At 39.2% G+C, this 71546-nt stretch overlaps 4 protein-coding genes and 1 non-coding gene across 7 annotated transcripts in view; 3 read left to right on the top strand and 2 right to left on the bottom strand.

The window, feature by feature from the left end:
• Positions 1-10434: 10434 nt before the first annotated feature.
• On the bottom strand, positions 10435-12252 carry LOC103476338 (kallikrein 1-related peptidase b24-like). Its single transcript, XM_008428614.2, has 6 exons — positions 12158-12252; positions 11721-11913; positions 11453-11638; positions 11089-11150; positions 10863-10987; positions 10435-10777 (listed from the first exon to the last, which is right to left on the bottom strand). The coding sequence occupies exons 1-6, from the start codon at positions 12204-12206 to the stop codon at positions 10631-10633; spliced, it is 762 nt and encodes a 253-aa protein (XP_008426836.2). The 5' UTR covers positions 12207-12252; the 3' UTR covers positions 10435-10630.
• Positions 12253-16357: 4105 nt separating this feature from the next.
• On the bottom strand, positions 16358-28703 carry LOC103476339 (alpha-1A adrenergic receptor-like). Of its 2 annotated transcripts, XM_008428617.3 has the most exons (6): positions 27907-28698; positions 27552-27797; positions 24447-24698; positions 21445-21838; positions 17461-17582; positions 16358-17397 (listed from the first exon to the last, which is right to left on the bottom strand). In XM_008428617.3, exons 2-6 carry the CDS (start codon positions 27720-27722, stop codon positions 17089-17091), a joined length of 1248 nt encoding a protein of 415 aa, XP_008426839.2. In that variant the 5' UTR covers positions 27723-27797; positions 27907-28698; the 3' UTR covers positions 16358-17088. The 2 variants fall into 2 exon arrangements, with proteins under 2 accessions (XP_008426839.2, XP_008426837.2); XM_008428615.3 differs by having other exon boundaries at positions 27552-28703.
• A 26957-nt stretch (positions 28704-55660) lies between these two features.
• LOC103476340 (T-cell immunoglobulin and mucin domain-containing protein 4-like) lies at positions 55661-58718 on the top strand. Its single transcript, XM_081615771.1, has 7 exons — positions 55661-55910; positions 56637-56838; positions 56999-57138; positions 57232-57303; positions 57463-57536; positions 57769-57877; positions 57972-58718. Exons 1-7 carry the CDS (start codon positions 55871-55873, stop codon positions 58046-58048), a joined length of 714 nt encoding a protein of 237 aa, XP_081471897.1. The 5' UTR covers positions 55661-55870; the 3' UTR covers positions 58049-58718.
• Positions 58719-61721: 3003 nt separating this feature from the next.
• Positions 61722-61793, top strand: trnad-guc (transfer RNA aspartic acid (anticodon GUC)). The gene has a single exon. It is a non-coding gene; the product is annotated as a tRNA-Asp (tRNA).
• A 6865-nt stretch (positions 61794-68658) lies between these two features.
• LOC103476353 (mitochondrial Rho GTPase 1-A-like) overlaps positions 68659-71546 on the top strand; it is an 11104-nt gene continuing 8216 nt past the window's right edge. Inside the window, exons 1-4 of one of the 2 annotated variants that reach the window (XM_081615712.1) lie at positions 68659-68901; positions 70782-70840; positions 70985-71066; positions 71460-71503. In XM_081615712.1, the coding sequence (XP_081471838.1) occupies positions 68865-68901; positions 70782-70840; positions 70985-71066; positions 71460-71503 (222 nt within the window). In that variant the 5' untranslated portion in view covers positions 68659-68864. The remainder of the gene's footprint in view (positions 68902-70781; positions 70841-70984; positions 71067-71459; positions 71504-71546) is intronic. The other variant, XM_081615711.1, reaches the window with a different exon arrangement.

Here is a 71546-nt window from a genome sequence, read left to right as displayed (position 1 = left end):
AAGTTTAAAACAGACAAAACATCTAAAGATAACTTAAAACTTGACACAGAAAATAAATAAATCTTGTTGAGACGCTTTACCAAGGTCGAGAAAGAGTCACATGCTGTTAGACAAAGGGCCCAGGGGCGGAGATATGGGGGGGATTGGGGGGGGGGAGGCTGCCCTCCGAACCGGGCCGGATGGGGACCCGGGTCTGGAGGTGCCAGGGAGGGAGGAATGGTTTCAAGGCGCATAATGGTCTGATTATAGGTGGAGAAAGTGCGCCCTCGCCTGTTGAGAAAGGTGTATTTAATGTTAAAGTTACCTTCCCCAATGGAATATATACTAGTCAGCCCCAATGACTGTTTCACTCACAGTTTAGCCGAAATGCTTCCTGGGTAAAAATCAAAAGACAAACGCGACACAAGCCCCCCCTCACCCCACTCAACAGTTTCCAGCAGCTGATGCACGTAAGGGGCCCGGTGATTTGTTAGGTCCCTTAGCCCTCCGCTAGTCCTAAGGCTTCCAGCTAGTGCAGTCCCAGTGAGCCACAGCCTCCGTGTGTTAATACAAATTATGATTCATCGATCGGGATTTCCATTCCCAACACTTGGTAGCAGAGGATGGTTTTGTGTTGACACATGAGTGGATATTGGACTGGCCGTTCAGGCGCAGACGGAACAGTACTCTGGTGTAGGGCCCACATGAAAGGTAATATACACCATTGTACTGTTTCTCAGGTCTGTGTAAATTTCAGTTATCAGCCGTTGTCTGTACTGTTTCCCAGGTTTGTCTGCTTGTCACTAAGTTGTCGTTCGTACTGCTTTTGACTGGTCTGTCTAAATGTTTCAAGTTGTTCTTAGGAGTAAAGATAGTCAAAGTTTAAAGTTAAAAGTTAAAAAAGTTGAGAGTTAAGAGTTTAAAAGTTAAGAGTTAAAGTAAAAAGGACGATTGGCTTGCAATGGGAGTTAACCGTCCCCGACTTTTCCCGGATGCGGGGAAGGGAAAGGCTAGGTCTGATTTTGTCTGCTGGGGTTGATTTCCTCGCCACCGTGCGAGCAAAACTGCAAAAAAAAAACAGAAAAAGAGAAAAGAGGAGATTTTTGAGCCTAAACAGATGGAGGGTGAACTTGAAAAGGAAAAATATGATCCAAAGTGGGGCATCGGGTCATAGATTGCACTCAGTGAGCAAATAGAAGCATTAATAGCTTATTTGGCAGAGCATGACGAATATCAAAATAAGGGAGAAAGAGAAAAACCAACAAAGGGATAGAATATCTGGTGCAGAAGAAAGGAGGCGACCTGTTAAACAGCCTTCAGGGTGATACTGGCTGGAAGGAATAAATGACACTAAGGGGAAACTGATTGAAACTAAACTAATGCTGCACAATTCACTATTTTCACTTGTGGTAAAATTAACTGTATGAAGGATGAATGAAATTACATAACAGGTAAAATTGTAAAAAAAAAAAAAGTGACATTTAATGGGTTGAAGTTTTTGAAACTCGGCTTAGCTGTAGACAGGTTTAAATTTAAACTTAATAAAACTTGAAAATTGAGGTTTATAGCAGACTTGAACTTTATTATGGACTAATCAATAGTTTTCTCTTATTATCTTATCAAAACAGGATTTCTTTTCATTTGAAACTTGGTCACCTTAAATGTCTAAAGAGGGAACAGAATTGGTAAATAAATATGAGTTTGTGTTTGATTCAAAGGGAGATTATGAAACAGCTCCAGATTAAATTATGGTTCATTACATTGGTTACAAAATATTCTTGTCTCAAAGACAATTAATGATTCTAAATCTGACGAGGTAGATTTAGATGAGGTAGCACAGATCGTCAGAACACTTGATTTGTAGGCCTATTACATCACAGTGCTGCATGTATTCTTGTGATGATGCATCATAGGTTGTGATGTCACGTACTGCTTTGTTGTGTAATACAGGGGCGGGGTATTTATAACTCATGTTGGTAAAATTTTGCCACCTTCCAAGACATTTCTACAGGAGACACACTTTTACACAACAGTTATAGTTAGTTATGGATTTGCGATATTTAGTTAGTAACACTGCCGTCCCTGCAATCGAGGAGTACATTTTTAATATTCCGGAGGACGATTTTAATTCGTTGCACTTGAGTGAGAGTGTCACAAAGAGGACCAAAGACCTTTTACATCACCTGACAGAGGTTTTCTCTGCTTTCGTTCGGAACTTACTTGGGAACCTGAAATACGAATATGGCGATATTAAAACCGTATTTGGAAACCAGGTTTCTCAGGCCTTTGCCCAGGCCATGGGGGTCGAGGAGATCATTCAGGGAGAGTGCACTGATGTATTTAACATGCTTTTCTTAAAGCATGTTATATCTGTAGTGAAGCCTCCTATGAATGATAGGAATGGAGAACCCATAAATGAAGACCCCATCGTGGTCCTTAGGCGGAGTTTAGGGTTCAGTTTGTTGGTTCGACCTGTGATCAGTATCGTCCAACAACTGATACCAGTAAGACATCGAATTGAAGAACTGAGGAAGTCCTTTGAGAAGGAGAGAAAGGAGACGATCCAACTTTTTGTTGAGTCGTTGATGTGTCAAGGCATCAAGAAATCAAGAACATCTTGGTGCCTTGAGGACCTGAAAGAGGTACAGGAACGCATTGTTCACAACATCTGCGTTAAAATCGAGGGCCAGCCGATCGCCATCCAGCAGAACTGGATTCCAGGCCTGACAAAAAAGGTTTTCAAAGACCTAATGAAGACCTGGGACTGTTCTGCTGGATGGACTCTGGCGTTCATGGAGCATGAGGCAGCTGAAGACACAATTGCATTGTGTCTTTTAAGTGAACTGGAAAAGCGCCAGAAAAAGACGGGCAGGTTTTTTTACAACATTTTTTTCTGGTGCTGCTAAAATCTGGCCCTCATTTATTGCCCTCATTTATTGAAATGAGGGACAGTATTGGCCCTCATTTCAAATGAGGGCCAATACTGTCATACCTCTGTCGATCCTTGCTCCATGAAGCCTCTCTGTGCCTCCATTGGTCCTGGTCCCAAGAAGCCTCCATGTGCTGCATCCCAATCTGGGCGAAAAGGTCCCTTAGCCCTCTGCTAAGGGACCTTAGTGGGACCTTAGTGGCTTCCAGCCACTAGGGCTGGAAGCCTAGTGCGACTGTGCTAGTGCAGTCCCAGTGAGCCACAGCCTCCGTGTGTTAATACAAATTATGATTCATCGATCGGGATTTCCATTCCCAACACTTGGTAGCGGAGGATGGTTTTGTGTTGACACATGAGCGGATATTGGACTGGCCGTTCAGGCGCAGACTTTCCGAAACAGTACTCTGGTGTAGGGCCCACATGAAAGGTAAGGACACTTGTTCCTTAATATACACCATATAAAAATGTCATGTAAAAAGACTGCCCGTCTTTTTCTGGCGCTTTTCCAGTTCAGTACTGTTTCTCAGGTCTGTATAAATTTCAGTTATCAGCCGTTGTCTGTAGTGTCTCCCAGGTTTGTCTGCTTGTCACTGAGTTGTCTAAGTTGTTGTTTGTACTGCTTTTGACTGGTCTGTCTAAATGTTTCAAGTTGTTCATAGGAGTAAAGTTAGTCAAAGTTGAAAGTTAAGAGTTAAGAGTTTAAAAGTTAAAACTTTAGAGTTAAAGTAAAAAGGACGATTGGCTTGCAGTGGGAGTTAGCCGCTCCCCCCTACTGCCGGACGCGGGGAAGGGAAAGGCTAGGTTTTGTCGGTTTTATTCTCGGGGAGTACTGCCCTCGGAAAAGAACTGGATAGCCAATCTGAGACTTTGCATGAGAGACGCGAAATGCGGTGAAAGCGGTCCATTAATTTACGGTTCATTACACTGACTTCAAAGTATGTTAGAGGAGGAATAATCACATTTCAGCTGTGGTTTAAAACCAGACAGCATTTATTACGAAACTGTTTCATTTAATTTGACATGTTTTATTTTATTTTCATTTTTATTAACATTATTGTTGTTTTTATTTTTTCTAATAACAAACTAACTAACTTACTAACTGCTGCTTTCGAAACACATGCGTGTTTTGGTAGAAAGGCACAAATTGGACATGATGAAACTTTTAAAGTGGATATGATATTAATTGATTATGTAAAAACAAACTGATTGGACAACAACTGGCTCACCACATTTGTTTGCCTTAATTTTTGATTGAATTGATACATAAATTAAAGTCCAACAAAACATTTGATTTTAAACCCAATGACATCTTACAGTACTGCACAATCTTTGTCTACATGTTTTGCTCCTCTGCCTAAATTGATCAATTTTTCTCTTGACAGTTCAAAATAAACATTGACACGGCCTTTTAGGAGAGCAATCCAAATTCTGATCTGAACTCTTTAAAATAATCAAACTTTTGGCCTTTGCAGTACAGTTTCAGTTGGACATTTTAGAAATATGTACAGAAAAAGAGTCTCTGAAAAATATTTCTGATAACTACAGAAATGTTTGTTTTCTATTTGCATAAGAAAACAAAAGGGGGAAATGGTAAATGATAAACATAAAAAACATTTCTGATAAATCTTTACATTTAGAACATCTCATAATCTACTTTCAATTCTAGACAGAAGATTTGGGAAACTTGTGACACCCTGTAAAGTTTTAGTTTAGAGAAAAGTAACAACAAATGCAAAATCGCTTTCAAATTTTTAAATTATATCAACAGGGGGTGAAGAAGAAATAGACTCTAATTACTAGTCGGTTTAAAGATATGCTTAATTATGAATTTATTCATTTGACATTGGTATATTGAGTTTATTCACTGAGCTCTTATACTGTCCCTTCCTGCATGACTGAAATACAGAGTTATATAGAAGCTCTTACTAAATTAAATTGGTAATTTAAAATTCAATAGCTTCAATCAGCATCTATGCCATGTTTATTTGTATATTGATGAGTTTCCTGTATCACCTCTAATTTTAATTGTATAAAGTTACAGTTGGATGTAATTGTTATCATTGAGAACATTTTGGTTAAAAGTACTTTAAATTCTACGGAGACCCTAAAGGGACATGGAGAAAAATTCAGATAAAAGTGAACAATTTTTTAAATTTTAAAAAGAACAACACTCAGCAATTTTGAAAAATATCTGGATAATGGTAATATTTTCATTAATGTAATTAATAATTGATTACAGTTTTCTTTTGACCTAAATTATTAAGGAAATTTAACTGGTTGTCTTAAAGCGTGTCAATATCACAAGGATGCTTTTGTGTAAAATTGGACACTATTGAATTAATTATTTTATATATGCATTTGATAACCAATTTATGAAAAGTGCATGAAGCTGGAAATACTAAATTTTGTCTACATTTTAATAATTTCTTAGAGTTTAATTTTTGAGAAGAGTTGATTCTGCTTAAAGCGGGTCAACTGTTCTTGTTAGCAATGAAGGAACATTTGGGCTAAATGATTTGAGTGGGTTTCTTAGAAGTCTCTGTATCAAAACACTTAAACAGTGTTTCAATACAGAAACAGGGGGAGATGCATGGAATGAATCTAATCTACAAATTGTGAGTTAATGTCATCTATTGAGAAATTTTTCAGTTTTGGGCTTCAGCAAAATATAAACGAGGTTAAATCAAAATTCACAAATGTTTTAATTATTCGAATGAGTTTCTAAAATAATACCGAATGTTCTGAATTGAATACATTAAAATTAACAATGATGTCATGTGTCAAATATATTTCTACAAAACAGTTTTTTAAAACAGGGAATAAATTGTTTGATTGCTGCTTCTCTCTTGCTATAATTCAAAATCATTTGTTTAACCAAGTCATGCAGAAAGGTCTAACCTGAACATTATATAATTCAATAAATCTAGTTGTATCAAATTTCTCCCCAAAACTGCCAAAAACATTTATAAATATGATAAACACTACAAAAGAGGGTAATTCAGTTAAATAAATATTTTATAGAAGGGTTTCAAAAGAACCGATTTTTCAAAGAATTTAAAATTTTTTGAAAAATTGTTCAAAAAAGAAACAGTAAATGCCATGGAGGGTTGAATTTCCTTTTTCCAATCTTAACCCTAACATTCTTTAACATTTTATTTCTTTACATATTCTTTATTAGATTGTAAGGGGGACATTGTGATTTCGATCCACCGCCTAAGAGACGTAGGGGTGCCCTGTCCGTTTTTACCCCCAAAAATGAGATGAAATGAAATGAATGAATGAAAGACGACATCAATACTTGAAATGATGTATGTATGTATATCAACATCTGTAAAAGCCTCGGGGGATGTTTTCCGGAAGGGACAGTGTCTACTCTAGGGTTTGTCTTCTCCTTTTTGGCCCAACAGGGGGAATGTTGAGACGCTTTACCAGGTCGAGAAAGAGTCACACGCTGTTAGACAAAGGGCCCGTAGTAAAGAGTTACATGTTTGATTCTGTTAGACACTAAGGCTCATTCCTCAGAGAAACAGAAACTTATCAGGACACAGAGACATGGTGTGATTTCAGGGAGTGTCTTCAGTCCATATAATCAGCTGCACTCCTCCTTCTCAGACGCTGCACAGACTTTTTTAGAAACTCTTCTCGAATGTAATGGTAAAAGCGTCTCCTTTCAGCGCTCAAAGTGAATAAAATAAGTAAAGTCTGAATGCTTTTCTTGGTTGATTTTATGCTCCGTGTGTCAATACAAATTATGATTCATGGATCGGGATTTCCATTCCCAACAATCTTTAATGAAGAGAGAGTCACATATTAAATACTCGGATGACTGCAGTTGTCAGGTGTATCAGAAAAGTAAAATAACTTTACTCAGAGCTGCCACAGGATCACTTTGTTGAATGATACAAAAAAAAAAATCATCTTGCATGTGACCAAACCATTATTTATAACTTTTTAATACTTACCTGTCAAGTCTCCCGTATATGCTGGGAAACTACAGTTTTTTTTTACCCACCTTTCCCGCCGTGCTCCCATATTTCTATTTTCCCGTAAATAGGAGGAGACGAACGTAAGATTGCCCCCAATCTTACGTTCGTCTCCTGCTCGCGTCTCCCTCCCACATTTCGTACTTTCCTTCTTCTGTCCTCCCGGTCTTACATTTATGTCACCCTCTGACCTTGCGCTCGTCTGTCCCCTGGTCCAATGGCGGTCCCCCCTTCCTCCCTCCATTTTAAGTTCAAAGGTATGTTTTTATATCCAAAAACAATTACTGTAATTCTAACTAGTTAACTCTACACAACCACATACACAAGCTTCCAAACCCACCCATCCATCCATTTGTCCCTCAGTGGGGTCAGGACGGTTGCTGGTGCCTATCTCCAGCCAACCTTCCGGGCGAGAGGCGGGGGTTACCCTGGACTGGACAGGTCGCCAGTCTGTCGCAGAGCAACACAGAGACACACAGGACAAACAACCATGCACACACACACTCACACCTAGGGACGATTTAGACAGACCAATTAACCTGACAGTCATGTTTTTGGATAGTGGGAGGAAACCAGAGTACCCGGAGAAAACCCACGCATGCACAGTTAGGACATGAAAACTCCATGCAGAAAGACCGGGGCCTGGAATCGAACCCAGAACCTTCTTGCTGCAAGGCAACAGCTCTACCAACTGCGCCACTGTGCAGCCCCCTTCCAAATCCAATACTTTTTAAAATTAGTTATATACGTACACATGCCAGCTGAGCCGCGTTCTGGACGGCCTTCAATTCTGGGTCCGTTAACTTTGGCAGCTTTAGTGGAGAAAAATTTGCCATGTTCTTGAAAGCACAAAACATATAGGTAATAACAATTATAAAAACAAAACACAATAAAAACTTTAGCTTATTATTCAAATAATACCATAAGATACCAACTTAACTGAATCTGCCAAACTGTAAAAGAGAAGAAAATGTCTGCCAGCGAATCACAGAATATATAAGACCAAGGCTCAAACGGACAAAGTTTGTGATGGACGACAGGAGTTCCTTTCTTAGTACCACCCATTTGAGGTTTGACCCTTCTGATCTTGACCCTCGTATTATTTACGGAATTACAACATATATAAATTAACAATAACTGATTAAAAAAAAAAACATTGATAATTTGAAATCAATAATTATATATGATTGAGGCAGGTGATTTCACCAAGTTGATATGAAGTCATATTATATGTATATCATATTACATATTTTGTCATTGTTAAGAAACAACAAAGTTTCATTTCAGAATGAAAGACAAAACAAGCAAAGACGTGTGAAGGTGTGTGCCTGTGGCTGCATCCATCATTGGGAGGCTCCACCTTTCATTAAATCAGGAAATTAAAACGTGACATTTGAGGAGGTGAAAAAAATCATATCTCAGTCTTTGTCCCTACAGTAAAGGACACAGCATTAGGTTGCAAAAAACAAAACACTTTGGTGCATGTCTACTGTCTTCCCTCTCTCTCTCATTACACACTTTCCTGTCTAACCACTCTCAAATAAAGGCCACTTGACGTAATAAGACAAAATGAAAAAACATCTGTGCACTTTGCACCAGACAGCTCTCCCAGCCGTCAGTCAATGATCCATGACGGAGAGATTATCAGTGTCCTTGGTAGAGCCTGGTACAGATCCACAGATGTAACTGGGAGAAGGAATAGATGCAGGGAAGAGCGCCTTGTTTACATATCATCCAGGAGAATTTTATAAAGTCATCCAAGGCCGACTCAGGGGAGCCAGTTCAGGTAGAGGAAGTTGTTTTAGGTTGGGATGATGATGCTAATTTTTCATCCGCCCTAAAGTCTCTGGTACATCTCAGTGGCGACTCTAATCATCCAAATTACTGGGACGCCCAACAAGAACTGCATCCAGCTTACAGCTCTGCTAGCATAGCAAGAGTGAGTCTGAGCGCTGGCTGGTCGGCCTAATCTTTCACACTGGTGAGCAACAGCTGCCGACACCTTCCAAGCTTCCAGATATACCAGAGAACCACCAACTCCAAACAGCAGAAATCCTGTTATCAAAAGTCCAAATAAATACAAATCCTCAATGTCTTCCATGAGCAAAATTAACAGACACATTATGTTCCACTTCCAAAGTGTATCCAGCTGTATGTGTCCCATTGGGGCAAGAGGGCTCTCCTTTACCCAGTCTTCTCATCGAGATCATGTTATCACTTGGATTGAGACACCAGAAGACCAGATCCATTATTAGCAGTTTGGAGGATATGCAAAGACAGGCTCCAAAAAGACAGCACAGCACTAAGGCATTTTAAACCTTCAAAACAACAGAAATGTTAAGAACAGGTCAAGCATAAAATCACCAAATATATATTTTAATATGTTTTATATATTCAGAAATATATAAAAATGATTTGTAACTCATGAAATTATGGACCTGAGTTTTTCCATCTGCTGATTTTAGTCCAAGGAAGCTTAAACCTCCTCCTAGACCGAAGAAGCTGAAACTTCTGAAACACACACACACAGACACACACGCACGCACGCATGCACGCACACCACACACACACACACACACCACACACACACACACACACACACACACACACGCACACACACACACACACCACACACACACACACACCGCACACACACACACACACACACACACACACACACACCCCACACGCGCACACACACACACACACACACACACACGCACACACATTTGTGAGGTAAAAATAAAGATAATACTTATATGTAAGAGTTCTTACTTTGTAAAATATTATTATTCAGGGGTAACACTTAGTACTCAGTGTGTTTGGTTAACAAAAAATGTTTTCCTGACTGTCACAGTTAGTCAAAAACAAAGATTCCCATTAAATTCCATTGGAAATGAATGCGGGTCACTTTTGACCCACTCATGGAAGAAAAGGGTAGTACTACAAAACATGCTATTTCTTAAAATGTATAAAAGGTAATTTAAAAATGTGAATTGTGTTATATTAGTAACATGTTTTGAGGAATACCTGGAATATGAAGTGATGACAATTTTTCATTACAAAGATATTGCAGAAAAGTGACCTCACCGGGTCAAAAAAGACCCAGTTGCACATTAGAGTGTTAAAACTTCTCTTTCATTCCAGATTTTGACTTTTAAATATTTAACTTTTTATTTCCTATCTTTTTAAAGTTGATGTTTTTTGTTTTATTTTTAAGTTATTAGTATTTTATTGTTTGTTAATTGTATTTTGTGACTTCTGTTTCATTATTTCTGTGCACAGCTCTTTGGTCGTGTTGGAGTGTAAAGTTCTCTGGAACAAAATCAGGAAGAGTAACTCCAGAGCTGCAGAGTTTAGATGCTACATGTTCATTTCTGATGTAAAATAAAGACAAAAACCGAATCAATAAATAAATGACTTGTGGTGTTCCTCTTCATGTGATTTAAAACTCACGTCACATTTTTTGACTCCGTTCAGGGAAAATGTCAACTGAACAAACTGAGCCATGAATGTAAAGACGTCCAGCCAGGAAATGTTTCTTTTTCATTCATTTATTGATTTATTTTTCATTTCTGAGGCAGAGAAAGATCCATTAGGGAGGTCAAGGTCAAGTGAGAAAAAACTAAATTAATTTACCCTAATTCTGCAAAAATGTGGGACAAACTGATGAATATGCAGGTATAAAATTACATCTGAGAGGAAATTTGATGAGAATTTCATTTCATAATAGTTTGTTTTATCTAAGCCCAGTTGTTCTTTTTATCCAACTCACGTATTTACACACATCCATGATTACAGCTGATTTCTGACATGGAACTTTTCCGGTTAAAGAAATCACACCATAAATCATGTCGCGGTACACCACTGCTCCACCAGAGTCGCCCTGTAGAAACATTTTGATCAATATATTTATTTGTGTTGTGAAACAGAAACGTCTTCTAATCACTGGAGAGAGAGATTGAACTTACATGACATACGTCTTTGTCCGGTGCTGCAACACGGAATACATGCCCACGTGTCGGCATGTAGCGGGAAACAGCATCAACATTCATGTCGACACACTGAAGATGTGGTGGAATAAGAGTTTTGGTAACTGCAGAGAAACATGAGAATCATAAACATGTCATTCACTCGACCTTCTCTGTAGAGACAGAAACAAAGATTTTATTCTCATAGCTGCAATGTTTCTCTCACTTCGCTGATAATTGGGGCCGATTGTCGTTCCTCCCTCTCCTGCCAGCTGAACGACATCGTCTCTAGAACGCGATGAGAATAAAATGTAAAAATACAAGACAGCAATATAGAAAAAGAATTGTTTTAAAGAACAGTTAAAGAACAGAAATTAAATCCACGAAGGACTTGATCCGTGTCCACCTCCGGTCCTCGGTGTCCTGCGTCCTTTACATGTGTCTCTGATCCAACACACCTGAGCTGAACGGGTTCTGGTTCTGCTGGTGGCCTGATTGCCTGGCTCAGGTGTGCTGAAGCAGAGGCAGCAGGACTGGAGGAGTGGAGACAGAAAACCTGAAGTCCTGTTATTGATCAGTGAAAAACTTACATTTGAAGTTGATAGCTGCAGTCGGGTAGCTGAACAGGTTGGACGTCTGTCACTGGTCTCCGGAGCTTCAGCAACATGATGTCGTGCTTCTTGCGGCGGCGAGTATAAATCACAGGATTGTGAAGGATTTTCTGACTCTGCTGCCCAGCGCTCCGTGGATGAACTTTTATCTTTGCTACATGAGTCCTGCGGAAAAGTTTAGATTATAATGAACACACAGAAAACCTGATCATCTGCAGTTAAAACTGTCTTCGTGTCTTTTTCCTACCATCCTGGCGCCGACCTCCAGCAGTGAGCTGCAGTCAGGATCCACTGAGGGTGGATCAGAGATGCTCCACAGCGCCACTTTTCTCTACCCTTCGTCTTCCACAGGCGAACATGATAAAGACGCTCCGTGTCATCACAGTCATTGCCTGCAATGATTCTCTTCTGCCGAGAAACGTCTGAGTTCGCTGAAACGCCTGAGGAAGAAAAAGGAGGAGTTTACTCAGAAACCAGGTGCAAACATGGCTTGCTGGAACAGAAAAAGGATAAAACGTTAAAGATTAAAAAGCATCACAGTTTCTATGCAAAGAAGTTTCTGTCTGACACAGAGTCAGAGGGAAGTTTGAGAGGCACAGAGAGCAGCAGCCTCCCTGGAAGCAGTGGAAGTGTCTCCAGTGTCTCCAGTGTGTCCAGTGTGTCCGTCCAGTGTGTCTGACTCACCCAGCTCCAGCCCCAGCAGCAGCAGCAGCAGAACCTTCAGCAGAGTCATTGCTGGTCCAGCTTCCTGGGGATGTCTGCAGTCCTGCAGCAGTTTTTAAACTCTGTTCACAACTTCCTGCTGGACAGGAAGCCACCAATCACAGGACGGACACCGATCTGTCCAATCAACTTGATTGTAAACTTGATGAAATAAAATGATTTTCTGAAGAAAGAGTGACTTGTCCTTGTTTTCAGGTTGATATATATATTTAAGAAAAAAAACTGTTTGATTTCCAATCTACAAGAAAACAATTCTGACTTTTGTAAACCATTTAAAAGACACCTGTGGTAAAATTTTAATTGATGTGATTCTTTCTTATTAAACACACAAACCTCTTTCATCACTCATGATTCTTTGCTTTTGCTATTTTTCTTGGTTGCTTTGGTGCATTTGTGAACAGCTGAGCAGCAGCACTTTGGGTCAAAGTGACACATTTTGTTATCAAAAGGCTCAAACTGTGCCACCACATTTAAAATATTAAGCAAAAGCAAATACTGCTCTCAGGCAGCCTTGAAATAAACATGACAGCCTGTGATTTGACCAATAGAAGTGATTACATATTCATCTGCTAATCGAAAAAAAAATTGTTTTATGTGGTTAAAAGTTAGTTTGGTGTAAAGTGGAACTATTGTGATAACAAAGATCAAGTTAAGGACAAATATAAATGCAAAGTCAATGTCAAATTTATTTATATAACACTTTAAAAACAGGCGTAAAAGTGCACCAAAGTGCTGTACAAGAACGATAATAAAATTAGTTGATGAAAAAAAGATAAATATTACAAGAAAAGAGAAAAAAATCCATATATTGTTAAAATAATAAAAGTAATAATAAGTTAAAAAAAATCTAAACAAAAGAGCTACAGTATCAGGCCTCAATTGAATGCCAAAGAATAAAAATGAGTTTTGAGAAGCGATTTAAAGTGATCCAGGCTGTGGGCAGAACTCATCTAGAAAGGTAGATTATTATATGATTATTCCAGAGAATAGGAGCAGCAACAGAGAAAGCCCGATCTCTGATTATGTGAACTGGACATGTGGTGGTGGATAAACAACAGAGGAAAGCCGTTGTGGTGGATGTAGCAATACCAAGTGATTGCAACATCAGGAAAAAGGAGCACGAGAAACTGGATAAATACCAGGGCCTCAGGGAGGAACTGGAAAAGGCCTGGAAGGTGAAGACCACAGTGGTGCCTGTGGTCATCGGGGCCCTCGGGGCAGTCACCCCCAAACTGGAGCAGTGGCTCAAACAGATCCCAGGAACAACATCAGACATCTCAGTCCAGAAATGTGCAGTTCTAGGCACAGCCAAGATACTGGAGGAGAACCTCAAGCTCCCAGGTCTCTGGTAGAGGACCCGAGCTCAGAGGATGATAGAGAGAGAGAAGAGAGAGACCGACCACCTGCAGAAGGGTGAGAAGGGAATTTTCTTTATATATATATTTTTTTTTTTCAATAGCAACTTCATTTACATATATCCATCCATCCATCCATCCATTTTCTTGCACCCTTGTCCCTCAGTGGGGTCGGGAGGGTTGCTGGTGCCCATCTCCAGCTGGCGTGCCGGGCGAGAGGCGGGGTCACCCTGGACAGGTCGCCAGTCTGTCACAGGGCAACACAGAGACACACAGGACACACAACCATGCACACACACACTCACACCTAGGGGCAATTTGGAGAAGCCAATTAACCTGACAGTCATGTTTTTGGACTGTGGGAGGAAACCGGAGTACCCGGAGAAAACCCACGCATGCACAGTTAGAACATGCAAACTCCATGCAGAAAGACCGGGGCCGGGAATCGAATATATATATATATATATATATAAAATAATGTTTTTGCTAATCATAAAATACTAAAGACTAATGAAACTAAAATGTCCTTCGTAAATGAAACTATGAATCTTGTGATCTTAGACAAAAAATTGGTAAGGAACACTCTGTCATGGACAAAATGACTCTTTGTCTTTTCTCTCTGTTTTATCTGCTCACATGCACACGGCTGCTCGCTGACACAGCCATAACATTTTAGACTGGTGATAGTCAAACAAAAACAAAACCTGAGTAAAGCAGATCAACACCTTGGAGAGGGAGCAGAAAGAGGAGAAAATAAAGCTGAACTCTACAATCTTTGCTTCACTTGGTGTCTCCTCTAAGCTGAGCTGAGTGGAGGTCAGCGCTGGACGGAGAACGTCACTCTTTATCTGCTCCACTTGGATGACCTGTAACATTTGATCTGTTTCTGCATTAAAGTCTGTTTTATACTTAAACAAAGCTCATTATTTCTCAGGGTTACGACACTGGGGTTTTAGTCGGGTTCTGAAACTAGTAAAGGGACCTGGGTGGAGCACAGAGGGGAGAAGGGGTGAACTACAACAACTCTGACATCAGTTTTCTTCCCCTCTGCCTTGAGAAGAAAATATTTGTCATGATGATATCCCTAAAGAAAATGAGAACCAAACAGCTTTCTAATCCACTCCCACAAAAGAATTTAAAATATTAATTTCATAATTATGTATGAAGTTTTCCCTTTAATGACTCTTCAAAAGAAATTCAAAATAAATATCAATCCCTGTGCCTTTTGTGAGTGAGATTTTAAGACAATACACCTTTTTTCAATAGCAACTTCATTCATGTTTTTAGATAGATTTTCAAAAGTGGATATTGGATAAATTTATTGCATCTTTACATTTTAATACAATAAAATTTGGTCTTCTATCAGTGGATGAAGAGTTAAATTATATTGTTGGAGATTTTCCTCTGTCCATCCTGGTTCGTAATGTATGAGGTTCTAGAAGAGTCAGTGAGTTGAAATCATCAATAACATTTATTAAGGGCAAAATGCAGCACTGGTTCATCTGCATGTTTCTTTATCGGACAACACAGCAAAAATAGTTTCTGATTCCTTTTGTAGATTTTTATCTTAGCTACACCTTAAAGTTCCCTAATGTGTCCCTAATGCACCATTTCCTTTAGCCTTACATTTGTATACGTGTGTGTGTGTGTGTGTGTGTGTTTGTGTGTGTGTGTGTGTGTGTGTGTAAACATGTGCATGCAAGCAGCTAAAAGAGATGGAGGAAAACACAGAATTGTTTATTCCTAACAGCCCCCAAATGAGGTGGCACAGATACCATCCCACCAGAATCACTAAGTTTGGTGCATGTGGATGCTAAGCTAAAACATGGCGGACCGTTCTTTCAAGGCGTCACATTGTGCTGTGGCCCCCCACACAGAACGACATGTCTCCAGTAACGGCCCCTTGGACACGTCCCACAAAGCTAAGCTAATGTGACACTAAGATTGAAGTCATTAAACATAGCAATGAACATGGCTGAAACCAATGAAAACATACTAAATTCAATGATTCTCAAATAAGGTCTATCAAACATGATAAAAATATTGCTAATTTAAAGGAAAAGAAGAAATGGAGAAGTAAAGCAGCACCGGTGGAGGAAAAACCAATCAGTACAGCAAAAATGAGCATGTAAGGTAATATGTAAGATTAGTTCATATGTAGAACCTCTGTCACACTATAATGTGGAACACCACCTAGTCAAACTAATCCTTAAAGCCTTAGAAAAATGGTTTAATTACAATAAAATAAGAAAAACATAACATAAAAAACTGTACAGTAAAATAAAAGATTCCATAAGACCTTCAGTAAAACCCTCAGGATAAAAAGTTAAATCTTAAAAACGGACGAAGCTAGAGAAAGGTGTGAAAACTGCGAAGGTCCAATCCCGTGGCTTCTTTCGGGCCGGCTGATTGAACTCAGCGGGTGATTGGTTCATTTGCTGAGGGGGCGGGAGCGTTATTTTTTAAATGTCCATCATTTGACACAGTTAAAAGGAATCTAATTTGATGAAATGTTGATCCAATGTTATTCACACAAGCTTTTAGTCAAATGTTCTACTTTTGATTCTATTAGCTGTAACTTTGTTTTATATATTCTGTTTTTCTGTGAAACTCTGCAAGTTTATTTTTAAAAGGCGCTTTATAAATAAACTTGACTTACTTAACAGCAGACTGCAGCATTTAAAATCATGGAAAGTCCAGCAATGAAAAAAACAAAACTACTAAACAATGCAAAACCTGCAGTGATTCAGACTCAGGGTTCAGTCCAGATCGGTTCCGGATGAGATCAGAAAAATCCAGGCATGAGTTTACAACACAGCAAACAGGTTTTTATTGAACCGAACAGAGGAGGTGAATTCACACAGACCGGCTGATGATGGAAGTAGAAAAACAATACAGAAAAAAAATACAAGCGGCTGCAGTTCTTCCGCTGTCCGCCAGGTGGTGCTGCAGGAACACAGCAGCTGCCTTCCTGCAACCAGGTTAAAACTAACAGTTCCCAACTTCATCAAAACGTCTTCATCCTCTGACAGAACCAGTGATCGAGTCGCTGCAGGAACATCTGGGGAGCACAGCTGGATTCAATTCAACACTGAGATATAAAAAACCCTTCACAATAAAAGTCATAATACAACCACTGATACTTTCACAATAAAAGCTCGGCAAGATCTGAACGTATTCATCACAACGTAAAACAGAATAAATAAATATGAAGTTTAAGAGAATCTGTACTTATCAAAGTAAAATCAGTTTAAACTCGGTGTATTGTTGCTTTATTTATTTTACAGCTTTAAGCAGATAAACTTACTCATGATGGATTTATCTCACATTAATAAAAACTCTGATTAACTTAAATAAAATGCAGATCTGATCCGGTTCTGTTTTTACAGGATCTTAGTTGGCTCCTTCACAATAAAAGCCTGGAGTTCTAAAGTCTACACCTGGAAGAGGAGCCAGGTGCGTCCATGAGGCTGAGCACCGGATTGATCAGTGTTTATGACATCATTTTCTGTCTGTTCTCAGAGGGCGATTCCTCTGTCATTCATCTTCTCTGGTGATTCTCAGGCCGTTGGCCCCGCCCCCCGGCCTCCCAGCATCCTTTGCGAGCGGGGACGGACCGGGTCTTGGCGCCGACCCGGGCAGTGGGCGCTTGGAGGCGGAGGGCCACGGTGGCGGGCGGAGCTTGGCGGAGACGCAACAGGGACTATGGCCGGCGGAGGACAGCGTCTGCTGGCTGCCGTTCAGGAAGGACGAGGCGTTTGACCCTTGCTGGCAGCGGTAGTTGTAGTACGCCTGCCATCCCTGGCGCTTGCTCTTCCAGCGGCAGTGCAGGATGCGGATGAAGGCCTGCGGGCGGAGCAGAGCGGTGAGGAAGACTGCGGGGAGGGGAGGAGCTTCCCCGGGCCTTACCTGTTTGAACTCGCGGCTGTAGCAGGGGTAGATGATGGGGTTCAGGCAGCTGTTGAAGTATCCCAACCAGAAGATGACCTTGAAGAGCGTCTCTGGAGGTCGGAGGCTGCTGTTGAACGAGCCTGAGGACAAACAGAGAAGAAGATCAGAGTTTCTAACGAGGCGACCCTCGTTAAGGAACAAAGCAATTAAAACAGCAAGTAGTCTGAACTAGGAGAAAACATATTAATGTCCATTTATCAAAGTCATACTTTTACCATATTCATTTATAAAAGTCACTGTTTAAAGCTAAATATTTACCCAGCTCAGAAGTTAATTATTTAGTCTGAAGCTAAATAGTTAGCAGAAAGTGAGATGGGAGAAGATAGCGGAACAATGGAGGATATAAATGTTTTTACCTACATTTAATTAGGGATGCACAGACCCACTTTTTTCACTTCTGATATTGATATTTGAGGTTTAGTATCGGTGATGCGGGTATAATACAGAAAAACAGCTGAATTCACTTAAAATGTTTCTTTAAAAAAACAGACATAAATGTCCTGAATTACACATTAATTTGATAACTGCATCAGCACAGCTCATCATAACACCAACAGCTTTAATTTGTTCAGTCAGGGCAGGTAGTAGAATAACAGCCAATAGGTTGACTGTCTTTGTCAAACATGTCAAAAACAAACTTCAACAAACCTTTCAAATGGTTCAGAAAGTGCAGGTAGAAATGCTACATATAGACGCTTAACGTCTTTAATTTTAATTTAAAAAAACTGGCCAGTCAGGAACTATTCACATCGTTCTACAAACCCTTGTGATAATGCTGTGAATAATTTAGCTATCGTGTAATTTTAACATTTAAAATGAAAAACAAAAACCAAACTGCCGAAACTTATTGGAGTCTCAGCTCTGCCTCTGAAGGAAAACTTCCTCGTCTTCCTCGGCTCGTCCTAGAGCTCGCGCTGATGATCCTCTGATGAGCCACTGAGTGTCCCTGGATCATCCTGGATTTAAGCAGAATCAGGTTCTGGATCGGCCCGGCTCCTCAGCAGGTGGATTAGCGCCGCTGCTCATGGACTTGTAAGGCCATCCTGTGCCTGAGGCTCTGATCTCTGACTATATATGAAGAGTTTCCCGGCTGAACCAGACGATGGAGCCATGTGACACCTGCCCGCTGTGCAGCAGTCCCAGGAAAACTCATCTTTCCAAGTTTGGAAATCCTCCTCCAAACCGGCAGCAGGACTTATTTTGGTTGGCGGCGAAGGAAATTTTGGGTTCCTGCCACGTCGTCCAGCGTCGTCCAGGAGCTTCTGGAGGAATTCAGCTGGTTTCAGACCAGTTAGACCGACTCTGAAGTGGTTTCTGGCTGCTGAGAAGAAAAACTCTCAATAAAACCGACGATGAGACGTCTAGGTTGCTAGGAAACCATAGAAGACGCTCCAGACGCTGCCTGATGGATGGAAAGCAGGTTTCAGTGGGACAGCTGGACTGAACGGAGGAACTGGACTCATGGTTCCACCTGGAACCTTTGTTTTCATTTGTTTCTGGTACGCCCGTATTTCTGACGCACACCCGCCAACAGCAGTGATGGAGGATGAAGCGGCTTCTCTTAATTTTAGTTTAGTTTCTAAAGATGTAGCAGCTAATGCTAATGTTAGCATCCACAGCAATGATTTCTAAAGAAGCTCCATTTGTTGTTGAGCTCATACAGCTGTTTATTCAATAATTTAGCAGCAAAAAGTTTTTATGAATTGAAAATGTTGCTCATTTTGTCGATATATGGTTTGATTAACATTTGATTATTAATTACAGAGCCTGGAATTAACGCTCTTAAAAATAAAAACGTCAAACCCCTAATGAAAATATATTTCTGAACCTGGTATCCAGATTAATTCAAAGCTACAGAAAATTAAAAGATTGAATTAGTTTGGACTTTACCTTTTAGTTAAAGTTTCAAAATAATGAAATTAATTTAAATATTTTTAGAAATGTCCGATTTTTAAAATAATAATCCTAAATCACCTAACTCACTTTATTGGTTCTCATCTCAGACTAAAAGTTTAATGACTCTTTCAAGAAAACAGAATATTTATTTTAATTGTAATAATATAAACTAAGCTGAATTTAAGGAAATACAAAACATTATTAAAGGTTTCATTTGCTCCTTTGTTCCCTGTAATTCCTGGATCTGAAGGTCAGATCCTGCAGGTGTAAATGCAGCTGCTCTGCTGCAGCAGCTTTAATGCAACACTGCAGCTCTTCCTGTGAGGACGCAGTGCAGATCATGACTCAGCAGAGAGACGAGTTCCTGAGTGGACTGTCTTCATCACCGGCCTCAGCCTGTTGGACAGCCTGAAAATGGAAACTCAGCCCGAGACAAACTTCCCACATTACAGAAGAGAAAACAGCTGAGCTGGTCTGGTCTGGTGTCAGATAACCGGGCCGAGCCCACAGATTCAGCTGCAGGTCCTATGAAACTGAGTTTACTCTAGATTTTGAAGCCGCCATGCTTTAGAGTCCAGAGGAATCGGGTCGGGTTCAGAGTCAAATCAACCAAACCCTTTGAGCAACCTGTTCCCCTCCTGGCCTGTGGGGGTGCTGCACCAAGAACCATTGAAGGAAACGACATAAAAACCTCTAAAGACACTGAGAGCAAGGTCCTTCTTCACCAAACGAAAACTAAAATGGAGGCGTCAGATTTTAGCGGTTGGAGAATTTCTCTTTACTCTTTGACTTTAGTCAATGGCTTATGGTTTTTAGAGCATGAGCCATTTCTCCTGCTAGCGCCAGGCTAGCATATTAGCTTTGGATGTATTTACCCAGAATGCCCTGCATTGTAGTCCACTTCCTGCTTTTGGAGCAGTCTCCGCTCTGCTTGGTGTTCACATTCAAACCGAAACAGAGTTCACTTCAACCGAACACAGACCAAGGTTTGGAAGACCAGAGGTCAGAGGTCGATTAGCATTCACACCTCATCAACCAAACCAGACTTTATAGGCAAAGGGGTTGGAGTGGGATTAAAGCGGACAAAACAGGGCTGGTGGAAAAATTTCAGTTTGGGTTCAGTTCATTTAAAGACTTAAAACTTTGGTAATCAGTTTGCTGAAATGAAAAAGAGAACAGATGATTAGAATAATCTGTTGCTGCTGGTTTGGGTTAATTAAATCGTCCTCTGTACTCAGCTGATCCATGTGGCAGCACAGATATGACTGTTTACAAACTGCTTCCTGTCTGCTGTGATTGGCTGGATCTGGAGTGATAAACTTTCATGATGTGGGAAACAAACTTCCTGGTGAGGAAACTGGACCCGTTTCAGCATTTTTTCTGTGAAAGTTGGTGAGCTGCAGCTGAAACTATTCCAGACATTCAGCATCAGTAGCCTCCTGTCGGGGTAAAAATGGATCTGGTTTCATCCTGGAAACACGGCGAGGCCTGCTGAAAGAATCATGGGCCCACAGCTAACCACCAACAGCTAGCAGTGCAGAACCAGAGATGATGTTTGCTCAAGATTGATGGGAGGCGGCGTGTCGGACTGATTTTCAGCTGGACTTCTTGTTTCTCCTCTAATGAAGCGGCTCAGTTGTGATGTGTCGGGTTCTGACCCAGAAACAGATGTTGAAGTGATAAAATAACACCCCACCTCCGATAAGAATCTCATTAAATACGTTCTAATGTTTACTCTACTTTGACTTTTACTTCTAAAGGTTATTAAAAGCTGAAGCATTTTTTGTCAGCTAAAAAGGATCTGAAGCAGAAATGGTAGAGAAATAAAAGATCTTTGACGGATGATCTGTTGAAGAAACTTCAGCCTTTTTTAATCTAAACAACGATATTGATGAAGCGTTGCTCCATCACTGAGACGATTGGGTCAACAGAACCGGTCCAGACTGCATCAGGCTGACATCAGCTAACACCTCTGCAGACCCCACACATACTGGACACAAACTATTTGCTTTAGATGAACCAATCAGCAGCGCTGTGTGGACTTACTGATGGGCAGAACCAGGAAGAAGGGCAGCCAGCAGAGGATGAACATGCCCACCACCACGCCCAGCGTCTTGGCAGCTTTCTTCTCTCGTGAGAACTTGAGCAGCTTGACGGTGAGGGCGCCGCGGCCGGTCGAGGCTCCGCCCCCTGCGGCCTTGGCGGGAGGGCAGAGGTCGTGGATCTGCTGGTTCCGGCAGTGGATCCTGAGGGTGAGCTCGTTGGAGTCCTCGGCGCGGTCCCTCATCATGCCGGCCTCCAGGTTCCTGGTGGTGCGCTTGGCCACCACGTAGACGCGGCAGTACATGGCCAGGATGACGGCCAGCGGGATGTAGAAGGAGCCCAGCGACGAGAACAGGGCGTAGAACGGCTCCTCTGTGATCACACACACTGTGTCGTCCTGCACACACAGGCACACAGCAGAACTTCAGCCTGACCTTTCACCTCTCAACACCCTGGAGAACACCTGCTGCTGGTTCTAACACTCTGAGGACAATCATCTAAATGAACATCTGTAGCATAAAAGTATAAACATTAAACATAATTTAATGCGTTTTTCATATCTAAAATAAAATAAGTTGTTAAATAAAAAATCTGCAGAATGAGAAGGGATTTTTTACAGTTAATTGTCAAAATAATCTATTACAAAACTAACCATTAGCCTGAATGTATAATTTTGACCCTGTTTGAATTATTTGAATCCAGCAATCTAAATTAGTGCACAGCGTTCCTGTTAAACTGCATCATCAACTGACTGAGGATGAAGAGCAAATCCAGAAAATCCTCAAAGGCCCAAAATAATCTGAGCTTCAGGTCAGGATGAGGAGATGAGTCGCCTGGTTTCCTTCATCAGTCACAGAAATATCAATGAGATCATCAACTAATTATCAGCAACCCGGATTCAGAGACTCTTTCAGTTACAATAAACACAAAATATGAGATGTTACCAAACGTAAAATATCATCAGTAAAACAATTTGATCAGTTTTTACTGATATCCAGGTTTTTGAGATAAAAAAACCTGATTTGATGAAGATGAAGGTGGGTGGAAAACTGAAGCTTCTGTTTCTGACCCACAGATGAATTCAGAGACGGATGAACAGATGGAGAACCGTCTGCTGATCATCCACGAACAGATTCTGGGAACTAGTTCATCTGCTGCTGAAAGAACCTGAACCGTCTGGAACTGAAATGACTCAAAACTCACCAGCACAGATAGAAATACAGATAATAACTAACACTGACAGAGCAACACTGTCAGTATTAATAACTAATACAGAGAGATAAAGAGATAATATTTAATCCTAAAGTATTATAAAGTAATATACTGAACAACCAGGATAATCAGCTCCTGATTTCTGTTTCAACTCATCAGGTTAAAACAGTGTTTAACATAAGAAATATTATTTCCTACAGTTCATTATCTTACTTAAATGTTAATATCATTTATTAATCCCATTTAAAAAGATTAATGTGTACAATATGAGGAAAATAATGAAAATGGTAAAAAAAGATATTAGATATTATAAGATATTAAAACAGATATATCAGTGAAGTTTTCATGTTTATATTTTTATTAATGTTTTTCTGTTTCTGTTAAATGATAATCTTGCTCTTTAACTTGTTTTTGATCATATTGTTTCATCCTTTACTGTTTGTGTTTCCAGGTTGAAAATATTGCAGGATATTTATATAAACTTATTCTTGTTCGTACTGATTTGACCTGATTCTTCTGGCTGGTTGCAATATTCATGTTTCAGAGCGACGCAGCCTGAATCCAGACATAATCTGAGGAGATATTAGGGTGATGGTACAGAGCCTCCTGCCTTCACCACAGAGTAACCATGACAACCAGAGAAACAATGAAAAGCTGCTCAGAAATTATAAATAAAGACTTTCCCATTAATCATTTTAAACAAGCCATTTTTATAAAATACATCAATAAAAAGTGATATTTTTTTCTAAAATGAGATCCTGTGTTTATCATTTTATCAGCTTCCGAGGCTCCAGGTGTATGAATATTTATGGGCTCATCTGTTTTTCTCTGTGCAGAAATGAAAATCCCCAAGTTGAGTTGGAACCCTGAACACATCTAAAGGATAAACTCTGTAAATGTGGTGATGAATTGAGGTGATCAATTCATCACCTGGCCTCTGGTCATAATTCAGTTTTTATTCTGAATTATGTCTGAACGAGGCAGAAATGAAAACAGCTGATCCCGTCTGAGGAGGAAAAAGCAGCTAAATGACTTGAGTCTTCAGCTGTGGAGAAAATCTCAGTTCAGTCTAATATTTAACTCAGTTTCCAGAGAATGAATGAACTCTTTGTTTTTCAGACGCTGTTTGCTAAAATGAGATGAAAACATGATGAGCCAATGTGACTGTGTGACCACCCAGAGTGACGTGTGCGTTGGATTATTTCAGCTCATCTCTCTGTGGAAACAAAGTTTCCCTGAACGCCTCGACGCTCCGAGCCTTAGAGGTCCGAACTGACCGTCGACCAGGCGAATGATAGAGCAACACACTCACAGCAAATATTAACATAAACATTAAAACACCATTCGTTATCTGGAAGTCTATATTATGAACTCCACCTGTGAATAAATCTATTAATCACTTTTTGAATCCAGTTATTAAATAATCGCAGTACTGAAGTTCAGGTCTGAGCTTCTTCTTGTTCTGAGGATTTTTTAGCTCTAAATATGGGGGTACATTTGTCTCAAAAGTATTTAATCAAACAAGAACTAATCTCAATTTTAAAAAAGTAAGTTGTGTGCAGAATGTGATAATAGTTTAAATTGGCTGCAGCATTAATATCATATACATACAGATCTGTTTACATCCGTGATGTAAACAGATCTGTATGTTTACATCACACGGCGGAAATAAACTGAGATGAATTCAGTAAATAGTTTCCTCTGGTTTCTGAAACTGTACCTGGAGCCCAGAAGCATTTAATAAATATCAGAAGTTGTTCTTATTCTGTTCCAGTCAGACGGCCTGGTGTTACCTGTGATGGCGGCTGCTTCCAGCCAAGCAGCGGCCCGATGGAGATAACCAGCGCCAGGATCCAGACTCCCAGCATGGCCATTAGCGCGCGCCTCCTGGTGACCACCATGGGGTACTGCAGTGGGTAGCGCACGCCCACGTAGCGGTCGATGGAGATGACGCAGAGCGACATGATGGAGGCCGTGCAGCACAGCACGTCCACCGCCGCCCAGATGTCACAGAAGATCCGACCAAACACCCAGTAGCCCAGAACCTGCAGGAACCAGGAGGAACGTCAGAGATGGGCCCACTGCACCGTTCAGATTCACAGACACACACACACACAACGCTTCAGGGATGTTCTGCTGGTTTTAAACCAGTCCCACTGGTTCTGTGATCAGTCAGTATCTGAACTGGAGCAAAAATCTTTATAGAATCCGTTAAACCTGAACAGAAAAAACATTCAGTTCAGCCTACATGGTGTGTGTGTTATGGCTGTGTGTGTCTTAGAGCTTAATTTTATTATCTTTGTTTAATAAAATGTCTCGTATGAAATGTCCATTTTGTGTGAATTTAAAACAATAAAGTTTCTACTGTACGGGTCTGTCAACATTAACATATTATCCTGGACGATAAATCGTCCCAAATTATCATGATAAACGATATTGTTGTTTTGAGACCATTTTCAAATTACATAAAAGGTAAGATCGAAGATCAATAAACTATAAAATCTAATAACAATTTAACACTGAGAGATCTGGAAGACATTTTAATATCCAAAATAAATAAACTAAACAACAGAAACAACAAATAAAATGAATTATTAAGTCTCTGTAAACAAACTTGTCCTTCAAAAAAAGAGAGCTCTAGTTGAGACCAAAACACCAGTGAAAACTTTTATTATCCGGTTTTTGGTAGAAAGAGAAACAATAAATCAAGGAAATGGAAACTATTGAGTTAATTTTAATTTAACATGTTATTTATTGGTTTACTGCTTTTTGCAACAGGTTTATTACTGTATGTTAAATGATGTAAAATTATTTTTTAACATTTCATGTTTTCTGCCTTTTAGTTCTGGATTTAGCTCCACTAACGTTGTGACCATTTTTCCTGTCCCCCGCAGCATGATGCTGCCACCACCGAAACAAACCAATCCTTGGTTCTTAAACTGAACAAACTTGAGCTTTTGGCCAGCCATGATAACAAATGTTACTGGGAGATAAAATGTCACAGAAATGATCATAATAAATGATACTGTTGTCATATTGAGACAATTTTTAACTAATATAATCATAAAATCAGAATAATGCAAGTAGCAACCCTCAACACTGGAACTGTTTAGTTATAGTAGATCCTGTTTTTACTCATTTGCAGTTACAGAGGGGGTCAAAGGTGAGGAATAGCTGCTGATGTTTCCTCTTCAGGATGAACAGGCGGCCATGTTGGCTGGAACAGAAACATTTACTGAGTATGTTTCGGGGCTGGATTAAAAATGAACCGTCTGGCCTGAAATAGAATAGAAAGGTGTGTGTGGATGTTCAGGTTGTGTGTTTCCTGCAGCTGGTCTTCATTACGCTGATTCTTTAAAACGAGTCAACAACTGTTTCCAAACAGAGCCGTTCTGTCTGCCGTCAGCTAATGGAATAATCTGATCTGCCGCTGAAGCTAAAAGTCATGAGGAAACACAAACAGCAGATATTTCACATTTTTACACAAACTGATTAAATCGCTTCAACTCAGATGTTTTCTGTTTTTTCCTCTTTTGTTTTCCTCCATCTGGGTGCAACTAATTATTATTATTAATGTTATTATTACTGCATTTACAGTAACACTTCCCCCTACTACAGCATTGTGAGTACCACCAACCATATTTTAGTATTTCTACAAACGCTATATGTTTATGTTATTGTTCTAAAAGCTGCAAAATATATAAAATTATAATTATTATTGTAATATCAAAATATGCATCATCGTAACAGCAAAGCATTGCTTGGATATAATATATGGCAGGCTGACATTTGAGCTGACATTTTCTTTCAACTTTCAGACAGTGGTGAAGCGTAACCATGGCAATGCTTTGTTTTACGATGGGGAGCAGCTGATTAGAATCTCTACAGCTAAAATAATTCCTGAACTTTGACCCTGAAGAGTCTTCCAGGGCCGATCACTTCCTCTCTGGTTGGAGTCTCCAGCATCTCCAACCAGAGAGGTGCGGCTGAAGCAAAGGAGGCCGAGCAGCAGCTGATGACATCAAAAAGAACGTCCTAGTGTTAGCATGTCGTTACAGTCATTAGCCTGTTAGTCAGTAACAGTCTGCAGTCAGAGGCCTGTTTAGACCCATAGCTAGACTGACTGCTACAGGAAGTCTTTCCAGCTCAGAGCATCACCATCAGCAGAGACTTAGTGAAACCAGTTATGATTAAATTTAGTTTCATTTTGGGATAAATGACGGATTTTTATTGATCTGTTTATGTTCTATTGCTTTATTAATTTGGAGCCATTTAAAAAGAAAAAACATGCATGTATAAAGGAAATATACACACATACACATACAATAATCTGTGATTTCAGATGTGGTCATTTTTCTATATCTTACAGCTGAGAAATACTATTTGTTATGTGTTAAAATATAAATAAAATATACTATACCTATATGTTTATTACAATATATTTTGAATTGATTTGAATTTAAATAAGGGATTTATTCCATGTTAAAATGCATTGATATTTTAGATTTCCAGGTAGCTGTGCAGTCATAATTATTACACTTGTTACATTTGCATTTATCTCACTAATATTAGCAATATGGTACAATAAATGCTGACATTTTCTGTCTTCATTATTATTATTATTATTATTATTATTATTTATTTATTATTATTATTATTAATGTTTTTATCTTTTCTAATATTGTTACTCAGCAACATAAAAAGGAAACCAAACAATTGAGCTTAAAGCAGAACTAAATATTGCTATTTTTCATCACTTTTACTGTAATTTTACCAATTTATTCAATATAAAAATAACTTTTCCTACTTTCTGGGTTTCGCTGGAGCTCTTCAGAGCGGAAAGTAAACACGTAGATAACCCATAATTATCATAGACTGATCGATCAGGGTTCACTGACCTCCAGGGTGGCGGACACCGGCAGCACGGTGGTGCCCAGCAGCAGGTCCGCCATGGCCAGGTTGATGATGAAGTAGTTGGTGGGGGTCCGCAGGTGTCGGTTACAGACCACCGACAAGATGACCAGGATGTTCCCCACGATGGCGAACATGATGAAGGAGGCCAGCACCATGCCCACCGGCACCGCCCGGCTCAGGTCCAGCGGTGTGGCGGAGTCCGGCGGCCCGGTCCGGTTGGAGGAGGAGTTCTGGTGGAACAGGTCCGGCAGGGAGTCGTTAGTCCGCAGACTCATGCTGGGAAGCGGTCAGATGTTTAAATGGAAATGAACGTTCACTGCGGATAACACCGGGACTTACTTTGATCCAGTGTGTGGGGGAAACTCTTTAAATGTGTGTAAGAGTCCAAACAGCTCCGGTTCCGTTAGTTTATAAAGAGTTTTTAGATGAAAACTTGTGAAAAGAGAGAAATGACCGGCTCCTGGTTCTGGTTAAATCCCGGGCTGAGCTGGGCGCTCGTGCGGAGCTCGCTCGGTTTGAGCGGGAGGCGCGCGCTGTGCAGCAGCAGGTGGAGGCTCGGGTCCACTCGGGTCCATTCGGACTCCTTCGTGGGGTTTGGGGGTCTCCGGAGCGGCTGGCGGGCTCCTGCCGGCCCAGCGGAGCTCCTCCTCGGCTTGAGCTTTTGATTCAGGCGCAGGGAGAAGATCTGCGTCTCCTTTTATGGTCCAAGTGTTTAATGTGGGAAAGTTGGGAGAGATGAAGGAAAAAAAGGCAGACACACTGAAACACACTCAGCTGCATCACTCCCTCCCAGAGGCAGAGCGGGACTCATCTGATCTGAAGATGCAGCTTCAATTTAAACCTGCAGCCATAAACTACAATGTTTTACTGGGATTTTATGTGACAGACCAAAACAAAGGGTCCACAGCTGTGACGATTGCTTTTCAATCTGAAAAGTGTGAACGGTCATGGTGGTATTGCAGGGACTGATGGATTGATCAACGATTGGGACGTTGTACCAAAACAGCAATTTGCAACCTTTACCATCCAAAGAACAATTTCTGCACATAATGCAGCTGAATAAAAAGTAAGTTAGAGCTATAAATTTTACATAACATAAAAAAAAAAGATAAATGTTTACTTAATAATATTGTGATTTGTCCCCCATTTTATCGCTATTTTTAGGCTATTAAATAAAGAAAAACATCAAACATTTCCCAAAAGAAGATGGATGCATTTTCTTCAATGGGATGTTGATATTTGTGGTCAATATTTAATTAAAAATGGCATAAAAATATATCTTAAAAGCTACAACTGGTACTTTGAGTGTAATTTATTTGTGGAAATTCATGGCAATTGTTACTTAAAAGAACAAAACTAAAAAATAAAAAAAAGAAACCCTGCCTAAAACACACTCCATGTGCAGAGAATATAACATTTTGTGAATCCTCAGCAAAGCAGCAAAACGTGTGATTGATTCTTCCTGCTGAGTGCCAGTTTATGCCAGTTTCAGGAACAAAATGTTCCAAATGTTTCACATCTTTAGTAAAAATGATTTCTTCCTCGTTTACAATGGTTTGTATTTTATACTAACTCTATTAGAAATAAGGAATGGATTGTGGCAGAAACAGAAAAGAGAACCAGATTTTTTACTATAACCAACATAAATCAATGCAATCAAATATTAAACTGGTTATTAAAATAGCTTTATTCTTCTCTATCATAACTCAGGAACGCCTTCTGTTTGCTGCTCTGCTTCTCGTCCTCCTACGTTAAAATCGGCATATTTAATGTTCCAGAGTCTGTTTCTCTGCAGACACCAGGCTTCAGCCTCCAAGTGAATAATTCAGTGACTGTAATTAACTCCTCATAATGGAGAGCAGAGGAAGGTCTACCACTCATTTAACATCACTTGATGTGTCAGCTGTTACAGAAGCAGAGGATGGAGGTTTAAACGTTCCTCTGCTGGAAGTGAGCCAGCAAATAAAACCTGATTTAGAGAAAAGCCTCAAACTGCAAACGATTTCCTTTAGATGCTCAGAGCTTCATAACCACAGCCGGATCCTCAGGTCCAGTTCAGTTTGGTTTAAGTTTATTTAATAATTTACACGTTGCTGCAGGTTTGGATGATTGTTTGGGTTTTAGTGCTTAAAGGTTTAGCTCCTTTTTTATTGTAATTGTGTTGGTTTCAACAGGAAAAGTCAAAGTTTCTCTTTTTACTCCAGAACTCCATCTCTTTGTGACCCAGCATAGCGGCCTAATTTATGAGCGATCAGAGGTTTCCCATGATCTACATAAAAATATTTGGCCATTCCACAGAAAATATGAATATTTTTGGAATTAAAGGGGACCTGTTATGCTTTATTTTATACAAGTTACTATATCTCTATGGGCAAGTAAACATATTTATTACATTTTTTTGCACATCTTTCTCAGATAATCAGATTTCACTCATGAGTTCTGCCTGTTTTCAGCCCCTTTCAGAATGAGCTGCTTTACAGCTCTGTCACTTTTATGCAAATGAGCTGCTGCTAGCCACGCCCCCAACACAATGTTTGCACTTTATACAGATGAAAATGGCTGCAAACAGATGTGTAACTGTTTAAATAATGACAGTAAACATCATGAATTCAGCCGCGTTTTCTGTACGTTTAGTTGACAACAGTAGAACGCTTTTTTTTCAGTGGTAAAACCAGCGGAATAGCTTCGCTTTGGTTGCTAGGTAACTGGGCGGGGATTGGCTGGAGTTGCTAGGTAACAACACAGTGCCTGCGGATTGTGATGTAATAATCAGAGAGGTTTTCCAGACTGAAAAAACATGAACTTATTGTCAGAAAACAGATGTTTGGCGTCTTTTTAGAGCTAGCAGTTGAGCTCAGGGTTAGAATAGTTCAGGTTTCTTCTATAACTCTGGTAGAGACCCAAATTACAGAACAAAAACTTCCAAAACGGAAAGTGACTTCTGCATAGCATGTACTGTTAAAACTTAACAGATTTTCTTCTGTTAATTTATAATGTTTAAGTGATTAAAAGCTTTTATAGTGTTTTCAACCACATGTCATGATATGGTTCAAAATGCGGCCGTTTCATTACAAGATACCATTTGTTGTGTTATTTAATGTTTATTTGTTTATCTGAATTTATTTTTTCTACAAATGCCTAAAATTCAAAACTAATCTCAGTTCAAAATTGGTCCAAACCAGTTCAGTCCAGTTCTGGTTGTTTGACCTGAACCACAGCAAAAAATACGATTTCCTTTCCTGTTTGCTGAATGAATGCATGAATTAACCCTCACACCCCCATCATAGAGGTTGAAGTAATAATTTGGTCTAAAGTTAATGTAATTTCTAAAAGACCAGCTTGATTCAACATAATTGGCTCCAAATAATTGGATGAATTAGATTTGTACTTGACCTTTCACCCATTTTCTAGAAGAGTTAAAACCGTTCATTGAGTGATTCTGGTTACTGATGTAAAGCTGGCTTTACCAACAAGCTTTAAAATTCATGCACATTTTATTGAATTTTGCTCAAACAGCTTCAGGCAAGGTTGTGTTAATTAAATGCAGTCAGGTAATAGTGAACAGTTGTTTTAATTATCAGCATGCAGGACAGTTATTTCCTTTTCTAATTAATGTCTCCCACTTGTAGCCAAACAGATAATCTTCTGAATAACATATTCAGACTTGAGGCAATTTATTATTCAGCCGTGAAAGTTTTAAAACAATATCCCTAAAACTTCATGAAATTATGTCACAAAGACACCTGAAGAAACTAGATTTAATACAATTAAATATGTAAGATATGAACTTAAATATTCAGATTTACGTCCATTCATCATAGACATGACGTGTTAATTTGGGACATTTATGGATTAATTTGAACCGTATTAACTAGGTGAACAAGTTGGGATATAGATATAGTTTCTATTGACCATATAATTATGCAATTTGACATTTAGAAAATACATTCATTTAATAGAAACACAATAGAAATGTTTCTATAAAATGTTTTGATGCTAGGTTGAGGTGGGTTTTTTGGAAATTTGGTTTATTTTGCAAAACTGTAATGAAAATACTTTTTTCGCATCACATCCGGTAGTTTATCACACAAGTCATGTGATAAACAACCGAATGTTGTTCGCAGAGGAAGAAGACGTAGTTGGAAGATGATGCCGCTGTTACTGCATGTATTTAAATGATTTATTGTGTGAAAAAACCTATTTACATGTGGATTTAATTGCATTTCCTATTTAATGGAAGCACAGCAATTGCAAAATTGTGGGGATTTTTTTAGCAAAACATTGACAAAATTTTGCACACATTCATAATGGAAACGATGCAGAGGGTCAACGATAGTGAAGCAATCTCCAATATTTGGCCAAATGTGTAAAACGCCACGTAGCAAGTTGAACCTCAACCAGCCCCTGGGATTTATGGAGGGGAAATAAACACCAAGGCAGCTCTGTCTCATATCAGCAGATTCATTCAACCTGTTATTAGCATGTATGCTAATAATAGGATAAAATAGCATATATGCTAATGCTAATAACAGGTCAACAGTGGAGCTAATTTTTCGTTTAGCGCTTCAGAGTTTTTGTTAATCTTCAAAATGCTTAGTGCTCTTAGCTTCTACCGAATTAAATTTTGCAGATAAATTCTTCTTGTTTGTGTATGGTGCTTATGCGTCAGATTTACAGACGTACCAGAAACGATTAAGCACAAAAGTTCCACCTTGGGACTTTACAAAAAGCATATAAATAAAAGCAATTTTTTGTGTCAAATTTTTTTGACTCATTAAAATGTATGCTACTACATAATCTAACCTCTGTAAAGTTTTGCATTCAGCTGCTGGTTTTTGAGAGGAAACATTGACACACGGTGGTCACTTCAGCCCCCCGGGGGTCCGTCCACCAACACCACACCGCTCATTTCATTCCTGGAGGCTCCATTAACAAAGCTAATAAATTTCCTGGAAGTGCTAACGGTGAATGTCCTCAAACACAGAAATGATTTAATGAGGAGATTAAATGCGTCTGGGCTGCTTCCCTCTGGAACAATCAGAAACAGCGGGTACCGACCCGCCGAGGAGGCGGAGCGGCTTCTGTTTGTCAGGTTTCACTCAGAAACACGACACCAGGTCCGGATCCAGGCCGGACCGGGAAGAGTCCCGCCCTGACGTCTGGGAGCGATGCAAGGCCAAGGCTGCATCACTTCCAGTCAAGGTCGCCCAGTTCCAGCTGGTAAAAGTAGCCTAGCGGCTATTTCCAGTTAGCAATGCGCAGAATCCCGTCAACAACACGGCAGCAGTAACCGTCGTGACAGCGGCAGCCAATCACAGCGCAGATCCACAGGCGGGAGGCTCAGGTTCAGTTGGTGTTATCACTAGGAATACCTTCTGTTTGAAGGTTGTGAAACCTTTGTGAATAACATCACAAAGGTTTCAACAAAAGAGCATTGGGGTCAGAGGACAGTGACAAAAAAGGAGTAAATTTCTGCCTAAAAGCTCAGAAATTCTGGGAATATTTTCTAGAAATTTTTTTTAAAACAATTACTTTGAAAAGTAAAAAAAATTGCAAGAAAAAACTCAAATTTTGAGAATAATCTAACAAATTGCCTAAAAATTTAAAATTTCTGAGTTTCAAAAATAAAATAAAAAATTATTAGAAAATCCCCCCAGATATTTTTCAATTAATCTCAGAAATTAGCGAAAAACATGGAAATTTCTCAGCTCCAAAAGTTGAAAATTTTAAGAAGAAAAAAACAAAGTTCTGAAATTTTGATATTACTCTCCAAAGATTTGGAAATTTCTTGAGTTTCAAAAGCTCAAAGTTTAAAGCTAATAAATCTCACAAATGTTCTACTTTTGCAGATTATCAATCTTGTTTTTTTTCTAGAAAGATTCTGTTCTTTTGGCACAAATTTGCGCCTCCTTTATTTTTCTCTCTGTGATGGCCCTAATAGGCCGCTGTAGGTTTCCACCATCTTCATCAGCCTGACATTAAAACGCTGTGTGACCTCCACATGGAGGCCGTTCATCAGTCAGGAGGCACGGAGAGCTTTCTAACGGTCTGAGCGGAGGAGGAGGCGTGTGAGTCAGACCGAGGTGAGGCAACGTCAGCACAGCTTTAAATTCCACACAGACTCCTTAAATCTGCAGCTGACAGGCTGATGGGGAGGATGAGGAGGAAAACGTTCAGAGGAACCGGAGTCTAAAAAAGACCAAACGCGTCATCAAGGTCCTTTTTCCCCTCCGGAGCTCTTTAATGATCTCTGTTTCAGTCACTTATCGATTCTCTGGTGGGGTTTTATGTCTTGAAGCCGCTGTAAGGGAGAGCGTATGATTTGACAGACAAAGTGAGCTGAATGTGCAGGTCAGCGCCGCTGCAGGTTGAATCTAAACATAAACAGTCAACAGAGACAGAGCGGTGTTCGTTCTACAGAGTTTTAACATCCAGTTTTGGTCTTAAGTCTGAATCCAGCTCCATTATAACATCTTTACAGACAGATTTTAAACCTATGAGGATTAAATATGCTCCTTTCTGTCTTTTAATTGTTTACATTGAGTGAAGCTGCCTTTGTTTTACCTTGGAAGGAGCAGACTGGATCTGGGAAAGCCGAACCAGCCAGTGTCGGTTCCAGTGGGATTTGCTACTGGTTGGGCTATATCATCAATGTGCTGCAAGTTGATAACTTTAGATTTACATGTATTTGATACATTCAGCCACTAAACAAACATGTTTACTGTGTTTGAGAACAAGAGACAAAACATCCAAAGTCCAAACCAACAGTTCAGCCTCCTGGTTGGTTGGTTCCTTCATTGGTGAATAGGATGATTGGTTTTGTTGGTTGATTGGTCTGTAGGTTGGTTCATTCATTGGCTGTCTGGTTTTGATGTAGCCATGGACTCAGTGTTAAAATTAAACAAACATAAAGTCCATAACCAAATCATCCAACTGTCACCTTCCAAATACTGTCAGAAATAATGGCTTTTTGTTGAAACAGGACTCAGACAAAATGGAAAATGCGTTTAGTGTTAGTTGGTTTATTATTAAAATTGTGTTTGTTTGTTGTTTTTTTATTGTTCTTCAAACCCAACCAGGCAGGTTTGGTTTGATATTCCTAATGGGTTTGATATCGCTTTAGAAACTTTAGAAATGCTGCTGATGGAGCTACTAGCTAGCATTAGCTTTGGATAGGCTAAGTGGTAGCCTATCCAAAGCTAACACTGGCTAGTACTCTCCTTTGCAGCACTTGTGCCAGTTCATCATTGATCAGATCAATAGCTAGCTTAAAAATATATAAAGCCTCCTGGAACAAGGACGTAGCCACCAATGGGGCCATAATAGTCTTAGTTATGGAGCTGAAACGGTTCCATACTTAACTGATCTCAGAGTTTCTGTCAACAGAAACATCGTTACTCTGAACTAGAGAGGTTTATATGAAAACACAAGATGTTCTTGAAACTGTTCAACGCTGAAACTTTATTGGTACTGCAGTACTTTAGCAGTTTCTACACATTTGTTTGGTAAAAATTTATTTTACTGCTTCTTTCTTTAAACCTCATGACTAAGCTGTTGTTTATTTTATTTCCTCAGAGCTTTCTATGGTTTGTAAAGCTGTTTTATTTGCCGTGTAAGGAACGAGGCTCCATAAATAAACCAGATACTTTCAGGTTTATCTTTTACATTTCTGTTGTTGTTTATCTCCACTGCCGCTGACGGATGGAAAAGCTGGTGGCGCTCAGGAGCTCTGATGAACACACACATCATCCAGAGATGTCGCAGTGTGTGTGTGTGTTTGGCACTATGATTAGTTCAATAATATCTGCAGGGCTCGTCTGAGAGCGAGCCAACGCTCCGTCAGCAGATGGTGCTTTTAAAAGGTTGTGATGCTGCTCATTATTCAACTGCAGGGAAACTTTAGCGCTGTGGCCGGAGTGCTCAGCAGCAAAAACACTCCGTTACCCCACAGACCTGCTCCTCCTCCTCCACTGCTTTCAGGCCCTCAAACATGTCAATTATCCTTTTAATCCAAAACACAAATACAAGTGATTATTAGAGTTTTAGGGGGACTGAGCGCTGAGCAGCACTGGTTTCTTCCCATGACCCCCGAGGTCGCCATGTTAGAAAACGTCTCACGCAAAGACAAAAACTGCAGTTTTCAGTTTCTGCGTTGGCCCCCTGAGGGCCCCTGAGGTAGCCAGGCCCCTGCTGACCCTCATTATGTTCATGTCAGAACCCAGAGTTCAGTTGGACCCGCTGGTTCAACATTAACTCACATCTAAAGCTTCAGAGCGAAGGCTTTGGAAAAAAATGACTTTTAAATGAAATCCAGGCATATAAAACTACAAAGTCATAACATTAGCAGGAAAAAGTCCTAATTTTATGGCTTCCATCCAAAGTTAATTGTACGCTATATTAATCATATCATGCTTTTTTTCCAGTAAAGCCCAAAACAATTTACAATTTTTTCTTTTTAAAAGCAAACGCGCAAAACCATCTTTTAGTTTTGGATCTACAATAATTTAACGAATCCTTTGTCTAAAATATTCAATGTTTAGTTAAAATTTCAACATTTGTTTTGTAAATTTAGTTTTTGAAGAAATCAATCAAAATGCACCAGAACAATTTTAGCTCACGTGACAAGAAGTTTGGACATCCTTATGTCTGTGCGTGCGTGTGTGCGTGTGTGCGTGCGTGCGTGCGTGCGTGCGTGCGTGCATGCGTGCGTAAGTGTGTGCGCGCGTCGGATTGTGAAGGTGGCTCTCTCCTGCCTTGGCTTTGATCTGAATTTCAGAGTCCCACAGGAACCATCAGTCAGTTAATATTCCTGCTGCTGGCCAGGAAGTGATGCTGACTCAAAGTGTCGAATCTGGGATGAATTTCTGCATCTCTACGACATCACAACAGCTGAATGAAACATCATCAGTAACATGTGCAACAAAATATGAAAATGCATTCATGTTATTTTCATAGAAAATATCAGTTTTTTCAAATCTATAAAATAGTTTATCTTAAAGTTCAAGAGTACAAAACTCCCAAGCTTCCACTCTGTTAGTTTTTTAAACAATAAGTTTAAAATGGATTTAATGGAGTTTTTCTCCTGATGGTCTGGTAGACCCGGTTCTATTGGAACCAGAACTTCATCATCTATTCCTCCACCAACTGCTGTGGTTCTCTTTCTCTCTGCTCTGAGTCAAATCAACCAAACCCTCTGAGCAATCTATTCCCTTCCTCGCCTGTGGGGGCGCTGCACCAAGAACCAGTGAAGGAAACAACACAAAAACCTGAAGAAGACACTAAGCGCAACGTCCTTCTTCACCAAATGGAAACTAAAATGGAGGCATCAGATTTTAGTGGTTGGAGGATTTCTCATTAGTCTTTGGCTAAAGACCATGAGCCATTTCTCCTGCTAGCGCTAGGCTAGCATGTTAGCTATGATTGTATTTACCCAGAATGCCCTGCCCTGTCATCCACTTCCTGCTTTTGGAACGGTCTCCGGGCGCTTGGCGTTCACATATGCATTCAAACCAAACCAGAGTTCACTTCAACCAAACCCAGACCAACGTTTGGAGGACCAGAGGACCAGAGGACCAGAGGTCCGAGGTCGGTTAACATTCACACCAAACAAAGCGAACCGGACTTTTTAGGCAGACAGACTGGAGTTTTATTAATGCAGATCAAACAATGACTGCAGTTGGATTTCGTTCATTTTAAGACCCTAAATGTTACAGCATGGTGTACTTTCTTTTTTCAGCGACTGTGTGTGAGAACATGGAGTTTGTCCTGTAGGGGTCATTGATCCATTCGTCAACAGAAAGGCGAAGTCTGCAACCATCAGCGCTGTCAAGAAGAACAGATTGGTTTGTTTTCCTCCAGCAGGAAATGAGGGATGAACTTCAGACTCTCTAGGAAGCAGAAAGAAAAGAGAAACACGTCAGCTGTGAAAGTTCAGTCAGAAAACGATGAGAGGACTCATCAGGTAGCAGACTGTCATCAACACTCAGGATGTCAGATTCACACACCCTTCAGTGCTGGTGAAGTTAGCATTGACAAAGCGTGACTTTCTGTCATGTTAGCTTTTTAAAAGCAAGAGCTGACACTCCAAACGATTAATTCTGATCCGGTTCTGTTCAGAACTATTGACCAGTCTGATAAAACTATCCATGTCTGAACTCCAACCATCTGGCTTCGTCTCAGCGAGCTTCTTCAAATATAAATATAAATCGAAAACGGTGTGACAGTCCTGATGCAATCTAACCAAGTTTCCTGCTGATAAACAAAGAAAGTTTTAACTCTAGGATTTAACTTCACATCAGGTGTAGAAATACACACTGCAGATCCAAACCGTCATTGTTCATCAGGCATCAACATCCTGGGTGCTTCGACTGACGTTAAAAAGTTTCATCCAAGTAACCTTTACGTCATTGATATGAGAAATGTGTCATAATTCTGCAGCAGAAAAAGCTGCACAAACTTCCAGAAAACTGCATAACAGCCTAAACACTAAGTGTTTTTAAATCTGGACTAAAACCCCTAAAACTAAAGGTAATTTAGAGCTAATTTAGAGCTGCTTTTGATCCATAGCATGGAACATTCATCAACATATTTTATGAAAATTTGCTCGATGATTTTAATGATGACATTAAACAAAATGTGATTATTGCACAGAAGTCTGGTTGTGGTTGGGTTTAATTAGTAGAACAATGCAGGTAAAAAAAAGTTGGATTTCAGCTAAAAATCATAATTCTGGATCTGGTCTCCAGCAGTGGTTCTTTGTTGGGATTGATCTGCTCATCGGGTCGCCAGTGCTGAGAGCGGCCTGCAGCTCTTTGATCCTGAATTATTCCTCTCCAGTCTAAAAACAGCAGCACGTCCCTTTAAATTTATCCTCCACATTCCTGGGATTGCGGCTTTCAGCACGAACCACTCAGGTGTGTGACAGCTGGAAAACAAGCGGCGTCAGGTTCTACGTTGTTCTGATCCTGGTGCTGATGGACCAGCTCTGCATGATTCTAAACAGGGAAATGCAGGACTTCACCAGACTTTGGGAGAAGTTCTAGTTGGTTTTCCTCCTCCGCTCCTGCTGGACCGGTGGCGTTCAGCGGCTGGTGGGAGTTTCACCATGATGAATGGAGGAGGACGCCATGCTGCTCAGCTGCAAGACTGATGTCTTAACGACTGAATTCAGGTCAGATCCAGACCTTAACCTGATACCTGGTGGTTGTTCCTGCTGCAGGGAGCCGTGGCTTCAGGATGAGCAGAAGAAGAGAGTTTTCCCTCTGATGGTGGAGCAGATTGAGGTGTTGCATAACTGGATGATTCAGAGCAGCAGATTTAGTGATGAAGATGAGGATGGTGAGGTTCAGCAGCAGGTGGAGGAGGAAGAGGAGAAGTCTGCTCTAGAGTTTAAAACAATAAATCTGAGTCCTTCAGCTCAGTTTCTGCCTTAAAAACACGTCCAAGATTTTATAACAAACTATCAAAATGGAAAGGAAGAAAATTATTTAAAGTCTGGCTGCATACATGTTCAGCGTTTTTATTAACAGTTTTTGGATTGCTATTGTAAACCTCCTAAAAACAAGAATTATTTTCCTTCCAAGTCACTGTTATGTAATATTTTGTGCTGGTTTGTCACAATCTCAACAGAGACAATGAAAGCTACACAATTTTTAAAAAGTAACCCCAGCAAACCAGTTATGTACCCATTTAAAACATTTTCTACAGCTTATAGCTGATTTTATATGCTTTCCATCTGTTGGTTTGTTACTTCATGTGTAAATGTTGCATTTTATGTAATTTTTGTTACTTTTTTAATAGAACACGTGTACTGGGTATTGTCCTGTGAATTGGATAGAGAGGGTGTTTTGATTTTTCTGCTTACTTGTCTTAAGACACAGGATGAAATTTAGTTTTTTGTGCCAACCCCTGCATATTTGCAGTGCCATGAATTGTGGTAATGTGGATTAAACCTTAAAGGGCCGGTATTATGGTTTTTCCAGGCACATAGTGTCATTTACTTTTATTTGTTATAAAACTGCTACATATATCAAACATGGCTTAAAAGAAATTTGATTTCGTAATGTAACTCCTTGAAATTGGCTCTCTGTCTCTTTAAGAACCTTCTGGTCTTTCTGAAACGCTGCCTTCAGGAGCCTATCTCAACAAAACTCCTCCATGATGCCGTTTTCTACCATTGTGGCGATCAACAGATGTGCAGTTACACAAAGTGTTTGCTAATTGCTGTTGTCGCTAGTCTGATGGAGCTGCATGGGGATGTGGAGGCGGAGCTTTGTAAAAAGAGGCAGAGCTTTGTGAGAGCAAGCATTTAGGCACCAGAGTAGTTGCCATGGAGATTAAAGAATTTCTAAAACATGCACAAGAGAATCAAACAAACACTCCAGGCATGTTTTAGATGAGGGAAAAATATTAAAACAAAAAAGTAAAAATTTAAACAATATTCCTCATTTAAACATCTTTAATCCTAGAAATGTGGATCTTCAGTCCCCATAAAACCAATGGACTACAAGAAAGATCCTAAATAGGCAATAAAAGCAAGTACACACTCTCTCATACACACATGGCTTACCTGTACATACGCGCGCATGCACACACACGTGACGTACGGCCTTGAGGACTATTTCTATCTTTCCTGAAGCATTTGAGAACTTAATCGCAGCATTTATTTACTCTGTTTCTATCTGTAGAACATGTCAGAGCACTCAAAGCCTCTGCTGGCTTTCTCCAGATCACTTTTATTCACTTTAAACTTTGCCAGTTTAATTTAAATGGTCTTAGACTAAAAGTAATTTTTTTTGTTTTTAGTTCCATTTGGGCAGATTGAAATAATAACTAAAATTATAGGGGTGTTTACTATTTCCCAAAGACTGGTTTAGATAATTTTTTTTTTACCTTTACCTTTAATGAAAACAAGTAAATAAATAAAATAAATTAGAAGTCTACTGTTTTTATTTTCTTAAATCGTCTTTGTCTGATATAATAACATTTGTTTGATCTGAAATATTTTACACTTTAAAGGTGTAAAAACTTTAAATTATTGCATTGTATTCTGTTTAATCTGCATCTTCTTTTTCTGAAGAAATTATGAGTGGAATTTGTTCCTTTTCAAAGAAATTGCGTAAAGTTGAATGTCAGTTGGCTTGATAGTTTATTTTATTAATTTTTAAATATTTGTACTCTTGATTGTCTGAAATACATAAATAAATTTGATGGATTAGGATAAAAAAATAAATCTCTCTTCTGGAGAAACAGTAGAAAAATTATTTCCATTCATGTTGCATCCATAGTTCATCTACAGCCTGAGGCTTTCCTGAATAAATCAGAAACATAGAAACAGAAAATAAACTTTGTTTTGTTTTGTAATGTGTTGTGCTTCATGTTTCTGAAACACGCTTTTAGTTTCAGTTTTTCTTGAAAAACTGAAAACTAAGTTTTTCTTGAAAACTAACAATACAGTTTTTCTTGAAAAACTGAAACTAAAAGTAACAAGATGAAAAAAAAGAGGAATATGAAATCAAACACAATTTGTTTAATAAAAAGCTTTTGTTCTGTTTTATGTTCTGTTTAGTTTTATGTTTCTCTTTGTGAAAACAGTTACAGTAAAACTGTCACACTGTATTTATGTAACATTACTTTTTTTCTTGTTAGTTTGAACACAAATGCTGATTTAAAATCAGACTCAGTACATTTAATCCACCCATCTTAAAACTAAATATCCGTTTTCAAAATGTTTTGCTATCTGTTTTAAAATCCAAATTCAACTGGATAAAATATGAAAATATAACCAAACATTTAACCGACTTCCTCGTTGTGTGAAACTCCCTGGAAGAAGCGGCAGCAGGCTTTCACAATGGAAAACTGCCAAGAACAGCTTTTATGCTCCAAGTACAACTGTTGATGCTTTTCTTCCTTTTATTTTTTTTATTCACACTTCTTCTTCAATTGGATTTACTTTTTTCTGCAGCGAAAAGTCATTTGGTTTATGAAGAGAGCCACAAAATTATCAAGAATCTTTGTATCTTGTACATAAAAAAAGAGAAACATTCAAATTGTTCATTCTAATTCACTCCTATTTATGTTGTTAAATTTAACTTTGAACGTTCTTGGATTTCTAAAGTCATACAGATTTTTTTGAAATATAAATATCATGCAATCTGTGCTTCTGAAATCTTACACATTTCAAAATATGTAAGAGACTGTACAGTGGATTATTTGGTGGTTAATAATTTTAATTGTTCTTTTCTGAACCTTGTAGATGTGATTTTTCTGTGAGTATAATAATTAGTTGCTTATTGATTTTACAGTTACTAAATATTATAAACATAATTTTTATTTTACCTTCCTTTAAGCTGTTTATTTCTACTGTTTTAAAATGTGGTCAAAGGAAACCTAATAGTTTCTATAAATGTACATTTAAATAAATTTGGACCAAAGAGAGAACCATGAGGGGCTAAATCTAATAATGTCCCTGATTTTATTTCTGATCTTTTGGTTTTTATTGATATAAATATTTTCCACATTTGAATTTCTCTCATGTTGTAAATCACTTTCAACATTTGTTTAAAAATGTTTCTACAGCTATATTATGTTGTGAGAACATCATTTTTTAAAATAAAAACTAATAACTTATTAGTTTAATTTTATATACTTTAAATCTAAGTCTTGCATATTTGTTCTCATTTTTAGAGATTTATTATATAAATTGTCTTTCTTCTTGCATGCATTGATAATTCCCTTAAAAGTCCTGGGATTCTCCACATGTTTGTGCTAGTTTATGTATTTACATAATGAGAAGTAATTTTCATGTCCGGCATTAAAACAGCCTCTTAACATCATGAGCCTACATTTTAATTAAGTCAGAATATGTTTGACCTGGTTCAATTTATTATCTTAAAAAGAGATCAAAAAGCTACATGAAGAAACAGATGGTCAGTTATATCATTAAATGAAACATTTCAACTTCACTGTCATTTATGCTCAGATTTTATGTTAATGTTGCTATAGTCTGAGATAATAAAGTCTGTTATGTTTCTGTGATCAAACTTAACAAATTAATATTATGATCTCCACTATTTAAATATTTTTATGCTAATTTTAAAACGCAGCATTTAGTTTATCCGGAAATATATTAAGACATGTCCTTGAGGGTTGATTTACGCAAATAACACAATTTTAGACTCCCAATATTAATTCCTGGAGGTAAAAATTATAAGGCGCACCTTTAATGAATGGCCTATTTTAAAACTTTTTTCATATATAAGGCACACCGCATTATAAGGCGTGTAGAATAGACACTACAGTAGCGGCAGGAGTTACGTTATGCATCCACTAGATGGAGCTGCACTAAAGTGAATGTTAACAAAACAGTCCGACTCCGGTCGGCGAGGAGAGCCTTCCGTGACTGGGCCGGGGCGTGGCCGGACGATGGTCACCCTTCTCCGTTTGCGCACAGCATGTTCGTGGAGAACGTGGTGCTAAATGACCTGCAGACAACCTGATTCTAGATGGTCGGTAGGTAGATAGGTCAGTCAAACTTTATTAATAAATTACAAACCAGCATTCTGACAACTATCCCAGCATGCACCGCGCGCTTCTTCTTCTACGGGTGAAAATTAAGTCGGCGGCTGTTACCGTAGTTGCTGCACTTGTTGTGGCTCAATATTGGTCCATATATAAGGCGCGGAAAATACGGTACTTTTAATTTAATTTGGAGAAACTTTGTTGTTTAGAAATACAGTATCAACATAACATCCAATTTCCCTTCACTTTCTGTTTCCCCTATTTGCAAATCAAATATTTGCTTAGATGTTATTTTTTTAGATTAATCTTATTAATTTTATCAGGACAGTGTACATTAATCAACAGTACCACAATTCATGGCAGTGTAAATATGTATAAGATAGTATTGAAGCTAACGGAAGTATAAAAAGGCTTAGGTAGTCAAATGAAAATCTGCAGAATATTCCAATTTTTTATCCGATTACCGCAATTAAATACTTAACAGAATATTTGATAGTGTAATCAATTACTAAAATAATCTAAAGTTCCAACTTTTGTATTTATGCAAAACTCAACTTTCCTGTAACGATCCAATCAATCAATCAATCAATCAATCAATCAATCAATCAATCAATCAATCAATCAATCAATCAATCAATCAATCAATCAATCAGTCAATCAATCAAGATTTCACTGACAAATAAGAATGTATTAAAGCCTTAGTGTTGGCGTCCATCACGGATTCTGACTCTTTCTTTCCTGTTTCTTTGATTATAAAGGTCCAGTTAGTAAACAGGAAGTGCACCCATGCTCATTTACCTTTAACTGATACAAACACCTTTAAAACAGACACTTTTCAGCAGTTTTTTCAGAGAGCCTGGTCTGAACTGATGCAAACAGAGGTTTCTTGAGGAGCCTCAGTGGGAGCTTAAACAGCAGAGCAGAAAATAAATCTCCCACAACAGAGGAGGCTGGTCCACCTACAGCAGCTCAGCTTAACTCCTGCAGATGTACAGCTCAACAGATTTATTCTTTCCATATCGATTATTTATAACCTGACCCCTGTGTGTGGAGGAGGGTGTGTATGTGTGTGTGTTTATTCTTGTTTTTTCTGTCTCCAGGGGACACAAGGCAGGAATGAACTTTGTGAGGACGTCATGTCAAATCCTCCAATAGAAACAAAACTTCTATTTTTTGTTATCTGGTGACTAACCTAACATTTGAATTCTTGTGATTGCTCTTTGATTTTTTTGTTTTTGACTCTTACTTTTTTCCAATATGATGTTTATCCTCTTTACAAATGATCATTTTCTTTGTATGTTTTTGCTTCATTTAATTTTTAAAGTATCATTAATCTGAGACATATTTTTCCAAAACATGTTTAATCTTGTAGCAACCAGAACACCCTAGACCTGAGCTATAAACTTCATTTTTTCTCCAGATCTTCTCCAAATGCATGTAATGGCATATTTATTCCAAGCTGGTGGCATCTCAGAATCATCAAATTGTGATTCATAACATTTGCAACTGCTATGTTTATAAATACTTTGGATTGAATGCTTGTCAAGAGTGGTTCTACAAAGCTTACAGATACCTTGTAAAATGCCATGTTTTCATGGAATATTAAACCTGGGTTGTTTGCTTCACCTTTAATATGACTACTAACTTGAACAACTCAATTGAGAGTTATTCAGGTTGAAATATCTTAGTGCCCTTATAGGGCACCATTTGTAGTTACATAGTTAAAATTTTTATTAATTAGCATACTAGAGAAAAAAATGGAGGTTCATTTAGCATATTTTAACCATGTTATTCATTAATTTATAAATGTCACAATTTCATATTTATCATATTCAGTGGTGGGAAGTAACGAAGTACAAGTACGTCGTTACTGTACTTAAGTACAATTTTCGTGTATCTGTACTTTACTTAAGTAGATTTAATAATGGATACTTTCTACTTTTACTCCACTACATTTTACAGTAAATATCTGTACTTTCTACTTCACTACATTTCTACTAAACTGTCGCGTTACTCGTTACATCCAAGTCGCATTGTGTTTTTTTCTTTTCGTTAAAATGTGAAGTTCAGGGACTTAAGGTGGCGCCGAAAATCCAAGCAATAACGTGACTTAGTGTCTGTTGTCACCCATCGGCTCCACCTTTACTCGCACGGGGAGCTCCAAGACATGCGCAGTGGTTTCCTCTGAGCGTCAGTAATAAAATAGTACGGAAGCCTGCATAAATCATAAGATATGGCGACATGTAAAATCAGCAGCGCTTCGCTTTCACAGACGGTGGAGACTTTGTCCAATTTTTAACGTCACTTGGAAAGAAAGCTTAAAGAAAGGTAAGATCTGTGGACGTGATGCTAGCAAAGCTAGCTGTATTGACTGAAACGCATCTGCGATGACTGACATGTCGCAGATATGGGACAACGCTGTGACCAAAGTGCAATATTGTAATATGACATTCATGGACGATCCGATTCTTCTGGACGGATCTTGACTAAGTCCTATAGTACTGAAGCATCAGTGAGAGCCGTTCTTTGTCCTTGTAATGCTCTGCATACACTGCAGTAGCTATTTTATTAAAATATCTTTATATTTAATTGGTGAATAAATAAAACAATAACGTAAGAACACAGAGCATGCTCATTGCTCTTTGTTTTCGTCACCTGTCATGGTGGCAGACGTTGCAGCAGGAGGGAGGATGAGAACAGTCACGGTGCTCCTCCTGCTTGGTTACTTCTTGCTTATTGGGCCTTGGACAGTGTTCATAGTTGAGCGTTGTTAATTGCTATGTTTAATGGTGCAGACAATTATTTCTGACATTGGCAATATGGGCAACCGCACAGGGCGTTATTTTTTTTAGGGATGGCAGGAGACCTCTGTGGATTGTGGCACAGAGATGAAAGCAAAACAGAATGAAGAAGAGTTTGAATTGATACTGGTTAAATTTATTTCAGATCTAAGTATTTAATATCTAAGTGGGAAAGTGAATCTTTCAGATCAATTTGAGAAGCAGTTTTGATAGGTGCACTAAATGTTATTGTCATGTAGCACGGGGTGCTGGTTTTGATTTGGTCTTGGGTTCAGTGGTCTAGACTACAACTCTGCTACGTGGCTCCTTGGTTCCATGTCCTCCTCTGCCAGTTGGATTTCTTTCAAAATAAATGTGTGACAAAAAAAGTGAAGTTCATGTTATGTTAGGACAGGAGACAAAATGTTTCCATCCCTGAAATTATGATGCATAGAATCACATATCTAAGTCTAAACTATGTTACAGAGTAAACGCAATAAAAACATGCTTTATCTGTGGAATATGATCATTTGATCGGTCCACTTAATGATATTAGTGATTAGGCAATGCATTCAGCAAGTACTTTTACTTTTAATACTTAAGTATTTTTAAAAACCAGTACTTTTTTACTTTTACTTAAGTAAAATGTTAATGTGGTACTTTGACTTTTACTTGAGTACATTTTTGTCTGTGTATTTGTATTTTTACTTAAGTACATTTTTTGAGTACTTTCTCCACCACTGATCATATTAAATATTTTATTAGCAAGTAAAATATTTAGCTCAAAACTAAATATTTGTAATGTATAGCTAATTATTTAGCTTGTAAACATGTTTTTATTCAGAGCTATTGTATTTACAAAAGAAATGTTTAGCTCCAAACTAAAACTTGATTGCACACAAAATACTTTAAATCATTTCAGTCATTTCATAAAATCATTTCAGTCAGAGAGTAGAATCAGTCTTAGCATAATTTGATCTGTATGTGTCTAGCTTAATTTAATAATAACTATATAAGTGTAGTGCAAATAAAATAATTAATTGCATTGATGGGTTTTTCTTAAGATTAATAATTAATGTTCATTTCAGAAATAATTTCTCAAATAAATCTGATACAGATATCTCCTTGCCTTTTTCATCTGTATAGATCTTTAACACAATTCATCCCTTGGTTTACGCAGCTGATTGGTTTATGAAAATTAAAGTCATTCATTGTGCTTCAACATTTCCACAGCTGTACATTCAACTCAGCAAAATAAAAGTGAGGTTTAATATTTTGTAAACAGCGTGTAAAACGTCAGCAGCGATCAGTTTAATGCAGCAGCCTCCAGCCGTAAAGCACTTTACTTTACGAGCGCTGGCTGGCGTGTTTCCATCTCGGCTCTTTGGGGCCGAGCGCAGATCAGAGAGAATCAGAGCGAACATCTGAAGCAGCTGCTGTCTTTAATCCACAGCTCCTCTGAAAGGATCCAGGTATTTGATGTCCTCTCTGCTCCGTAAACAGCCAGCCGCTCTGAGTGCTCACATTAAGGAAGGAGGTGAAAACATGAATACTGAGCAGCCCCAACATCACACAGGGAAGCTAACAATGGAGGAACATTTTCACATGAAGTCAACCCTGAGCCGTCGCCTCAAGGTGCCTTCATCATTTCCATGAGGAATATAAAAATGTAAAAGCTGAGGGACCAGCAGATGGACAGTTACTCACATTTGGACATAATGTACTTTATTGAGATTTAATGTCACAGTTTAGCATTTTCTTTCACATTAGCTTTAAATGTATTCATTAATAAATATGAATAGTTGTGCAACAATTAAAAGAAATCATGAAAGGAGCAGAAAGAAGTACCAACTTATTGTATTTAAATTTACCTTCTAATTAAGTTTCTTATTTAGCTAAATAAGAAACTCTAAGTTTCTTATTTAGCTACAGAAAGAGAATATTAGTGATTAATGTCAGAAGACTATAAGACCATATTTTAATTATATAACAAAATATCACTTCATAATTTTCTAATTTATTTTAAATGCAGAAAAAGATTTAGATTGTTTTTATCTGTCAACATTGGTCAGTTGTTTAACTGAAATGCATCTGAAGTTTGAAATGAATAATTTTTTTATCAGTTCATTTTAAGGAACTGATAAAACTACTTTTTATGAAGTAGTGAATAATTTTGAAATGGAAGGAAAATAAAGTAGTTTCAAATATTTTTCAGAATTTTATCATTTTGCAGAGAGAGGAAAACATTTCAGAAATTCCAACAGATTTGGTCCAATAAATTAGACAATAAATTAAAATGAGTTCAATAATTTCCATTCTGATGATTAATATTTTTGAAGGGTAATTTTGTTTGTAGAATCCCCATTGTTTATAGTCTTGATTGTGTTTTTTAAATGTTATTTCCTTTTTTCATGTTTTGGTTGTCGTGTTTTATTTTGGATATTTCAAATTTCTTTCAGTTCCTGTGTGAAGTGATCTTTACAACAGTAAAGTTTATTAAAGAGCGTGAACTTGTATTATTATTACTTGAAAATGGTAACAACAACATCATAGTTTATTCCAATAATCATTGGGATAATTTATCATCCATTAAAACTTGCTATTGTGGTAGGCAATGATTAATGTAATTTGGCAGAAAACTGATAAAAACTGCTTGGATTTGATTGTCAAAATTATATTTAAGCACACAGCTGTTCCCTTAAAGTGTCTATTTGTGCGTTTCACTAGAGGGCCACATGAGAAGCTACGACAGATCAGATTGGACCCCTGCACCATCAGTTTGACACATAATCCAAACTCTGCTTTCATTGATGTATTTTGGACTTGACTGTGCATCTTCTGTATATGTTGCCATAGGAACATCAGGTGTGACGCGTCACTCCATGCCTCATTCACTCCAGCGTGCATTAGCCTCCAGCTAGCCACTGATTGCTTTATGCTAATGTGAGCAGGCGGCGGCCATCATTAAGGCTGAGAGGCTCCATGAGCTGCTGCTGCTAAAAGGCCTGCAGCTGCCCTGCATGAGGCTAATTAAGCCCCTAATGTGAGAACGAGTCGCTGATGACACTTGAGATGTCGCTTCCATCATCTCTGATCTCATCCTCAACCAGAAACTTAGCAGCTTTGATTCAACACAGACTCTGCTTAATTGGTTTAATCTCAGTAATTGGTCCCGTTTAGATTGGACGAGTGTTTCCCATCTGCATGCAGAGACGTGTTTGTTGGAGCTTTTTAGCACCAGTGCGTCCAGGCAGAAAGACTTTGTATTTTTGAGGAATATGTATTAATGCAGGAGTGTGCAAACGTCAGTCACAATAAGAGCTTTTTAAATCCCTGAATCCTCTCCAAGCTGACCTGAAGGACGATTCTTCATCACTTTAGGATACAAAACATTACATCAGGGAGATGAGTCAGTTGGAAGGGCCAACAAATTAATGTTTTCTAATGTGTATTAATATTTAGGCTGCAGAATCAGAACTTTGTAGAACCACTTTCCTCTGGTTTACTGGGTCAGAACTCTGAATTTGCTTTGGTCTAATCAAAGGGTTTCACCGCAACCCCCCAACTAAACCAATGTCATTATTTTTTGTAAACTTGTTGCTCTTTTTGCATTTAATTTTCCATTCTCACACATTTGACTGATGTTCTGTGGTTTATCGGCTTTACATTTGTTACAAGAGCCCGTTGTGAATGTCCATCCATCCATTTTCTTACACCCTTGTCCCTTAATGGGGTTGGGCTAAGGGACCCCACTATCTCCAGCTAACGTTCCGGGCGAGAGGTGGGGTTCACCTGGACAGGTCGCCAGTCTGTCGCAGGGCACACAGGATACACAACATACAGGACAAACAACCATACACACACTCACACTCACACCTAAGGACAATTTAGAGAGACCAATTAACCTGACAGTCATGTTTTTGGACTGTGGGAGGAAACTGGAGTACCCAGAGAAAGCCCACGCATGCACAGGTAGAACATGCAAACTCCATGCAGGAAGACCGGGGCCGGGAATCGAACCCAGAGCCTTCTTGCTGCAAGGCAACAGCTCTACCAACTGTGCAGACCCCCGTTGTGAGTGAACAGGTAAAACAATAAACTTGATTCAAATGTTGTAGAAATAAACACATTGATAAATGGATATCATTTAATTACATACAGTCAGCATTTTACCAATAACACAAACCAAGTTTTAGATAAACCAACGCAGTTCCATTAACGCAAAACTGATAAACAAAACTGGACCTGAAAACAGATCATAGTGGTAAAATTAACCCTTGACAAAATTATCCAAACAACCTGAATTTCAAGTAAATCAATGTTGAATTGTATACGTCCATATCAAGTTTTCATAGCTGGCAGTTGAATAACAGCGCCCGCGGTGGCTGGATGAATCAACGGCTTGGTGAAATGTAAGCAGTTACTTTTTCTTATAGATTTTTCTTCCTTATCTCGACACACAATAAACAGTCAGTCTAGGGAAAAAGTTACAGACAGAAAAAAAAAAAATTATGATGACAGAATTAAAACATTTATGGGGTTCCTTTTCTTTTTTTTGGCATGTTTTTTCTCTTCTCTCCAACTTTCTGGCAGCCCTCCCATTTTGAAAAACGCTGCTCTACAGAATCTCTGAGACCAGAACCAGAACATCTCAGATTAAACGGGCCTCTGGTGGGTTCTGACCTTTGACCTCTGCAGGTTTAGATGGTATTTATTGGAGTAAAGAAGGGCAGAATTTTTTTTTCAGCCAGAGTTTCTCTGCAGCTCATTCTGGAAACTCAAAGCTGTTTTTCTGTCTTTAAGATGCTGGAAGAAATAAACATTTAAACACAAGCTGCTTCCTGAGGTCGCCATGACAACCACCAATAACCTGACATCAGCCGGCTGCAGGTTGGCCTCTTTTCCATGGCCAGGTTAACGAGTCCCTGACCTTCATCCTCCTCCTCCTCCCAGCAGGCGCTGTGTTCCTGTTGTTGATGCAGCAGCAGCGACACGATGTTCTGCCGCTCAAATTGAAGCTGATTGCAGTTTAGTATTCAGTTGGTCAGGAGAAGATGCTTCATGAAACACAAACTGAGCCTTTCAGGTTCTGCATAACTCAGACATAAATATTTACATTCAGATCGGCTGCCGGTTCTGCTCTTTTTACTACAACGGTTCTGTTAAAACAGGAAATTATTGTTTCACGATCAAAATATATGCATACACACCTAGTAATGTTACACTAAATGTTTCCCAGCAGCTGAACTTTGACCTCTTTCTGACTGGTGTTTTACCTTTGACTCTAAGAACTCATTTGAAATATTTGACTGATTTATTTCATAAATGGGGACCGTGCATGGCTGCACAGTGGCGCAGTTGGTAGAGCTGTTGCCTTGCAGCAAGAAGGTTCTGGGTTCGATTCCCGGTCTTTCTGCATGCTGTTTGCATGTTCTCCCTGTGCATGCGTGGGTTTTCTCCGGGTACTCCCACAGTCCAAAAACATGACTGTCAGGTTAGTTGGTGTGTCTAAATTGCCCCTAGGTGAGAGTGTGTGTGTGTGTGCATGGTTGTCTGTCCTGTGTGTCTCTGTGTTGCCCTGTGACAGACTGGTGACCTGTCCAGGGTGACCCCGCCTCTTGCCTGGAACGTTAGCTGGAGATAGGCACCAGCATGCCTCCCGACCCCACTGTGGGACAAGGGTGTAAGAAAATGGATGGATGGACTGTGCATATTAGTCGACATGAATAAATCAGATAAATATGAAAAAAATACAATTACACATAACATGCATGAGAGATTTTAATGCATAGCTAAAAGTAGAATAATTCACAGTAAATATTTTCAATAAAAATAAAAACAAGTCACATCCGTAAGAAACCCCCCCACAAATAAACATTAATTTAAAAATGATCAAAGTATGAGAATAAGCCTGATTAACTAGTAATCAGTGATTTCCTGAGCGATTTCAGCGATGTAACATTTCATAGTTCTACAACTGGAAAACCATCACACAGAAAAAAATGCAGGTTTTAATAAAATAATTGAATTTCAATTTGGCTGCACAGTTGCGCAGTTGGTAGAGCTGTTGCCTTACAGCAATAAGGTTCTGGGTTCGATTCCCAGCCCGGGTCTTTCTGCATGGAGTTTGCATGTTCTCCCTGTGCATGCGTGGGTTTTCTCCGGGTACTCCAGTTTCCTCCCACAGTCCAAAAACATGACTGTTAGGTTGATTTGTCTGTCTAAATTGTCCCTTAGTGTGAGTGTGTGTGTGCATGGTTGTTTGTCCTGTGTGTCTCTGTGTTGCCCTACGACAGACTGGCGACCTGTCCAGGGTGACCCCGCCTCTCACCCGGAACGTTAGCTGGAGATGGGCACCAGCAACCCTTCTGACCCCACTGAGGGATAAGGGTGAAAGAAAATGGATGGATGGATGAATTTCAATTCAGTTAAAAATGTTGCAGTGTGTTTTATCTTCGCTGTCTGTAGGATAGAAACTCTTCTTCTATGGCTGCAACCAGCTGAAGAAGGTCTGAGCTAAATTAGTTTCACTCTGCAGTGTTAAAACCAACATATGAACAGAATTTATGAATTTATTTCTTATTTCTGAATATTCAGCTTGCAGGGAGCCATATTGTTTTTATGTGGATTTGTTTCAGCTGGTTTCTGCTCCTTCCTGCACACCTTGTCCTCATCATCATCATCATCATCATCATCATCATCATCACAGCTGCACACAGTTAGTCAGAGGCTCCATAGGTTATAAATATTTCCCAGGATCCACTGGATCCTTTCAGACGGTTTAGCATTATCACAACAAACATCAACAGAAAGCTGCTGGTCCTTCACAAAGACCAGCAGCTCTTTGTGAAGGACTTTGGTTCAGTTTTAGGAACTGAATAAAAAGTCATCAGTTAAACACACATTAATCAAACCATTTATCAACCAAATAATCAACATTTCAATTTGAAACTTCTTTTAGTGCTAACTTATTGAGTAAAAAGCCACATCAGCTCAACAACAGAGATATTTATAGTTTTTAATCTGTTCAAGTTCTTCAATCATCAGATTTTGAGCAAAGTGTTTCAGGAAGTCCTGATCATTCATGGAGCTTCCAAATCCAACTGTTAAATCACACTTTTATTTTTTACAGTGTTGACGGCAGGAGTTAGGGCTCAAAATAAAAGTTACATAATTGTCAAATGTTATCTTTGTTTTTTTCCCTCATTTTATATCATAATTTCTGGCTGATCCTTCAGACCTCCATATGATCCTCAAATAAACAGATGTACTTATTTTTACTTTTTATAAAATTGTTTATTGGCATCTAATTTCTGATGGGAAGATTTTTTACTCTGAGCTAAAATAGAGGAAATATGACTGTAATTTTCAGCTGAGTCACCTCTTCCTGACTAATAAAACTCTTAAAATGTCTCAGCTCCGGTCATCTCCATCCTCCATGTTTGTTGTGATCTGCTGACATGAACTCCCATCCGCTCTGCTTTGTCGGCTGTTTGATGGTTTTGAATATTCTGTGTAAATACCAAAGTGAACTAATAGCTGCAGTGTTTGTTTCTGTGTCATGATGAGCTTAAAGTCCACAAACAGACGTCTGCCTCCATGCTGCTGTTCAGACTGAGGTTATAAATAAAGGTTGAACTGAATCTGGGGCAGGCAGATGATGGGAGCTCCACCGCAACATGAACTCTCTTTAATATGCTACAAAAATACATTAAGTGTTTTCCTCCCAGCTGCAGGAATGCCATTAAACAGGAATGTGGCACAAAGTCATGTTCTAGAGACCAGAAGCTGAAAATAACTGACCTTTGACCTCCCGAATGTTTTCACTGAATGACGGAGTAGAGGAGGCATTACTTTCTGAACTTTAACTTTTTAATTACAACATACAAGAAAAAAAAAACAAAACAGAAAATGACACAAAGCAAAGATTTTTTTGCCCATATAGAAAAACATTCCCATCCAGCGGTGCTGCACTGCCTTACCAAACTGAGAAACATTTGAGATGAAGGACTGACCTTGAATGTGACCAAAAAGGCTCCACCATTAAATCTATGACAGCTTCAGGTATTCTGGGAAGATTTTTGACCATTTATGAGGTCAGACACTGATGTTGGACGAGGAGGTCTGATCGCTAATTCAACCCAAAGGTTTTCTATCAGGTTGAAGTCAGAGTCTCATCCATCTGTTTATTAATCTTCTTTATACTCTTTATGTCACCAGGTAAATCTGAATCCATCCAAATCGATGCAGGGGTGCCAATACTTTCCCCAGCTGAACAGAAACTCAACACAAGCTATTAAAGAGGAACGATCTCGAGTCGGTACACAGTTTCAGTTATTCCTGCTGGAAACTAGAAATCAGGATGAACTCTGTGTTTGAACCTTCAGAGTCACATAAAGACGGTTACAAAGGTGGCCTTCTACATTTGATACATTAAAGATCTTTTGCCACTGTATCAACCTTTCAGACTTCTCAGGAGATATGGAGAAACAGCATTCAGCTTCTATGCACCACAAATCTGGAACGAACTTCCAGAAAACTAAAAAACAGCACAAACAGAGTTCCTTTAAATGTAGAGTAAAAACCCAGGTGGTTAGGGCTGCTTTTCATTCATAACTGGAATATTGATCAATATACTTCAGTATTGATGATTTTGTTAAATGCATTTGATAAATTATAACATTTATCATTTCATAATTAGATACATTTATGAAATACAACATTCATTAAAATAAAAGTACATTTTAACTCCATCTTCTGACCAGAAACACAGAGCAGTGGTTCTGGCAGAGATGGTTCAGACACCAAAACAAACTAAAATTCTTCTTTATTTAGACTTTTATTGTGAAAGTCCACCAACTGCAGGCCTGTTTTCTGATTGGCTGCAGTCTGAGCGGCTCGTTAAGCATCCTGTTTGAGGTAAAGCAGTGCTGCAGATTTCATTCCCTCCTGGAGGAAACTGTTTGGTTTCTATCACATCCAGCAGCCATCTGTTACTAGTGATGTTTTACACTCACACACCCATCAGTCACTAACATTTTATTTATTAAACACATTTCACCAATAATCAGCTGTAACAAGGTGATTAACGGAGGCTAAGAAACATTCTTTACCTACAATAATGACCAAATCATGCAAACAAGCAGATAAAACAAGTAATTATTGATAATAACACCAAATAAAAATGAAGATACATTGATTAGTTACTTTGGAAATTGTGAAGATTGGTTAGAAAACAATGGAGAGATTTGGAAATTTTAAACAGAGAGAGATTAAATAAGTAAAACATTAAAATTTGGACCAGATGATGATCCAGATATTCAGGATATAAAATTAACCAACACAAAATAAAAACTGGAAGGGAGTGAATAGCGACGTGAGCTGGATCAGGATCAATATAGCTTCTGTAAACCAACAAGATTTCAGTTTGATATAAAATGATTTAATCCTCCTGGTAAACCAGAGGCCGAGCAGAGCCCTCCCCATCACGTGCAGAGCCTTTACTTCTCAGCATGATGTCATGATGTTTCCACTTCAGACTGAGTTTACCTCACATCATCCTTTAAATAGTTAATGAGTTTATCTCTATTCTATAAAGTCTCTGAATAAAGTAAACCAAACATATGACTTGATTGATTTAAAAATAAACTCATTCACTCATAAACTAATATTAGACCTGCCTGGTCATGTGACCCACCGATGGAAAGGATGAACGATCGTTTGGTTTAATATTGGGTCTGACAGTGAAATTTTCTCCATGTTTCTTTTATCAGGGAGAGCAGCCCACAGCGCCACCTGTTGGCCACCCCTCCCCCCAGTTTGAACGAGTTGTTGGAGGCCATGTTTCATGATGTTTCTCTGAATATTGGACAGCTTGAGTTAAATTTCCAGGCAGTTTGGTAACAACAGTCTGGTTCTATAAATACCCGGTTGGATGGAAAAGGGAAGTGAGGAAATTTAGTCAGCTGTCCGTCTCTCTGTCCGTCTGCAGGAGACACAGCAACATGCTGCTGCTGCTGTTCACCTCCGTCTGGCTCCTTTCAGGTGAGAGACCACTGGGGTCATTAAATGGCGCTTTGATTAAATCAGTATTTAATTTCATAAAACTTGTATGTTGGAGGTTAGGCCTGAAAAGATGACTCCTTTCATTTAATGCATATGTGCAGGAATATTATATGACGCCATGTAGCGGTCATAGAAAAAACAGGAGTACATTTATACCGAAAAACTCAGAAATGTTGAAATTACCGTAATTGCAGATTTTTTCTAGAAAAAACAAGGAAATTCAAGTTTAGAAAGTCAACATTTTAGAAAAACAAACCCCAGTAAAGTTTAAATTAACCTCAGATTTCATCTAGAAAAACAAAGAAACTTCTGAGTGTTAAGATAAAAATGTTCAAAGTTTGTGATTAATCTCAAATTTTCTAGAAAAATCTTAAATTTGGGTTTATTTTGTAATGAGAAAAAAATAGGTGTTCATTTTTCAGTTATAGTTCGACCATGTTTTATTTATAATTTATGTTTCAAACTATTTCATTAAAAAGCTAAATATTTTTGTTTGAAAAATAAACAAAGGTATTTAGTGTCCAACTAAATGTTTAGATTTGAGCTAAATATTTAGTTTACAAACTAACTACAAGGCGTTTCCTAACCACACGGAACAACTCATTCAGTTCTGGATTAGTTAATGACTTCAGAAACCCAATTATGAGTCTTCAGAAGAATAGAAAATGGCAAAATTACTGAAGCATCCCTCTGTTTCTGTATCAGTGACGCTACGTGTGTCAGCGGTTGCCACAGAGACCGTGGTGGGCATGGCCGGGCAGGTGGTGAAGCTCCCGTGTCGGTTGGACGAGGCGAAGCAGAGCGGAGTGGAGGTGTGCTGGGGAAGGGGGAAGCCATCACTGTTTACCTGCCACAACACCCTGATCAACGGCGCCGGGGGTCAGGTGACCTACCAACAGTCACACAGGTACGCCCCAATGGTCACACAGTTGCATTCAGAAGCAGGAAAATTCTGATCGCGCCTGAACATTTCAAACTTTTTAAGGAAAGAAAAATGTTGATTTGATGATTACAGCCGTTCTCTTATCATGCTAGTGAGTGAGGCGATGTCTTTCTGTCCTCTGCAGGTTCTCGATGTCTTCCTCCACCTCCGCTCTGTCCATCTCTGGGTCTCAGCTCTCAGATGCTGGTTTCTATCACTGCAGAGTTCAGCTGCCCGGACCCTTCAACGACCCAACGTCCATAGTCCACCTCATCATCATCCGGCGTACGCTCGCTCCTCCACCTCTGACTCTGATGATGTAGGCTGCTACATCTCCAGCTGCTGGCCTGAATCGTTTTGTTTTCCGCCGTCTTGCAGCTCGCTCTGTGATCTCTGAACATCTGGGCCGTGAAGATGTGGAGAAGTTCAACATACCAGACACCATAACGAGTAGGTACAATCTGATTTGAGAGTGAGCGGCTGCTTAAAGGGGAAGTATTAAGCTAAATCAACTATTTTTAGTTTCACTTTTTTTTTATGTTATTCCCTCATCTAAAACATACCCTGACACTTTCATGCATGATTTCTAAACAATTTTGGATTTGACAGGTTTCATTACAAATCAAAGAGGAAGTGATGTCACTGTAGGTGCAGGAACAGAGCCAATGGTAGCTCAGGTTCAGGTGGGTTTACTCCATCAATTCCACATCAACAGCAGGAAACATCTTCTGCACCAAAAACAAACTCAAAACATTGTTTATTAATTCATCAGTTTTAATAAGTAAATGGCTTGTCTAAAGTGTGTTTTTCATTTGTTTTATGCTACTTTTTTTTTTTTTTTTTTAAATTGTTCATGAATTAATAAAAAAAAATTATGTTTTTACTGATCTGCTGCCTGTTTCTTCCCCCGGTCAGTCTCCTGACCAGGAGGAGTCTGTGAACTCTCTGCAGACTTTTATTGGAAGCACTCTGAGACTGGGATTTATCCTCTTCATCCCTGCTGTGCTGCTTGCTGCTGGTTACAGTCCGTGCAAAATAACAACCTGAATCAAAATATTTAGAAATTTTTTTTAAATTGGTTTAAAGTTGAACTCTTAAAACTCGTCTGTTGGCTGCAGGAGTTTGGAGATCTAACCAGGAAGCAGAGACTGAAGGAAGGTTGGACCAATCAGAGGAGGAGAGCAGCTCTGTGTGAAAATGAAGAACAATCATCAGATTACTGTGATCCCCAACCTTCTCCAATGTTCCTCTTTCGGGACTTAATCGTCAGAGTGGCATAAAACCGAAAAGTCTTCATCTATTATGTTTTCTCTGTCATAACTGAAGCATGAAATGTTCATCTTAAGAACAGAAAGATGTTGAAGATTGCCTTTTTTCTTACCCTCATTGTGTTTATTTTATTGAGATTTTGGTTTTGATCAACCATTCTTGAGGTCACTTTTCTTCTGCTGATGTATTTCTATCTTCATTCTAAATTCTTACAGCAACTCAAGAAGTTCAGCCTTCTAATCTGCTAATCATGTTTTCTGTCTCTATTATTCAGTCTGTCAAGTAGTCATCAATCACTGTGTAGCTTGGCAAGGACACAGGTCAAGGCCATTTTCTTCCCCCACTACTCAGCTGCTAGGAAACAAAAGTTAAGTCCCTTAACATCAAACCTTCTTTTTTCTTTTTTGCTTAAAAAATGATGGCAAATATGTACATATATTCTTCTGTCCTTATTTTATTTCCTCTAAGCCTATACATTTAAATACTTTTCATACTGTGAGTGTTTGAGACCTAAATCTGTTTCCTCATTTTCGCATTCAAACTTGGTCAGTAAAGTTGTTCTGAGTATAAATAAATGTGGCAAATCACGAACTGTATTTTCTAACATCCAATGTAGTTAATATCGTAATTGAAGTTTGGCCATTCTAAGTGATTTAGATGGTGAGGTGAGCCGGATAGCAGGTTAGCCCTGAGGTGGTTACATACAGAAAAAAATAGCACTTTAGCCAAGACTCCTTAACTGAGATAGTTTGGACCATGAGGTCTAAATAGTCACACAGGAACAAAATCAAATTGTAACAGGATTTAAATATCTGAGAAATATATTTCTTTGTTTCTATTATCAGAAAACTAAAAGCAATTAGCTAAAACGAATAGTAGTAAGCTAACAGTCACGTGATCTAGTCAGTCACAGGTGGACCGTCACCATCTTTAAGAGACTGTAGCACATGGACTGAGGGGTTTCTGGTTGGAAAAAATGCTGTCGTTCATGTAAGTTTCCTTCTTTGGGGTTTAATGGCATCAATTTAACCCTATTGTGTTTGATACCTTTGTAATTTTTCGGTGTTTTCAGCTGCTAGCCTAGCGGTTCTCAACGTGGCCGGTACCGCCCCCCAGGGGGCGTTCAGAGGACGGCAGGGGGCGCTGGCGGACATTTTTACAAAAGGGGGGCGCTGGGATGCCTTTGGGGGGGCGTTTGGTCGAAGGTAAACTTTACACCTTAAATGCACAACAATGCCAGTTTAGACTTTGAGCAACTTGGTAAAACATTAAATCATGCTAGGCTGCAACTGTATCGATGGCAGCTCTTCTTCTATTCAGTGTTTGTTAGCTTCTGTTAGCTTCTTGGCGCAGCTTCGTTCTCCTGCTACTGGTAGCTAAAATCACGATCCCCTCACTGTGTATCCCTCTGAAAAATTAACCAATTTAAATAAAGAAATAAAGAAATTCCTCCATGGGTGATACCACGATAGAGAGTGTTCATTTTATAGCGTTAACACTGGTGCTGTAAGTGGTCCGGTATGAAACGGGGGTGATAGAACAACACAGCACTTTTAAATTTCAATAATCAGAATGCAGAAATTGTTTCCATTGTTTTAAAAGGTTTGTGTCAGTCTGCCTTTTCCCCATCGATATGCTTCCCGACCGCCCTGCACCTTAGGGGCTTAAAAAAAAGCACACATTGCGCAAAACTCTGAAACAGGAGAAGCGGCACATAAAACGGAGCGACGAACTAGATGTGAATTATGGCATAAAAACAGCGAATCCAACGCTGAACAGTGAAAAAATCAACACATGATGTGAAACATAACGATTAGGCGGCGCAGCAGGTGATAAGTAAAAATTACTGGTGGTGAGCGTCAATAAACTATAAAATAAATCTAGCAACAGGAAGAAACTAAAGTGGACATAGCAATAAACCAAGAGAGGATAAAACTAAATGGAAATGAATGAAGAACAAAATGCAAGAATAAACTAAGAAACTAAAGTAAATACAGAGGAATAAACTAGTATGGTAAGGTATGGTAAGACCTTTAGAGCAATAATTAATACAGAGAACAGAATAGCAAGAACAAACAGACTATTTCCAGATAATAGGTAAAATAATATTGTTGAAATGTCATGGGTTTGTTGAGACCACATCTAATACTGAGAATAAATATATCTTACAGACCATAACAGTAAAGAACTGATCACTTTTATGTTTTTAATTAGATTTGATATATTTTTTTCTTCAATATTATTTTTCATGTCAGAGTTAATGTCATGAGGCTGATGACTCTATGATACTTTCAATTTGACTCATTAGGATTTGATTAAGAACCAGATTTGTTCTTTGTAATTTCTGTCCAGTAAAACTATCAATCTATAAATCAATAGACAGGTCTATATAAAGATATAATCCATGTTTCTGTCTCATATTTGTATGGCATTAAAAGGAACTTTTATTTTTCCACTGAAAGCTCCGGTTTGCACAATAAATGCCATGTGGGTGAAGTTTTATGGATGATACTCTGATGATTTTATTTCTGATTCTCCTGAAGGCAGCACAGAGCTGCACCACCAGAAACCAACAGAAACACTGAAGAGAAGAAGAGCTATGATTAATGTAGTTACAGTTCTATCCATGTTTTAATATTTCAGAGCTCAGTCGTTTGCAAATGGTTCAAAGTTTAAACTGGCATTGCTGTACATCTTTTATTTGGTCATTTGTTTAATATTTAACAACTAGAAAATGGCAAAGAATAAGAATTTTTTTCCACTATCATTGGCTGCTGTTAGGCCTACACATTTTAACTTGAATGTTTGTTGCATTTTTCATAGACACCTGTGAAAATAATTTCTATTCCCATGGCTTTTTTGTTCTCTGGGAAATAATTTTTGATGAATCAAAACATCTACAATAGTGATAGTAATATTAATGATAAAATAATGGTCAGTGCAAAGTAGCCTGCAAATTCTTTGGTGGGGGGCGGTGAGGGACCTGAATAATAGCTAGGGGGGCGCTGGGCCGAAAAAGGTTGAGAAACACTGTGCTAGCCGAAACCGAGCTAACCGCTGTTAGCGCCTTTCCATCAGCGATAAAGCAGTTTTAATCTTAACTAATTTGTTTTAGACTAAACTGGGGGTAACTACAAAAACGACCAATTTCAGACCGTTTTCGGTTATGTAAGGTGTATTGCAGTTAGTTTTCTGCTTCTATAAAATCAGTGTTAGTTTTATTTTCCTTCACACATATTTTAATAGAGAAATAACATTTAATGGGAAAAGAGAACTGCGTCTGGTTATTTAAATTGGCCTATTTATGTCATCTGACTAATTTAATTGTATTTGACTTCAGCAGACTAAGTTTTATAAATGTTAAAACAACGCAGTGAGGAAAAAACAACTTTGTTTTACATAAACAGTAAAAAGTAGAGCCACGGCTGTTTGAAACACGTGTATTTTGCGCGCAGTACCATTTCGTAGTGTGCCTCTGTGCTGGCTTATAGGTTATTAAAGTAAGTCGACGTAGAAGTCCAAATGAAATTGAGCAATGTTACCGGCTCTATCATTGCAATGGATAAAAGTGGTACTGCAGTGGGTTGTTTTTGCGGTATTCCTCGTTAGTATAGTGGTGAGTATCCCCGCCTGTCACGCGGGAGACCGGGGTTCGATTCCCCGACGGGGAGGCACAACCTTTTCATATTTCGCATTAATATTTTAGATTAATCTGAGATGCCGTATATATATAATAAAGGGAACACTTAAGTGTTCACTTAAGTGTTCCCTTTATTTTTTTGAGCTGTGTATATCTTCCCATTTACTCTTGAAATTAGTCTGTCAATTCTCTATTAATAACTAGATAGTTATGTACCTGAGTTCTAGGTCAGAGTTTGTAGTTTAAGTTCCCATTTTGCTTTATTGTTTTATGTAGAATATTTGCTAGTGGGTTTTTACTATTTTTCCATTTAATTTAGGTAGATTTGATCATAAATAAGAATTGAGGAACAGTTTTATGTTGGTTCTTTTATTTTAAGTGTATGTGGCGCCACCTAGTGGGCAAAACTGCCAATATAGTGTTTTGGGTTCATACTGTTCTTCATGATGTTTATTCATGTTGATTCAGCTGGAGTTGGAGACAAAATGTGAATTTACCTTCATAATCTTGTTTTATATTCATGTATATTCAGATTATACACCAACTTGTTTAATTCTCATCGTGTGTTAGCCATAACAGAAACTGAGACAGATATAATCTCTGCTTGTCTTTACACAAGTCCACCCAGCTGGGCTTTTCTGCAGAAATGACTTCTGATCCTCCTTGAAAGCTTCAGAAGTCGATTGTCAGAATCGACTTCTCAATTACTAAAATAATCATTGACAACAAACTCACCTACAGGACGGTATTCATGTAGGACTAAACTCCTGTAGGTGAGTTTAGTCAGTTACCTGAGGTAACTGCCTCTTAATTCATTGAGGCAGAAAATGTCTCCTTTTCAGCCAACTGCTAAATCACTAATGTTTAATTCTTTCTTTTCTCTTTCAAATTTTTCTGAAATGTTAGGATTGAACCTGATCCCTTATGTTCACGGTGATGATGATGCTGTGTTTGTGTCCAGCTCCGACCACCTGGGCCCCATCAGAACCTCAGACGTCCTCAGAGATCCGCTTCTGCTCAGACTGCAGGTAGAAACTCAGCTGGTCTAACGACCTTCATCCTGCTGTTCTGTCACATGATCATCTCTCACACGCAGTCCAGCAGCCTGCTGTTTCTGGCCTTCCAAGTAGCATTCACACCCTCCTATTCATCGCCCAACAAGCTGTTCTGAAATCCTCCTCTTTCACTTCCTGATCCAGCAGATCATCTGACCTCCTGACTTCCTGTTCTAACAGCAGCAGCTCCACAGAGGAGGTGAGCACCATGAGGCCGTCCTGAGAGACTAACCAGTCAGACTTATTTAATGGTCGATGGTTCATTAAGTTTCCTATTCAAACCATGTTGTGTAACTCCAGTCATCACAGCGGCAGTCAGGATGTTTCAGATTAAAACGGCTTCCTTGGTTTAAACCACAGACCCACTGATCTGAGTGGATCCATGTATTCCCATATTGTTACATCCATGAGTTCAGTTCTGGCTTCAGTGATGATGATAATGATTCGTGTTTGTAGAATCAGCAGGAGGGCAGCAGGCTGACCCTGGTTCTGGTTCTGATGGCTGCTGTTCAGCTCTTCCTGAACTGTTCAATAAAAAAGCCATGCGGCCACATTTTACCCCCATACCTAATTTGTAAACTTCCAAAAAAGAAGCTGAGAACAATTCAGTTCTTGTCCAAGAAATTAATACAATTAATTAATAATTAATACAAAAAGCTGAAACAGGCAACAAGAGAAATTACAAAAAAAATACAACAACAGCAGAAACTACTTATAAATGTTATCAGTCCATTCCTGAGCAGCTTTTCAGCAAAAGATTAAGAAGCTGCTAAGCCTTCTTCTGCTGCTGGACCTTCTTTTAGTTCACTCGGCCCAGCGCCCTCATGGCCCTGGAGCTGACCTTTATAGCAGTCTTTAGCCAGCAGGCTGAGGGCCACCACCACCTTCTTAATGAGGGCCTTTTTTGGTGTCTGTTGAAAGAAGAGAAAATCAAATAAGGTTTTCATGTTGTGATAATGACTCACTAAATATATATATATATATTTTTTAAATGACACAATTACTGTTTCTTGTCCTTTTTCAGGAGGAGATGAGAAGGAGGGACTCTGCAGGAAGAAAAAACAGGGAAAGAAATTAAATCCAAGATGAGTACTGCCCCTTAAAGCTGCACACTGTATGAAGGAAAGAGGACAGGTAATAGGAAAGACCCTCACCTCATCCTCCTCATCAGAGGACTCCCCCGTTCTCCTTCTTGGCGCTCTTCTATTCCTCCTCAATCTCTTGCATCTCCTTCTCCAGATCGAGAACCCCGTCTCTTGAAGAGAGAATGCGTCCTTAGCCTACTCCTTGAAGCTGGAGGGGGAGAACAGGGTGCGGGCCTCTTTTTGGCTGGACGGCGCTGTTAGATGTGGGATGGGGGAAGGAGGAGGGGAACCAGTTATTCTGTTCACAGCCGATGTTTGATCAGTTTGTATTGGAATAGTTTGTTCTTGATATGCGGAGGGCTCCATCCTAGTCAGACATTCTTAAGCCTGTTCTTCTGAAGCGATGGTCACCACCTGTTGACCATTGTTGATAAAATGAAAAATGTTTGCAGTGAGCAGCCTTATTCCGTGTTTGTTAAGATTGCGTCCTCCTCTTCCAAAGAGGTGAAAGCGCTGCCAGTAGATCCAGAGGTTATCGATGAAGGTCACTGAGCTAGCAGAGCAGGTTTTAATCAGCCATTTGTTTATCATAAGCAGCCTGGAATGTTTTTCCTCTCCCCATTGAGGCGATGGAATTGGACCACTGAGAAATAACTTCGTTTTTAATTTTCCCATAGTGTCCAGAAGAATATTAAAGTCCTTTTTCAGTCCTTTTTGCTTTGCCAGATCGTTGACTCCAACATGCACAACTAAAGTCTCCATGTTTTGAATCTCAGATACAGTGTCACCAAGAAAAGAAACCACTCTCGTTTTCTTGGGATTGCAAACATGACTGATTCCATTTACTGCCTCATCTCCAACAATAAGCACTCTTGGCATACCTTTCGTTTTCCTGGTGGTCACTTTGTCCTTCGGAGCTTTGTGCAGTGGATGCGTTGGTTTAGCCTCATTGCTGATGTTTGAAGGTGGGCTTTCACTCAGAGGCTCGTGCTGAAGTGCAGAAAATCTGTTTTTCATTGGGATTCCCACGGAGTCAGGATGTTTTGAGGCTCGGGCTGGTCTCTTTGTCCTTGGGAGCGGGGTCGGTGGTGCCGTTTTGGTTCCAGCTGCTTGTTTGCTGTTCTTTGGCGGAGCAGGTGTTGAGGTTGAAGGTGGGTTTCTGCTCAGAGCCGGCCACGCTGATTCGTCCAGGTGAGGGTTTCTCCCCGTTAGTCGTCTCATGGGATCTGCAGTGTGAGACTTTTGTTTCGGCTTGGCGCCCTGAGCGATCCATGATGAGCTGCTTGGTGCGGGGTGTACGACCTCTTCGCTGATTTGAGGAAGAGTTGTTTTATATCCACAGGTAGCGTTGATACAGACAGTTACAGACATCCTTGAACAGGCTCAAGGATGTCTGTAACTCTAAACGAGCGATTCCCATCATCCCCTGTGCCTGGAAGAGCTCAGTGGATTACCTGCGTTCCAGTGACCCACCTGGCCTGGTGGAGGTGAAACCCCTCCTGCTGAGAAGTTTCCTGTAGATTGATCCATGGAGGTACAGCTGCCTCCTCAGCCTTGACGTGGTTCAGTTGGATTGTTCCTCCATGTGTGTAGAGATAGAAGATATTTTTGTGAATGTCAGCACATCTTTTTGGGTGAGGTCTGCTCTCCAAGCTAGTTAAAAATGCCCTGAAAGAGCAAACTGAGGGCACGGTACTCCTGTATGACGCAGTCGACCAGGAAATGAGCTTCAGCTGTTGCACCAAACCAGCCATCAGCATCTCCACCAAAACGAGCAGGAGTGGTTGTTCTCAGTGACACAGTGATAGTCAAATGACTGAATCGCCTCTTCAGTGTTCAGCCAATCTCCAGAGTCTTTTTTTCCACTGACGTGTGTTGAAGCAGAGACGCATCTAAAAGCTGTAGGACGACTTTGGTGGTCTGGATTTTAAGTCCGTTGGCCACAGAGTCTGGTCTCTCCATCCAGCGTATTTTTGACATGTAAGATGAGTGAGAATGCTCAAACGTAAAGTGAAATGCATCATTCAGCTGATTGGCCGTTTATTTTGGAGACATTCCTAATGACCTTCGCTGAAGGATAATTAGAAGATGGAGGTAGAGTTTGTGCTGAGCGCTGAAGACATCCAGGTTGTTATATTCTCCACAGCAGGTTGAGGTTCAGCAGGTCTTTTGGAGGATTATTCAAGGAGGTCAACAATCTCTGAAAAGCCTCTGCTTTCGTTTTTGGGACCATCTGGATTAATCTGCCCAGCTCTCTCCTCTTTTTCATCTTTGCGGGTTACATATAAAACATTTCCCTCGTGGTTTTCAAGGATCCCGTGGAAAGTTTTGCCTTTGTACTTTTCAAACTGAGGCAAATCCTCCCCAGCAGTTCTTGTCTGTCAGACATCACCACCTCTCCAGAAAACAACAGAGTGAGCGCTCTCTTTAACCCTATCTTTGCTGAGAGCGGGTGACCTGTCCTGGAGATCTGGGTTGTTCTTCATGGCTTTTGCTTCATCTGAGCGATCTTGCCTCAGATATCCATTAGGTTCTCTTCAGAAGTTCACTTCTACTTTTCCAGGAAATATCAGTTTTCTCTTCATCCTGAGAGACGTAACAGACAAACCACAGACATCTCAGATCCACCACATCACCCAAATAATTTACTAATAATACAATTCTTATAAAACTCTTCATCTAACTTTACATTTACAAAGATTGTACCAATAAATTGTCTTATCATTATGAAATAAACACTTGGTAGGGATTTTGTGATGAACCCTCACTAAACAGATTCTTTATTCATTTTAGAAGTACTTTGATAGCAAACCTTATAAATAAGCTTTTTTATTATTTTTCACAAAACTAATCGTAATACACACTTATGTATAGCTCAAATTATTTTAAATATTTAACGTCTTTATGATGGCATGTTACTATAAGCTAAGCTACAAATTGCTAACTTGTTAAAAATGTAGGTATTTGAGATGAGTGTTTTAAATAAAACAATTGTTCTGTTTTAATTTCCTCATGGTACTAAAAAATTACATTTGTTTGAGAAAAAGCCGTTTCTGTTCTGGATGTTTTATTAAAAGTTGTGAGGAAGCATCAGGTCTTGTTTGGTTTCTTTAGGTCCTAGAACAGGAATGCTCATTACGTCGTAGCTCGACCGGTCGATCGCGGAAAGGTTTTGAGTCGATCTCGGCAGGTGACAAACTGAACGCCGCCAGGACACTGAGGCCAGCACTTCCTTTTCTGATAGGCTTATCAAAAATATTCACTAAGATCCTAAACGTTTGTAGCTTCATTAAAAAAGAATAATTATAAAAAGTCAACGAAACATGTTAAAATTAATAATCTCAGTAATTATTGTTTCAACAAGATGTTGCGCAATTCTGTGCGTTTCGGTTCCATTAACAAAAAAAAAAAAAAAAAAAAGGCGACTCAGACCGACTGACGAGCCTGGAAACCTGATATCGTAACGGACTGAATGTTGTGTTTTTAATGTAGCCTAATCTTTGCTCGGCTTGCAGGGTGCAGGCGGTTGCCACGGCAACGGGTGTGCTCAAATGACAAAGAGACCGAGAGTAAAAAGGTAGATGTTTCCAGTTGATAGTCTGTTCGGGTTGTTTTACCTTTTTTTACCTTTGCTGTGGCTCATTACACCTGCTGTAGTTTCTGAACATTCGATAAACGACAAAATTGGACTAATTACCTCGTTCATTCGTGACTATACGTCACAACAAACATCAAGTAGGACAAATATATTTCATTAAGTTTTAACAAATTCTACCGCGATAATTATGTGAAATTAAATTAATTATGTTCCGACTTCAGAAGATTTGCCTTTACCTTTATTGGGCTCTTTGGTTCCTCCTATCAGTCTGTAGTTTCTCATATTGAGGTCATCAAACCAAATTTCAGATCCACCATGACTGACTGACACCTGCTGGCGTCAGGTTTGCAACCAGCTTCTGACTGAGAAACCAGTAAGGTGCTCCCAGTGTCAGAATCTCACTGAGGAAGAAACTGGATTAGGTTTTCTGTCACTTTATTATTTCTGCTATAACTGATGTATTTTCACATATAAAATAAGTCAATAGAGTTTAATTAGCAATTTTTATGTCTTTGTGTCATGAGGTAGATCTCAGGAGGCTGGTGAGAGAAAAAGTAGATCTTGGTCTCAAAAAGTTTGGGCACCCCTGTCCTAGAAGTTCCTGTCGCCGTCCCTTGGTCTTCTTTCCTTTGTGAGGTTTAGCTGCTGCCACGCTTTCCTGTGTGAAGCACAGCGAGTAGCATAACTTCACTATTTAAGATGTTTCAGTATAATTTATTAACATCTAAGCTATGTAGAATTAAGTCAAACTAAATTTGCAGCAAGATTTGTATTTCAGGTACAACAGTCCCTGTTAAATATCAAAAATTCTAACTTCTTTTACTGTGTCATTGAATATTAATTTGATCTTTTAGCTAATGCTAATTACTGTTAGCTCCTTATCGATCCATCACAAAGTCACACTTGGATAAACTAGTAAAATTGGATCCTTAAACAAAAGTCATGTCACTATCTTGCTCCAAACATCAAAATTTTTTGCTTTACCGCTGTTACGTCGCTGCTACCAACTGGAATATAGTGTGGGTTGGTTGGTTTTGGAGCAAGAAGGCGGGTGGGGGAGATGACATCATCGGCCAAAATTATAACTTTTAGTATCTCAACAACAGAAACTGCACAAACATTTTAACGGAACAAACGGAGCACTAACCACTCCGACTATTTGCTGGATTTTTTGACGTGGGGGTGTCGGCTTCACACAGCTCAAACTAATAAAGTTGGAGGGCCCGACGTTAGGAAACCAACCGCTGGAGCGGTTAGGAAACCGCTGTAACCGCTCCAGCCGCCGGAGGAGGGAGGCGGAAGGCTCTCTGAAGACTCAATGAAACATTAAGGAGTCATTTCTGCCGAGGGAAGCCAGTTGATTCATGATGAAGGACGTGAGGATACTCCTGGTTGGAGAACGTAAGTAGAGGGACGCAGTCGGTAGATATGGCAGACTGATAAAATGAGCTATAGACTCAGCAGGGGGACCTTGTCAGTTGCCCGCGGAGCAAGTTCTAAAAAGAGTCATTGTCACCAGGGAGCACTGCCAAAAAAATATTCAATTAAATGTTTTTACCTTGAAATGATATTTTAGCTTTAGAATTTTTTTTAAAGTGAATTATATAAACGTTTAAAATAATTTGCTGTATGTATACAACTCTTTTCTGGGGTTCAAGTTAAGACGACTGTTATAGGATGTTAAGCTGTACCCACAGCACGTCAAAGCCTAAATGTTACTGGTCAGTTTACTTTTGTTTATTTGGGGGGATTGGCGCTTTTTCTGCAAGCTAAAATGAATGAGCGGAGTTTGATCCCACTCGTAGTTCTAACAGCGGTCATTTGGATCCCGGCTGAGCTTTTTACCGTGTGCGCCGTTCTGGTGGGTCACCGGATGGCTGACATCTGCCGCTCCTATACTGAGCGTCTCAGACTGCGGGTTTAATCTAGTCGAAACGTTCCCCCAAAGAGTAGAAATTAAGCAAGTCTAAGTTTGATCCTAAGCAAGCATCAGCTTCTCCTTTGGACGTCTGACACCACCTGAACCTGGGAATCAACATCCTCCCCTTTTCCGTGGATCAGTGGCGCAACTACATTATTCAGGTGGATGCAAAAACATAGATCGGCGCCCCCGTCACGGTGAAGGAGCGACGCTCACTCAACACCCCCCGCCCCCGATGTTTGCAAACAAGACGGGGTTTTGGCGCCCCTCTGGTGCTGCGCCCCTATGCGTTGCATACCCTGCATACCCACTTTTTGCGCCACTGCCGTGGATCATGGGTAGGCATTGATTTCATGTCTTTATTATTTAGCATCGTTTGTATAAAAAAAAATAGAAGTAAAAAAGTCCGCTGTTTTTGTGGTTTAGGTTTGTGCTGGTTTTGCGTTGGAGGTGGTTGTGCTCTTGCATGTGCAGTGATAGTTTTGTGCTACTCCGATCAATTAAATGTTTTTACCTTGAAATGATATTTTAGCTTTAGAATTTTTTTTAAGTGAATTATAAAGACGTTTAAAATAATTTGCTTTATGTATACAACTCTTGGGGTTCAAGTTAAGAATTATGCGCAGACGCCTGTAGACGTCCTACAGGCAGGAGGATGTTCTGCCTGTAGGATCCTACAGCTGTAGGATGAGCTAAATCTGATGGGTGACCCGTCAGCTTTAGCTCACAGTTACTGAGCTGTCTGAGAGGCAAATAGTTGTAAAATATAATCATACAGATCCATTTTTTTAGACTTTTTGCAACTTTTCACTTTGTTGATTTTACTGGATTACAAACATACTCTTGTAGATGAATGTGGTTTTGTATATGTTCTTAGTTTTAGCATTGGCAATTGTTAAAAACGGAGGAGATTAAAAAATAAAAAATAAAAAGATTTTCTCCAAAAGTGACAACAAACGTGCATAGATTAGAAATATTTTTTCTCCTCGTTAATGTCAGTCAGTGGGAAATATTTTAAAAATATTTTAATTGATATGTATTTAATTGATATGTTTAAGTAGTTATTTGAAATATTAATATTACAGCAAGTAATATTTTCTCGATGGTCTTTTTAACTTTGTTGTTCCTCCAGAGATTCACATGTCGGACAGTAATGTTTTGGGACATTTGCAGAGTGAAGAGTTATGAAGCTTTTTATAGCAATCTTTTGAGAAGATGTGCAACTCTTTTTGATATTTAATGATGCAGACAATATTTCTCTTAATGTAGTAAAACTCTGTTTCCTTTTCCTGTACCCATCATGCTGGAATAAATGTCAGAGTGCTCTGAATAGCTTCATTGTTTTGCTTTTGTCCTGCAGCCAAGGTGGGGAAGACGTCACTGGTCATGTCTCTGGTTCGTGAGGAGTTTCCTAATGAGGTACGTATCAACATAAAGTCTGATGGTGTGTAATATGTCAGATTTTAACCTAGAAGGCTGTTTATTACACATATATTTGGGTTTTATACACTTATAGTGAAAAAATTATGCCAGCCTGGATTATAACGGTGATCTGTCTGTCAGGTTCCTCTCAGAGCTGAAGAGATCACCATCCCAGCTGACGTGACCCCAGAGAAGGTACCCACACACATCGTGGACTACTCTGGTAACTCTACACACACACACACACACACACACACACACACACACACACACACACACACACACACACACACACACACACACACACACACACACGTTCTCTCAGAAAAACAGTAGAATCGACACAATTAACAAATCTGTCCGTATTAAACTCCTCTAGCCTTCCTGCGTTTGTTTGTACTTTAAATTTATTTTAATACATGTCTACCAGGCCAGAATTTGTTACTTATAATAAAGGCTCAAGCTTTAGTCACTAAGTTACCTATTTATGTGTCAACGTTATTTAGATTCTTGATAATCCAAGAGTTTCTCCAAGTAAAGCATCAAACAGAAAAATATAAAAATTCAGGAGGTATAGAAAAAAAATGTCAGTAATGTTTTTTTTAATCATATTTAGAAGCAGAGCAGACTGAAGAGCAGCTCTATCAAGAAATCTCCAAGGTATGCCTGATTTCATTCTCACGGTTGTTCTTAGTTTATCTCA

The sequence above is a fragment of the Poecilia reticulata genome, chromosome 14 (genome assembly GCF_904066995.2).
Source record: "Poecilia reticulata chromosome 14, P_reticulata-male-v2, whole genome shotgun sequence".
In the NCBI taxonomy this organism is placed as follows: domain Eukaryota; kingdom Metazoa; phylum Chordata; class Actinopteri; order Cyprinodontiformes; family Poeciliidae; genus Poecilia; species Poecilia reticulata.
The sequence above is the reverse complement of the archived record's forward strand: the minus strand, read 5'-3'. Positions and strand labels throughout refer to the sequence as shown.

Excerpts from the sequence above, each read along its gene's own strand:
- LOC103476338 (XM_008428614.2), bottom strand. The coding sequence starts at position 12,206 with ATGACTCTGCTGAAGGTTCTGCTGCTGCTGCTGCTGGGGCTGGAGCTG. Across the intron at positions 11,151-11,452 it reads TGCAGCTATCAACTTCAAAT|AGACGATGTCGTTCAGCTGG; the intron begins GTAAGTTTTTCA and ends ATCGCGTTCTAG. Across the intron at positions 10,778-10,862 it reads CGGACAAAGACGTATGTCAT|GGCGACTCTGGTGGAGCAGT; the intron begins GTAAGTTCAATC and ends ATGTTTCTACAG.
- LOC103476339 (XM_008428615.3), bottom strand. The coding sequence starts at position 27,842 with ATGAGTCTGCGGACTAACGACTCCCTGCCGGACCTGTTCCACCAGAAC. Across the intron at positions 21,839-24,446 it reads GGAAGCAGCCGCCATCACAG|GACGACACAGTGTGTGTGAT; the intron begins GTAACACCAGGC and ends CTGTGTGTGCAG. Across the intron at positions 17,583-21,444 it reads CTTCCTGGTTCTGCCCATCA|GCTCGTTCAACAGCAGCCTC; the intron begins GTAAGTCCACAC and ends GTTTGTCCTCAG.
- LOC103476340 (XM_081615771.1), top strand. The coding sequence starts at position 55,871 with ATGCTGCTGCTGCTGTTCACCTCCGTCTGGCTCCTTTCAG. Across the intron at positions 57,139-57,231 it reads CCACCTCATCATCATCCGGC|CTCGCTCTGTGATCTCTGAA; the intron begins GTACGCTCGCTC and ends GCCGTCTTGCAG. Across the intron at positions 57,537-57,768 it reads CAATGGTAGCTCAGGTTCAG|TCTCCTGACCAGGAGGAGTC; the intron begins GTGGGTTTACTC and ends TCCCCCGGTCAG.